The 69,005-nt window shown below is 54.6% G+C and overlaps 2 protein-coding genes and 2 long non-coding RNA genes across 10 annotated transcripts in view; 1 reads left to right on the top strand and 3 right to left on the bottom strand.

Annotated features, from left to right (window-relative positions):
* The window catches only part of LOC145716136 (uncharacterized), a 6,856-nt gene extending 2,992 nt beyond the window's left edge, over positions 1–3,864 (bottom strand). Inside the window, exons 1-2 of the long non-coding RNA XR_014138575.1 lie at positions 1,986–3,864; positions 1–984 (exon numbers count right to left, since the gene is read on the bottom strand). The exon at positions 1–984 is cut by the window's left edge and continues 2,992 nt beyond it. This is a non-coding gene — a long non-coding RNA (uncharacterized LOC145716136). The remainder of the gene's footprint in view (positions 985–1,985) is intronic.
* DGKZ (diacylglycerol kinase zeta) overlaps positions 1–15,387 on the bottom strand; it is a 40,651-nt gene extending 25,264 nt beyond the window's left edge. For 2 of the 6 annotated variants that reach the window (XM_081798208.1, XM_081798207.1), the window contains exon 1: positions 15,161–15,387. In XM_081798208.1, the coding sequence (XP_081654334.1) occupies positions 15,161–15,372 (212 nt within the window). In that variant the 5' untranslated portion in view covers positions 15,373–15,387. Of the gene's footprint in view, positions 1–3,893; positions 4,184–6,169; positions 6,361–15,160 lie in introns of those variants that run through there. The other 4 variants (XM_081798210.1, XM_081798209.1, XM_081798211.1 and 1 more) reach the window with 3 other exon arrangements.
* An 8,051-nt stretch (positions 15,388–23,438) lies between these two features.
* CREB3L1 (cAMP responsive element binding protein 3 like 1) lies at positions 23,439–59,084 on the bottom strand. Of its 2 annotated transcripts, XM_081798214.1 has the most exons (12): positions 58,504–59,083; positions 39,701–39,929; positions 37,139–37,323; positions 33,734–33,812; positions 31,864–32,021; positions 31,039–31,188; positions 30,854–30,912; positions 30,584–30,652; positions 28,614–28,713; positions 27,119–27,245; positions 24,336–24,603; positions 23,439–24,151 (listed from the first exon to the last, which is right to left on the bottom strand). In XM_081798214.1, the coding sequence occupies exons 1-12, from the start codon at positions 58,603–58,605 to the stop codon at positions 24,115–24,117; spliced, it is 1,563 nt and encodes a 520-aa protein (XP_081654340.1). In that variant the 5' UTR covers positions 58,606–59,083; the 3' UTR covers positions 23,439–24,114. The 2 variants fall into 2 exon arrangements, with proteins under 2 accessions (XP_081654340.1, XP_081654341.1); XM_081798215.1 differs by lacking the exons at positions 31,864–32,021; positions 33,734–33,812 and having other exon boundaries at positions 58,504–59,084.
* Positions 59,085–63,083: 3,999 nt separating this feature from the next.
* The window catches only part of LOC145716140 (uncharacterized), a 15,488-nt gene continuing 9,566 nt past the window's right edge, over positions 63,084–69,005 (top strand). Inside the window, exon 1 of the long non-coding RNA XR_014138580.1 lies at positions 63,084–63,206. This is a non-coding gene — a long non-coding RNA (uncharacterized LOC145716140). The remainder of the gene's footprint in view (positions 63,207–69,005) is intronic.

A 69,005-nucleotide genomic window follows, 5' to 3' on the forward strand; every position in this document is an offset into this window, starting at 1 on the left:
GGCAAATTCTGGAGAGGGCTCCAGGAAGCCGAGGAGGGCAGGTCGGATTCTCTTTCCCCTACCTCCAGCTGCCCGGGGCCTAGGCTTTCTCTGACTAGGGTCACTCAGTCCTTCCTCTACCTTGCCTGGGAGGACATCCACTCTCCTGTTCTCTTTTGCCAGCTGGGGAAGCTCTGCATCCTGAGATTTGACCTTTTTGGAGTACAGTACGGAGAGACAACGACAAGAGTTGCCCATCCCCTCCCCTGACCTGTAAGCCAGTGTGTGGCAGCAAAGGAAGACAGACAGTCCTATCCCAGTTCCCGACCTCGGCTGGCTCCCTGCTGGCACATGACATTGGGGGAGGGGGCGGGGCGGCAGCAGAATGGGGTAAACTGACGCAAGCTCAGCCACTCGGGTCCCTTTTTCTTCTCCAGCTGGGAGGAACCCAGGGACTCTTACTTGCACCTGGTCCTCTGGACACCTGGGCCACTCCCAGTATTAGCCTGAGTAGGACAAACCACCCAAAAAGGCTTCTTTGTTCCCAGGCATCCGGCACCACAGACGGGGGTTCTCGCCTCTGCAAGACGCATCCCTCAACACATGCCTCCCCAACCACTGCAGAAACCAGCCCAAACTTCAGCTCAGGCAGCCCAGCGGGCACCCTCTACCAGTCTGGACTGCAGGCCCATGCTCACTTGGGGCCATGTGGCATCACCTCTAAATGGGACCTATTGTCTCAAACTTGTTCCACAGGTGCATTTCCTGCCCTCTGGGAACTAATGACTTTGAGCACTAAGCAAGGGCAGGGGTGGCAGAGCCAATGCTCAGGCTCCCAGGGGCTCTGGAGGCCCAGGCTCCTTACGTCTAGGTGTGTGAAACGCCAAGTAATTTCTGATGCCCCTGAGGTGCAAAACCAGTTAATCCACAAGCTGTGCGACCTGCCCAGGGCCAGGCTGCTGGGACCAGGCCAGAGGAGAAGGAAGTCCTCTCTCTAGGTGGGCCCTGGAAGAGCAGGAGGAGACGGAGTCAATTTCCCTCCCACTTCTGACTGACCACCCCCTAGGCCAGTAGGATCTGAAGGATAAGGACAGAGGAAAACTCGTATGTCCTGGGATTAGGGCAGGGCCTATACAGATTCTTCCGGGAGGGGCTGATGGTTCCCAGCAAGGGTCCATGAGGTGGAACGGAGCTGGGAGCATCATGGCCTGGCTTTTTGTCTTGCTACGCTACAAGAGAGGAGATTCTTACTGCTCCCCAGATTCCAAGAGGGTGAAGCCAGTTGTGGGGGTCTGAGAGGTGCTTTAAAGAAAAACCTCTTTAAGGAAGATGCCGAAGAGGCTGCCATTCAGGAACTGTTCTACCTGCCCAGATCGGGGATGGCAAACGCGCGGCCCATGTACCACCACTACCCCTCCCCAGCCCACAGCAGAGTGCTGATTATAGACCCAACCACCAAGCCAAGATCCGAATGCAGCAGCCACCACCAATCTATGTGTCCTCTTTGGTCCTCCCTTCCAGCCACTGTCGATACACTTATCAGGGCCCTCAGCCCCAAGGTGTGAGGATGGGGTAAATGCAGAGAAGAGCCTGGTTAAGGGTGAGGAAAAGATGGACGGGAGGGGCTGGCTTCAGCTAGGGCACTGGGGACTTTTACCTGAAAACAGCAACCAGCAAAGGTGGCTGGACCAGATTAAAAAAGCATTAAAGGGGTCATGCCCAAAGCAAGCGTACTATTCCAAACGTCTGCCCCCTTCCTCCAACCCAAGCAAGGGGGAGGGGGGGTCAGGCCCAGTGGCCATCTGATTCTCTGAGTTCCTGGGCCTGTCAGGAAAGTCTTTTCCCCTCACTGCCCTCTCCCTGACTCTACTGGGCTTTCCAAATATATTCATTTCTGAATGCCCCACTGCCCCAGCACAGAGCTACTACGCAGAGACACTCCTTACTTGCTTCCAGAGGTCGCTGTTTGATTTTCTTCTCATTAAGCAGCCTATCGGATGACTTACCATCCCCAGAGTGATGTAATACTTTGGTCCTCAAATCTGGTAGCATATCAGAAACACTTGCGAAGCTTTAAAACAAAACAAAACAAAACACCCAGGCCCAATCTCCAGACCTGATGAGTCAGGCGTGCTAAGGATAAGATCTAGGAATCTGAATTTCCTAAAGCTCCCTAGGTCATTGTGATGTTCTGTTCGGGAACCTGGTCTAGAGAAAGGGTTTTTTGGAGTAGAGTTCAAACTCTATCTCTCCCTCTGACTTGCTGTGTGACTCTGGGCAAACCACTTATCTCTTTGAGCCTGTGTTTTTCCTCATCTATAAAAATGGAAAAGTCACACCTATCCTGCTTAGAGAATTACGTAAAGGTATTTGTTGGTTTTCTTGCTTCTTGTTCTTCCCCTGAACGTGCCTGGGGTTCATCCCACATGCACAAACCTGTGCCCTTCAGGAGGGGCACAGCCACAGGTCACAGGAGCCCAACACTTGGTACCCTGAGGGCAGGGACAGGAAGCCTCTGGCGGAGCCCCTCCCTCCCCCTCCGGAGCCTGTGAACACTGGAGGCTACATCCTGCAGAGCTGGGTGTAAACTGCTCCATCTTGTCGGGCTGTGGGTGACAAAACAGAGGCACTGGAAGCCTTGCTCCCTGCCCCGTTTTGTATGACACTGAAGCTTGTGTGGCTTCACAAGAGCCCATGGAGCTCCATCTGCCAGTGTGAGAATCGTGATCTCTCTGTGTGCTTGGTGACACGGACACAAAGAACAGGGCCCTGGCCAGGGTAAGGCTGGCCGAGGGCATAGGTCGGCATTATGGGTTCACCAACCCGCACAACAGGAGAAAACTGCCCATGTTATCGGTGGGTAAAGTCTACCCTGGGAAAGGTCAGGGCAAAGCTCGGGGAGGGGGTGTGCTGAATGCCACCCAGCAGGGCAACCGAAGAAAAGTGAGAGGGAGGCCTTGGGCAGGCTCCAAGTGGTCAGAGTCCAGCCTGAGTTGGCTCTGGGGTCCTGAGCTGATTGGCTGCAAGCTCCCTGGCCACTGGAGAAAGGCAGGGGTCAGTCAGGAAAAAGCCCAAGGATCCAGGTGGGGTACTCATGGGACTCCACCTTCCCTCACCTTACACCAGGGCTGCATGGCAGGAAGCGACTCCCAGCCAACACGGGCACACATGCCATGAGCCGCCTGCACTCAATCTTTCCACACCCTCCCCCAGTTCCTAAGGAGCTTGAACAGCCAGGATTCCAGACTGCAGCCCACCCTATCCCTTACCCAGCAAGAGCTGGATGGGGATAAGGGGGAGAAATGCCTACTGCCTAGCCCAGGTAGAGGCTGGGGTCTCTCCACTAATTAAAAGCAATATAGAACAGGTGGCCAGGCACCCCCCAACCTCAAGGAGAGGCTTAAAGTGATGAGCAATTAGCTCAGTGACCAGTGCTCTGGGACAGCCATGTGTTGTGACAGTATCAACAGAGGCCATGTTCTGCAGATGCCATGCAGCGGTGGTAGGCAGACGGCCCCACCGAGGCGCGGGGGGTGGGGTGGGGCCGTGACTGCGGCCAGGGGGGCTCAGAGGGGGCCCTGTTCTCTCAGTGCCCAGAACGGGTGAGTGTCCAGTCACGGGGGCCCTGCCTGCTGGTCCTACCCTGCAGGCAAGTCGGAAGCTGACCCCGTCTCGGTACCACAGAGGAGGCGCGCTAAGCTGCCGGTGCCAGCGAATGACTCCCACTCGGTGCCAGTGCCGGGACGCTGGGGGATGACCCCGACGCGGAGCCAACCCCAGACAGCCCGCACTGCCCGTGCCCGGCGGAGACCTCCGCTCGCTGTCAGTCCCGAGACGGCCGAGCGACGCCTCCCGGTGCCCGGCGCCGTATCCGCCCGGTGCCGCGGTGCCCACCCCGCTGCCGCCGCGCTCACCTGTGCCCGAAGAGCCGCAGCCCTGGGAAGCGCCGCTTGTTGAGGCGCCGCGGCGCCTTGTCCGGCTCGGGACCCGCGTCGCGCTCGGAGCCGCTGGACGAGGCGGAGGCCGACTCCGAGTCGCTGCTCCGAGCCTCGGGGCTGCCGTCCCGCGGCTCCATCCGGCCCTAGCCCCGGCCGGCGGCGGGCCCGCGGGAGACGCCCATGCCGGGCCGGCGGCCGGGGCTCAGCACGCCGGCTCCGTGCCGCCTGCCGCGACCATGGCGCGCCCTCGCTCCGCCCGCCCCGCGCCGCGCGCCCCCGCGCCCCACGCCCAGGTGCCCGGGAAGCGGCAGCCGCCGCTCCAGGAAGTGCCGCCAGCCGCGACCGCAGGACCCCGCATAGCTGGCCGGGCCGCTGCCTGCCCGCCGCCGAGCACGCCCCCTCGGCTGAGCTGCGGCACCGGCTCGCGGCGCCCTCTGCCGGCCGCCGGCCGCACCGCAACCCGCGTCGGCGGCCGGGAGCGGGCGGGGCCCGGGAGGGGCGGGGCCCCGGAGGTCCCACCTCCCCACCCCTAGGCTCGTCCTCCGGGATCCAACAGTATCTCCTTGGGCCTCACACACCCGCACTGAGCACACCCAGGCACACACGATCTTTTCCTCCCCTTAGCCCCGCCCCGAACAACCTACGCGCTCACAAGTGCACACCCGCGAGGGCAGCTGTCACCACCTCTCTGCCACAGCCCCACCGGTACGGCCGCCTCTCTTGCACACCCTGTGCCCACTCACAACCACTCATACAGTTTCCACCCTTACCAACCCTTGGCTCTCCCAAATCACACCTCCAGGAACAGAAGTCACACAGTGTTCCCCATACACGCAGAACAAACACGCCTCTTACACACACTTAGGCTCACTCATTACTTAAACTAACACATCCCACCCCAGCGTCACACTCAGATATATATATACCAGGACCAAAGTCACTAAGTGACCCTGGCACACACCAACAAAGAACATACACGTTTCTCATGCAAATTCATCTCTCCTCCGCTATTCACAGTTGTTTCCAACCCTTTCGCACACGCCTAACACGTCGTGTTCCCCCAACACAATATCCAGTGGATCCTGTGGATCTCTTACACTGCAGGAGTCACCCGCACGCCTCTTACACACTCATACCTATGTACACATAAGGACACACTCTCATTCACCATCATAGACACCCACAGGGAACATACACATCTTTCTCCTGCTCACAGATACCCCCCAGGACAACAGTTACACGTTGCCACGTCCCTCTTGGACGCGTATCACCCACCCAGAAACATACCTCGCGGACACACACATGCAAACACAGCCCCAAAGGCAGCAGAGGTTGTCTGCCTCTAGAGAGGAGGAACGCGGTGGGAATGCGAGCAGTCACCGGGGGGTGGCACAGCCAGGACACGTGCTGGGAAGCCGCGGCTGGGGCAGCCTCTGACAGCTGGTAGAGGGAGGCCAGGAACCTGGAGAACACAGTCCTCTTCCTCCCAAACTCTGCGACCCTGATGCCCGCATCGGGTGCCCGCTGTTTCTATTAGCACTCCTCTCGGCAAAGCCACATCCTGTGTCACCTTCACTTTTACCCTCTCCTCTGGTCTTCTGGCCGCCCATTTTCCAGCCTTACCCAGCCACATATAACCGCTGCTCAGGGCTGTGACCTGTGGGCAAGCCTGTGGTTTTAAGAAATAGCCGGCACCCAGAAGCTCAGAACTTACTCCCAGCGTCCTTCAAGGTTCCTGTGGGCCTGGAGAAGGTCTGACCAGGGAGGTGGGGCACCAGCCCTCCAGCTAGCAGAGGTGCCGGGGGGACCAGGAGGAGGGCAGTGAAATCCAAGTGGGCCTGACACTGTCCTCCTGGGGTGCATGGGTCCCTCTGAGGAAGTTTCCCAATGGTTCTGACTCCAAGCTCTGAGGGAGGAGACCAGAGGCAGCTGGAGACCCCACTGAGTTTGCACACAGCCTTACAACACCCAATTCCACACTCACGTGGGGGCTCCTCTTCCCAGATCCCCCTGCTGTTAGCTCCTTCAGCCCAGCCTCCCGCCACACGGTCCCCCCAATAATTCAAACATCGGAACTCCCCTCACCCTGTCAAGAACGCCTTTGCCCTTTTCTGAGCCTCTGCAGAGCCACTGGACTACAGGTGGGTAAGCTCACATTTGCCACCAACGCCCCACCCCCAACCCAGAGAAAGGAGGACTCGGAGACAGCCAGAGGTCCCCGTGCCCACTCCTGGGCCACCTCGAGTACCTACTGTGTCCGGGGGGCCTCGGCTGGGATCTGTGGCACGTCCCAGGAGCGGTAGCGCCACATCTGCCTCAGTGCCCCCGGCCTTTCCCCTTCTTCTGTCCCCAGCGCCTCCGCGGGGCCCAGAGCTGTGGCCTCATTGCAGCCTCCCCCGGTACTGTGGCCAGCCCCCAGGACGCTCATCCTGCCCGGCGACTCTCTTCCTCTTTCGGCACTTCCTGACCGGGGGGCCCTGCGAGAGGCCGGCCGGCTGCCCCAGAAGAGGGCCAAGGCCTCGTAGGCGCCTTCCGCTGGCTGGGGCAGGAGGCTGGTTAGGAAGAGGAGCTGCATGGGAGGGCAGGAGGCAGGTGAGGACAAGCCCAGCCCAGCCCCCAGGAGACAGCCGGAGTCAGAGGCTTGCCTGGGCTGGAATCCCGAACCTCAAGCTTCAGTCTGGCCTTCCTCTCTGTTCAGACTCTCTGTGCTCTTCCCCTCTTGGTCCTGCTAAGATCTCCCACTTCATCACACCTAGGAGGGTACATTGGGTGGGCAGTGGCTAGCCCCCAGCCATGCCTCTCTCTCCTTCACACCTCTGCGAGCGTCACACCATCTAACACAGGGCTGGGCACGGGGGACAGCGGCGGAGTGGAAAGAGTAACCAGAACGGAGCCAGAAGGTGTGGGCTCATGTCCTGTTTCTGCCATTTACTGGATCAGGTCAGAGAGGGTTACTTCTCTGAGTCATCTTCAATCCTTTCTGGAAGAAGGTAGGATATAAACAGATAGATTGATGAATATATGTCCGGGAGCTTTTCTGAGCCTCAGTTTTCTTATCTGTAAAATGGAAGGGGGGGCAATAGTAATCATTGGACTCATGGAGTTTAGTGAGGATTAAATAAGAGGTAACAGTGTTTACAAATTAATTCATTCAGTAAATATTTATCCAGTGCCTTCTATGCATCAAGTGCTTAGACTATATAGACTATATAGCAGTAAGCGAGGAACCAGGGCTCCAACCTCACAGAGCTCAGATTCTAGTGGGGAAGACACCTAGGAAACAAATAATACATGAAATAATGTCAGGAGTGCTATAGAGAACAATGAAGCCAAAATGAAGGGGAAAGAGTTTGATGAGGAGGGAAGAGTTTGATCTCCTCCTTAGGTAGGAGATCAGGGAAGGCCTCTCTGAGGAGGTGACATTTGAGAACAGACCTAAATGAATCGAGAGAGCAAATGACATGACTATTTGGGAGAACAGCATTCTAGGTGGAAGGATCAGACATGGCAAAGGTCCTGAGTAAGGAAAATACTTGATGTGTCTGAAAAATAGCAAAAAGGCCTGCTGGACTTTGAGGTCACTGTGGAGATTTAGTACATAAATAGTAAAGCATACACTTACTCTTTATTGTTAGGGTTGGTTCTGGGAATGGAAATCGTCCCTTCCTCAAGCACTCTTTAAATCACACTGCTCTGTAATTAGTTCTTGAGCTTTATATGTGTTTGTTACCCCAGAAAGGCTGTCAATTTCTCGAGGACAGAAATGATGTCAGTTCAGTTCAGTTCAATAAACATTTACACTACAGAACTTGCAGACACAGGAACGCACACGTGCCATCCCAGCCCTTGGAAACCTCCATCTGGTGCTATAGTCACCTTTGTGTCCCTCATGACTAGAACATAATATTTCTCAATAAAAATTTGTTTGATAAATCATGCTATGTCATGAATAATGAACACTCAGTAATGATAAAACAATGCCTATTATTTCTTGGACAGTTCTGTGCCAGAAACCTTGGAATCCTTACAACGACCCGATCCTGTTATTTTCCTCCTTTTACAGATGGGGAAACTGAGGCCCAGAGCTATTAAGCTCATTTGTCCAAGATCACCCAGCTGGTAAGCAGTAGAATCAAGAATCTTACCCCAGAGTCTGTAACCTTAAATAAGACATCCCTGGCCTCTCTGGGGTTGAGACATAGCATGGTGATTACTCGGCACTCCCCTTTCCAGCAGCTCTCCCTCCAGCCCATCATCTCTGAATTTCTCTGGGCAGGTCCTGTATGCTGTGGCCCATCAGAGACTCTGCCAGCCAGGCCAAGGCCTCTTCTAGAAGGACCTTGTTCTCCTTGCAGGACCATGTTCTCTTCTCCCAGGGATTCTGCAAGGAGCTTGAGCAGTTAAACAGAGGAAGTGGGGCTGGGCTTGTTTTTAGTCTGAGGCTTCTGGCAGCTCTGGAGTGGCAGAGAGCAGGAAACGTGACTCCTGAAAGGGGAAGCCGGACAGGCTGGAGGCTCTGAGAGGCAGAGCAGTCCTGACTGTGGGACCAGGATCCCCTTGGGCTTGTGCTCCTCCAGGCTGCCAGTACTTTCCAGGTGGAGTTGGCAGGACAAGGCTGGAAGGGACAGGTGCACGGTGCTGGGGAGGATGCCCTTGACAGTTCCTAGGACAATGTGTGCCAGCACTGGGGAGCTGGGGACCCCTCAGAATGCACCCAGATACGCACAGGAAGAGGAATCTGGGTAAGAAAATTATTCTGGGCTTTGTTGAGGCCCCAGAGGGTGAGGTGTTCTACTTTCAGTGGCCTGGATGAGCAAGTGGGAGCTGGGGAAAAGAAATGTACCAGGGCATGAAACGCTCAACCCACGATCTGGACAGTCTCTGCTCTCAAAACCAGCCCAGCCAGCCTCCTTGGCCTGACCTTCGAGGCTCCTTATGCTCCGGTTCCTGGTGCCTTCCTTTTTTTGCCTCTTTGTCCAGGCTTTCCCTGTGGTGATTTTCTCTCAGCTCATACCACGCTGGTGCCTGCCTCCCAGTAGGTGCTCAATAAACATCGCTTCTCTTTTTTTTCACACTTGTTTTAACATGCCACCCTCACCCCTGCCAATCCCTTCCACCTTTGGTGCTCTCCTTGGCCTGTCTGCCCATCAGGCCTTACCAATCAAGATCTCCATCCTTCCAAACCCAGGCCCAAGAAGCAAAAGCGGGAAGGTGAAGAGTCCCAGACACAGAACCCACGGGTTCAAATTCCAGCCCTTTGCTGTGTGACTCTGGGCACGTCACTTAACATCTCTGGGTTGGACCAGATGATTTCTAAAATCTCTCTGCTCTGATTCATTTAACGCTCCTTCCCAGCCTCTGGATTTTTAACTTATTCATTTGTATGGCAAATATTTTATAAACACCTAAGTCTCGAAGGCTGCCTTAGAGCTATAGCATTCTCACCCGACCGATTTATCTCTGACACTCACTTCTGTTCCCAAGAATATTCCTAGATCGTGTGACCTTTTGCACACACCAGGCTTGTCTCCTTACAAGATTCTTGACCCCTGTGCTGCGCTTAGCTCCGGCTGAGCGCGCAGTCTGTGCTCAGCAGCTTCCCATGGAAGTGGAGAAGTGCTGAATAAAGGTGCCCAACAGGCTGGGCAGGAGGAGGGAGACTGCCTTCCCGTTTGCACTAGCAGCTGTGGTGAGGGGTGGGGAACTTTTTGAATCTAAGTCCCTCCTCAGCCGCTGAGCCTGTCCTCCAGGCACCTGCTGAAGCCCTTGGGAGCCACCCAAAGCCCAACAGCACCTGCTGATCGCTGGCCTCTGCCCAGGTGCGGGGCCTCTGCTGCCACAGAGGAGACAGATGTACCTGAGTAGGGCTGCAGGTGCCACTGGCTAGCAACAGATGGAAATTTGATTAGACTCCTTCTGGGCAGCCTCATTAAAGTCATGTGCAGGACGAAATCGGGAGGGGGGGCTGGGATCCCCCACCGGGGCAAGAGAGCTGTGGGTATGGCCCTGGCAGCTCAAGGGCAGTCCCTCAAACCGCGATGTTTCTTGGAAACTGTCCCTTGGCACCTGCCAGGTCCCCAGGCTGGAGGTGAGAGGAGCCTGGATGGTTCTTCCATTACTCTGGGTCAGCTGGATCTGCCCAAAGGAGCTCCCTCCCACCCCTGCTGTAGCCAAGCCCCTGGGGCAGGATCAGCAGGCCTCCTGCCCTTCAAGCCTCCTACCCCCAACTATCAGGTCATAAGCCCCAGTTGCAGAAGCAGCTTTCAGCCCTCATGCCTCCTGTCTTATTACCCCTCCTAGAGATATGTGCGTTTAGAGCCAAAAGAAAAGATCCTTAAAGATGAAAATCCAGGCCCTTGGAAGCCTGAGTAAAAAGGGCTTTGGAGTGAACTGCCCAGCAGCCCTCGAATCCCCACCTACTCTATGGACACTGCTTAGTCTTCCTTCTGCAAACATCTGTAGGCTGAGAACACTGGTCAAGCACAGTCGAGCTCAGCAGAAGCCAAATCTCATCCTAATGCCTTCCCTACGCACTTTGCATATCCTTGAAGAGAAGTCTTCCCCAGCCTGTGCCAACCCTTGTCCTTGGGACCTGGATGCTTGAGGGGGCCTGGCCTCTCTGAATGCTCTGCTCTGAGATTGTACCAATTGAAGCAAAAATGAGACTCTAAGCCAGGCTTCCTGATGCCTGGCCCTGGGCTACATTTTCATCAACACACCAGAGAAGTACCTGTTCAAATGCCTCTGCTCAAACTGGTCCTCCCAGCTTCCTTCCGAAATGCCCAAATGGTTTGTGCTCCCCTGCTGCTGGGGTGGGGGCATGAGCTGCTGGGGAGGGGGGGGATGTCCCAAGCACTGTGTGCCAAAATAGGGTTGGAGAAGCCCCTCTCTCTGGGATCCCAATCCCTGCACTGCTCTTGGCCCCACCTTTGGGCACTGCCCTCCGTGGCCTTTGACTCACTAGTCAGCAAGAACCTCAGGTCCCTGAAGGGAGGAAGGATCTCCAGGCTGGGCCTGGTCCCTGCCCTTCCCAAAGGAAGAAAAATAGATAGACTCCCCCTTCCCCCCCAGCTTCTAGCTTCCTTTGGCAGCAGACCCCTCCTCCAGCTCCAGCTCAGCTCTCTGCCCCCGGTTTTTACATTTTTAATTCAGGACAGAATGTGATCTCTTGCAGCTCCTTGCTTTATCCTGTTGCTATTTAAATTACAAATCGGCCCCATCTCCCTGTCACTCTTGGGTTATTTTTAGCTTCTGGTAAATAGCAGCAGGGAGAGTTGGATCAGGTGCCCCTCCCTTGAGGAGCTGAGTCCCCATAGCCCCGTGCCCACAGGAGGGGCACCCTTCCCTGCCAGTTGGCGTCCCCAGTTGCTTCCCCCCGCAGCCCCTCTCTGGGGGTGGAGGGGGTAGGGGGAGGGCTGCGGTCTGGGACGTGCACCCATGCTCAGCTCTTGCTTAGTCTCCGTTCAACCCTACCATTCCCAGGTCTTCTTACCCATCCATCACTCAGGGCCCACCTCCTTCGGGAGCCTTCCCTGGACACCCGCCCACCCACCCCCACCCCCGGAGGTCCAGCTCTAGAGGGCCAAAGATATTCTAACTTGTGTCTCATCCTTGCTACAAGTCAGGAACTTTACATGTCTTATCTTCTTTAATCTTCCCAGCCCTTCTCCCGTGCCGGTATTATTGTTCCTGTTTCCCATATGAGGAAACAGGGTCAGAGGGGAAAGTGACTCAACCGGCTAGGAATTAGAACCCAGGTCTCTCTGACCCCAAAGACGGCATGTGTGTGCAATGCCTCTCTCTCGGGAGTGTGCTTGCCGCTTCGCCCGACGTGCAGGTTAATTCTCAATGCCAACCATCACTGTCTTTTCCGTGTGTTTGTCCCGTCCCGTCTATTGGACCAGGGATGGGCAAACCACGGCCAATGGGCCATATCCGGCCGGCTGCCTGTTTTTGCGTAGCTGTGAGCTAAGAATGATTTTTACAGTTTTAAATGGTTGGAAAAAAAGCGAAAGAATAATATTTGTGACAGTGGAAATGATAGGAAATTTAAAGTTCAGGGTCTATAAATAAAGTTTTACTGGAATGCAGCCACGCTCATTCATTTACATATTGTCTGTGGCCATTTTTGTGCTACAATGGCAGGACTGTGGGACTTGCAAAGCCCAAGATATTTACTATTTGGCCCCGTACCAAATCATACCTTTGGTGGGGGAAGGGACCATGTCCCACACTTCTCTCAGGGGAGCCCCCTGCCAGCACAGGCGAGTGGTTCAGCTCACATGTTACCTTTCCTCTCTCCTTCAGCTTCTTCACAGGTTTCTAAACGGGCTTCACTGGCAAAATCACCTGGGAGGGGTTTTTAAAGTTGAGGTGTTCAGGTCCAACCCCAGACTACCTCTAGCTGGGTCTCCAGGGATAGGACTCTAGAAAGGATTTTTAAAAAGATCCCCAGGTGATCCGGTGTGGGAACCACTGGGCTTAGCTCCGGAGGCCCCAGCTCTGCGTCTTCTGACCCTTTCAGGCCAAACCCAATGTCCCTGGTACCCCCTCTGGCTTTTCCCAGGCTGGACGCTGCCCTCCAGTGGTCTCCTAAGCCCAACCCTGAGCGGTCGGGACTTTCTCAAGTATAGGGAAGATAGCTTTCCTCAAGCCCAGATGCAGACACGGGAAGATCCCCCACTCCCTTTGGCCACCAAGAGTCACTACTGGCCCAGACCCGCCATCTTTCCATCCAAGGAAAGCAGCTGCCAGGGCCACATCCAACCTGCAATGGGGCTGTGGGAACCTACTTCCCAGAAGCCATCACGTCCCTAAGAACTTCTAGTGTCCTGCCGAAAGCCCCCGTCCTCACTTACGTCAGAGACAGCCCGGCCTCAATCCTGCTTCCGCTTCCCCCTCTTCGCCCTCAGATTTTTGTGCCCCCGCATTTCTCTCTAAAAGCCTTTTCTCTCTGTGAAGGGCTTTCAACTGCTTTTCTTAGCAACTCCTCACAGCGGGGTGGGAGGTTTATCTGCGAGCCAGAGCTGCATGGAACTGTGGCAGGCGGAGGATGTGAAAAAGGCCCTGTGGGCCCTGGGCTTGCCGCCCCCCGCCACCCCCCTGCGACCTGTACCGGGAAAGGTAGCATCAGTCACGGGGCCATGCAGGACTGCAGCCACACGGGAGGGCTTAGCTAGAAATCCAGCTCATTCCACTGGGGTCCCCTTGAGAAGCCCAGGGCTGCGCTTTCCCAGGGCTTCTTCTGCCCTCTCCCCAGGGGGGCTCTTGCCTTGATGCCTTGGTGCTGCTCTGGTCCTAAGATCAGGCTCCTGGCCTAACTGTGGGGTGTGAGGAGGTGCCTTGCGTGATCTGTCCAGTGGTGACAGCTGGAACCACCCTCCCCCCACCGTGCTGTCTCCTGTAGCCCTCACACAGGGGACCTGGAGGTCTCCTCCTCCCTTTGCAGCTAGAGAGGGGCCTCAGCTGGGCCACCCTGCATCCTTTGTGACTAGAGGCCTCGAGTTTGGGCTGTGGAGGGGTGTCCATTCAGGAACCACCCTGGGGGGGATCCCAGCCCTTGCCATTGCTTCTGTGGGGAGGTTGGGGGGGTGCACACACACACACACACACACACACACACCTCCCATCTCGGCCCCTTCATTATTCTCTGCTTCCAATCCTCTAACCCTCAACCCGATTCTAGCATCCTTTCCAGCTTCAGATGCTGTTTGTCCCTATTCCACAGCCAAAGAAAATCTTGGGGTCATCCCTTTATGTTACAGACGAAGAACTGAGGCGCAGAGACAGAGAGATTGCCTAGCTCAAGCACATATAGCAAGTCCCTGGCAGAAGTGAGATACAAGCCAGGTCTCTGGACTCCCAGACTAATATTTCTTCCAGGATGCTACATTCTATGCTCCATTCCCCGTCAGTCCCTGGTCCTCTCTCCTCCCCCAGAGGACTTTCAGAGGCTCTATTATCTGCAACCAGGAGGCAGGGGACAGACGATGACCTCCTCTCAGCCTGGTGTCCTGGAAGAACTGGAAATGGAGCCCCCTGATTCCTTACATACCCCAGAAAGTGAAGGTAGAGCCCATGTGAACCCAACCTACTTCCTATTTATTCTGAGCATCTCACTTCACGATGGTGAGGTTTCCTCCCCTTCTCTTCCATCCTCCCTCAAGTGATGGAGGCCTAATGGTCTCATACTCCATTCAAGCCCTTCAAACTCTCAGGGCTGGGCCAGTTTTATGAAACACTTTCCCAGAAGCCCCAGGGAGAAGCAGGGCAGCCTGAGACACTCCTCAAGTCCCTGAGTTGTAAACAGACAGGAAACCTGTCCTCTCTAACCAGGCCGATGGCTTCAAGGACTGCAGAAGCCTCAGTGTCCCTGCTGGACCCTCCAGAATCTGGGGAGTCTAGGGGCTTTAGAGGGACAGCAAGTCCAAGTTGAGGCTGTGGTCTGGGAGAGGAAGAAGAAGGGGTGGGCTGCCCCTGCCCTGTCCCCACCCACTCCTCAGACCCCTCCTCTGGGTAACTTGCCCACTCTTGTTGGAGGGGCAGCCCTCCCTCACCCCATTCTAAGTCATAAATGTGGTCTCTGGGGCCCACTGCAGCTGATTCCTCCAGGAAACCCCCTGGGCAGAGAGGGAAGGACCAGGGAGGCTGGGAAACTTTCACAGGCAGAAGCTTCGAGGGAAGTGAGGGGTTCACTCTGCCACCGGCGAGGCCAGTGAGGGCCTGACAGGGCAAAAAGGTCCAGGAGGGGATTCCTGCTTCATATCTAGGCAGCAGGATCTCAGCCATGGGGGCAGGGAGCACCTTGTCACTTCCACAAGCCAGTGCCTAGCACATGGTCAGCCCACAGGGAAGTTCAGGTAAGGCCTATTGACCGAACAGGGGGTCTGTCTTCCCCCAGAAGAAGGGCCAGGGGCCATCTCCTGGCTCTCCTCAGCAGAGAGAAGTTTGGGAGGATCATGTCTTTGTTATTTCTCTCCTCAGCGCCTAGTACAGTGTCTGGTACTCAGGTAGCATCAGTAATTCCATGTTGAATGAATAGGGCGGTTCATATAGAGAGGGGCTCCCACAAGCGCCCCCTTCCCCTTGCACACGGAGAGCAGAGACCCCTCGGTAGTCATTTCTGAATCCCCAGAGCCTAGAGCAGCGCCAGGCAAGCAGCGGGTCCTCAGTGAATGTTGGCTGAAAGGGGGGGTGGGGGTGGTCCTAAGCGTTGCGCTCCCCTCTGCCCCCATCCTCCTTACCTGTAGGACACCTGCTTGCGTAGGTGCATCTGGCGGAACCGCTCCTCCACGGGGGCCACAGCGGCCATGCCCCGGGGTCCCTCGGGCCGCGGCTGCGAGACCTCAGCCTCCTCCCCCCGCCGACAGCGCCGCCGCACCACCTCCTCCTCGGCCGCCCGGCCGCCGCCAGCCCCGTCCCCGCGGGGCCCTCCGCCGCCCGGCCCCTCGGCCATCCCGCCGCCGTCCTCTTCCCGCGGCTCCTGCGGCCTTTCGGGCTTCCCCGCTAAAGGGCAGTCTCCCTTCCTCCTGGGCCCGGGGACGCGAGGCGGGGAGGGAGGGAGGGGAGCCCCGGGGCCCGCACGTCCCTCCCGACGCCGGGGCTCAGACGACGGGAGCAGCGATTTGCCCGGCGACGCGCCTGGGAAGGCTGGCGGGGATCCTCCCGCGCCCCGGGGGTCCTTGGTGGGTGTCGGGGTGCTGCGTCGTGCGCGCCGGGGCGCTCCCCGGACGGCTGGAGCCGGAGCCCGAGCCGAGCCGGAGCCCGGGCGGCGCGCGCGCTCCTGCAGCCGCCGCCACTGCCGCGCACCAGAGTGTCACCTTAGAGACACCCGCCAGCCCGCGGGGTCCGGGGGGAGGCGGGGGGAGGGCGCCGCCCCGCCTAGCCAGCCGGTTTGGGCACGGAAGGAGCGATCCCGGCCCAGCCGGCGGCGGGCACGAACCCTGCCCCGGGCCGGGGCCGGGGGAGTGGGGCGCCCGCCAGAGCCCACCCCTGCACCACGTTCCCCGCACCCCGCTTCTCGGCAGCTGCCAATCACCGCCCCGCCCGTCAATCAGCTGCTGTGATGCACACACACCCCCCCCCCCGCCCCCCAGCAGCCTTCGTCCCGCGCTTTCCGGCGCGGGCATTCGCCGACGCTGCTGCGGGCAGGTGGTTGTTGGGGGGCGGGGGGGGGGAGGTGTCGGGGGCGGTGACAGGAGCTGGCTTTAACCCTGTCGGTGCCACGAGAATTTAGAGACCCAGTTAGATTTGGGGAAGGGCACGGTAAAGGGAAAATGCTCTGGGATGCATTAAATTCGGGGATGGGCCTGATTGCCGGTAACACAATCTCTAGGCCTAGAGCTCTTCCGGGAGAGTGACCCCCAGCTGGGGGTGGGGGTGGGATGGGGAGCTTCCTGACCCTGAAGCCCAGAGGCCTCAAAGCCCAGCTAGCTGCCTCCTACGACCTTAGCCCCCTGAGGCTCTTGGGCCAGGGTCTTCCACAAGATTGAATCGTCCTCCTGGGTCAGTTGAAGCTAGGAGGGAGCCAATTCAGAAAGAAAGGACTAGAGGTCTCCTTGGAGTCCATTTGGGACTCCCACTCTACTTCCCCCTCCAAATACCATGGTTCCCCCTTGCATCCTCTGCTCTTGTCCTTGGGATGTTCATCATCTGACCCTCACATCCGGATGATGATGAGACCCTGGTTAACTTATCAGATCTAACACCTCCTATTCACTGTCCCAGACTCATCTTTCTGAAGCCGGCCTTTGACCATAGCACTTACTTTCCCCCTCTGTGGAATTTAAGGTCTCCCTCTGCCTACAGGTTAGTGTGGCATTCAAGGCCTGCTTCTATCTTCTCACATCCTATGCTCCCTTTCCATCTATTTCCTTCCACTCATCTGCGCTCCTTATTCTGGGAATAGGCATCAGGCCTGTACAGCATTGTTCATCTGCAATCTCCTCCTGCTAATGTATTTTCAAATTCTGGGGCTCCACTCAAGTGCCCACTCTTCCAGGAAGTCTCCCTGGATGGCTCCAGCTGAAAGACATGCTCCTTCCTCCCAGACCTCATTGCCCTCTGCACCAGGTGTCTAGTCTGTGTCCATGCTGGTCTGTGGCTTATCTTTTTTTTTTTTTAAAGATTTTATTTACTTATTTGACAGAGAGAGACACAGTGAGAGAGGGAACACAAGCAGGGGGAGTGGCAGAGGGAGAAGCAGGCTTCCTGCGGAGCAGGGAGCCTGATGCAAGGCTCGATCCCAGGATCCTGGGATCATGACCTGAGCTGAGGGCAGACGCTTAACGACTGAGCCACCCAGGCGCCCCTGTGGCTTATCTTTTGCCACTGACTGTGAGCCCAGGGAGGTGGGAAGGAACAGACACGCAGAGGTAGAGAATGGGCTACAAAGGCGGAGAGCTACTTGGAGTTCCTCCAACTCTCAGCGGCCCTACAGTGGCCGTCCTCCTCTGGGCCTTTGTGCAGATTGTTCCGGTTGCCTGGAGTGTGTCCTCTTCTCTAAAATCCTGTTCATTAGTCAAGGCCATTCTCAAGTGCCACCTCCCCCACGAACCCCTCCCTGATACTCTGTTATAGATGCCATCTCCCTCCTTCAGCCCCGTAACTATTTCCTGGGCCTCTGGCAGGGCCCTCCCCTTCACACTCGAACAATAACTAACATCTCATTTGATTCTCACCACAACCCTGGGTGGTAGATATTATCACTTCCTCCATGTTACAGATGAGGACACTGAGATGTCATTCGAATTATTCAGGCAAATAAATCACTTATTTAATAAATAAAACCCCCAAAGGGCAGGGCCCGGCTCGCCTCAGCTCTGCCTCCCACCTCTCTCTTAGTCCAGCCCTCCTATGTTGAATGAATGGAATAAATGGAATTAATTTAAACTTCTTGGCCACAGGGGAGCTTCCTCCCTGAATCCAAGTTCTAAAGAAGCCCGCTGTTGGAGGGGGTGGGGCAGGGTACTTGGGAGCCCCCCCCCCCCCGCCCATGTTGCCGTTGGGATTGCTAATTTTCCAAGCAGTCTGGCCCAAGGTAACCTCCTATACCATGAATTATGGTAGTTCTGGCTGGATTTGACATTCCCTCACCAGCTGCCTAGAGGCTGGGTTTCCAGGTTGGCTTTTCCTTCAGCTCTTTCCTGCCGAGCTCTCCCCACTCAATCCTTTTTTTTTTTTTAAAGATTTTATTTATTTATTTGCGAGAGAGAGAATGAGAGAGAGCATGAGAGGGAGGAGGGTCAGAGGGAGAAGCAGACTCCTTGCTGAGCAGGGAGCCTGATGTGGAACTCGATCCTGGGACTCCAGGATCATGACCTGAGGCGAAGGCAGTCGCTCAACCGACTGAGCCACCCAGGCGCCCCCCCACTCAATCCTTTTTAAACTGAAGCATCTCCCCTCTGTCCTCACACCTCCCCCACTTAGGACCAGCTGCTGTGTTATCGGTGAACTGCGGCGCTGCTCACTTCCCAAGAATTCAAGGGAAAAATGAAGGCCCTCTCCCCTGCCCAGTCTGGCTACCTTCTGCAGCCTCTCCCAGCTGCGGCTGGCGTCTCTGATCATCTCCAGCCCACTGCCTCTGCGCTCAGAAATTCATAGCGAATGCCTTTTAGAGTGTTTACTGCATAGCTGACCTTGGGCTAAGAGCTTCGTGCGCAAGCTTTCACTTACCCCTCACAGCACCCCTTTCTGAGGGTGGGGACTATTTCACAGAGGAAGGCACTGAAGCCCTGAGAGCTAGGTGCCTTGCCAAGGTCACCCACTGAAGTGCAGCCCAGACATCAGCACCTCTGCCCTTAACTGCCACTCTGACGACAAAGCAATTAAGCCTCCTTTGGAGCTGAGTTCCCAGCCTAGCTCCCCCAGTTACCCCAGGAGCACCTGTTACCTACACCCCAATTTGGCCAGATGGCTCCTGGGACCATCCAGCCCTCTGGAATTGGAGCCTTGCTCTGGCTTACCCCAGCTCCAGGCATTGCCCATGGTTGTTCTCCCTGCTTCTAGAGCTTTGGTTTCCAGGTGTAACAAAGGGTCTGTTGTGGCCGTCCGCACAGGATGACTGGTACCAGGACAGCCAGCAGATGTGTGTGTGTGGCAGAGCCGGCTGCCAGCGGAGTGTGGGGGCTGCAGCTCCATCTCCAGGGACACGTGGGGGATGCACGAGGTCCCCGAGGAGGTGGCATGTCAACAGGGGGCTTGTGCAAGGGGATGAACCCTGCATCCTTACAGAGGCAGGAAAGGCTGTCTTGGGTGGACAGGCATAGCGTGGTGATCGCAGATGACCTCACTTAGACCAGCTCACCAAGCCCTGAGCTGGGTTAGCTGGGTTAGCTGGTTAGCTGCTGGGTTAGCTGCTCTAGGAAGCCCCCATGTCCTTGGATTCTTTTTAAAAAAATATTTTATTTATTTATTTGATAGAGAGAGGGAGAGAGCGCGAGCATGGGTGTTTGTGCACAAGTAGGGGGAGCGGCAGAGGGAAAGGGAGAAACAGACTCCCTGTTGAGCAGGGAGCCCTATGATCCCAGGACTCTGGGATCATGACCTGAGCAGAAGCAGACACTTATGGACTGAGACACCCAGGCACCCCTCCCGCCCTTTTAATAAGATTTATTTATTTATGTGGAGGGGAGGGGCAGAGGGAGAGCTAGAGAGAAACACAAGCAGAATCTGCGCAGAGCATGGAGCCTGTTGGGGGCATGGATCTCACAACCCTGAAATCAGACCTGAGCTGAAACCAAGAGTCGGACACCCAACCAACTGCGCCACCCAGGCACCCCTAGATATCAAGCCCTTTGGCATCAGGAGCCGGGTCTTGTTTGTGTTCCAATGTTAGCATGGTGCCATGCAATAAGGGATATCCTGTAAAAATTTGTTAAATGAATGAATGAATAGATGACGAGGGTCCCACCAAAAGTCAGCTTGGTCTCCCATTCCTCTGAGCGGTTACTGCAAACTTTCCCCTTTCCCCTCCCCCCTAATTCAACTCCCAAGCCAACCCTCTCCATTGCCCCATCCCCCAACTGCACAGTCATGGGGGGCTGCCTCAGTTTCCTGTCTCCCCACATTCTGCACCCCCAGAATGCCCTCCCCGCAGAGTGTCTGGGCTTCTCTGGTCAGGAGTGGATCTCTCCATCCACTCCGTGGATCCTTGCCCCACCCGCCTCATTCATCCTCTTCCCTCTCTGTGGGATCTTTGTCTTCTAGAAATAACCATCGTCAACTCTCTCCCATCCAAAAAAATCACTATATTGTACACTTGAAACTAAAATTGTACTGTATGTTAACTAACTGGAATTTAAATAAAAACTTAAAAAAATAAAGAAGAGCCCCCAAATTGCTCTTGATCTCACCTACCTCTGCCCTCTAGGTACCACCCTCTGTTTCTTCCTAGCGGAGTTCCTTGAAAAAATTCACTGTATCCCCAGGTCCCCCTGGCCTCCTTCCCATCCGACCCTCATGATCTCACTTCCACCTCACCTCTCCCCAACACAGCTCCGACCAAGGTCACTGGTGACCGCCTCATTGTCCAAGTGAGCAGACACTTTGTCTTCTTCTCATCTTTCCTAGCTCTCAGATGCCATCTGACACCACTGAGCTCCACTCCTGGAGGCTTTCCTCTGTTGGTTTCTGGGCCACTCTCTCCTCCTGTTTTTTTTCCCCTCTCCAGTCGTTCCTTCTCAGCCTCCTTGTTCACTCCTCACCCTCTACTGCCTCTTAATGTCCATATTCCTGGAGTTCTGCCCTCTTCTCTCTTCCCTTTATGTAGACTCAAGACTTTAACAGACCACCCGGATGAGGACAATGTCCTCATTTCCAACTGGGATCCATTTCTCCCAAGCCCTAGACTTCCATGTTAACAGGAACATTCCACAGGCAGCTCAACTTCGAGATGTGCTCAAATGAATTCTTTTTCTCTCGAAACCTGCTCTTCCTCCTGTATTCCCTGTCTCGGCCAATGAGCCCATCATCCACCATGGCCTCCATGTCAGACATCTCAATGTCATCCCAGGCTCTGCCCTCACTCCTGTACCCCACAGCTAATTTGATGTCAAAGCTGTTGCTAATTCTTTCTAATTATCTCTGGAGTCTATCTCATCCTTGTATACCCCCTGCAGAGCCCTGGGACAGGCAAATCTGATGAGCTCACTCTCTGGCTTAAAAATATTCAGTAGCTCCCCATCACCTTCAGAATGAAATGTTCTTGGTTTACATCCCCGAAAGGGCCAGGACTGAGGTGAGGCTAGCTGAGCACCTGGGTGTACAATTTAAGGAGGGGCTCATTCTCAGGCTTGTTTGTACCAGCACCTCTATGCATGTGGCACCCTAACTGTCCCCTTGCCTCACTTTAGTCCCGGCCCTGTTTCTCATGGCTCCGTGCCTTTGCCCTTGGCCATTCTCTCCACCCCCAACACCCTTACCCCTCTCTACCTTACCAACTCCTACCCATCCTTTAACACTCTGTTCAAGGGCCACCTCCTCTGAGTTGCCCTCCCTGACCCACCCAGTCTGAAATCCATGACACTCTTCCGTTCCCCCCTCCATCACACCAGCCCTGATGGCTGGTTTCCTCCCCAGCCTCCACCACCAGCCTAGCGCCTTTGGGGACAGTTTGTTGGGTGACGAACAGAGGGAACGGATGCATCTCAGGAAAGACGTCTGCTAAAAGTCATTGTTAATGATACTGAAAGTTTAGGGCAGAGAGCCCAGCCTTTCATGGCCTTGCTGTAGGGGCCGGCGTGTTCTAGCAGCTAAAACTGATGCCCAACAGCAGGCAGTGAAGTCCCTATCCAGTGGTCAAGATGAGGCTGTGAAGGAAGAGGGGTAGAGGATGGGGCCCGATGGCCGGTTCTGAGGTTCCATAGCTCTGTCTGGTCTTGTCCAGCTTTTCCTCTGGTGGGCGGCTGGTATAGACACCATCCCACCCCCATGCCCTGCTTCTGGGTAGGAAAGTATCATGCCTGCCTGATGAAGTCCAAATGCCTTAGGAAGGCATTCAAGGCCCCTTGGAATCTGGCCCCTGATCACCATCTGGCCTCAACCCTCTGCATCCTTGCTACCACCGGGCTCTTCTAAACGATTTGAATTTCCTCGAACTTTTCCTGCTCTCTCCCATCTTGGAGGCCTTTGCTCGGGCTGCTCCCCTTCTTGCTGGAATGCCCCTTTCCTCTTTCCTGCCTACTTCCAACAGTCCATGTTGCCTCCTCCAGGAAGCCCTCAAGTCTGGGTGAGGTACCCTCCTCTGTGCCATGACCTTAGCACACCGATTGATATTGCACAGCTGATCTTTCTTGGAGTCACCACGGGCCGGGCCCTGTTCTAAGCCCCTTATATATATAATTTACCTCATTGAATCCCCACAACCACCTCCTGCCTTCCTTGGGTGTTATGTCCTCCTTTTACAAACAAAAATGGAGGCTCAGAAAGACTTGGGTTACACAGTATCTTACTTTCCTATGCTGTGTGACAAATCACCAACGAGCATGGCAGCTTAAGATGACATACGGATGATCTCAGATTCCATGGCTCACAGTCAGAACAGCCCAGTTGGCCCTGTGGGGGGGTCTCATCTGGAGCCGAGATGAGGCATGTTGAAGTTGTTGGTGGAATTCAGTGCCTTGCCACTCCGGCCCCGAGGCCCTCAGCTCCTGGAGGCCACCCCCTCCACGCAGTTCACACAGGGCTGTTCGCTTCAAGGCCAGCAGGAGACTGTTTCTCTTCAGGAAAAGCCCAGTCCCTTTTTAAAATGGCTTTCACCTGATTAAGCCAGGCCCACCAAGGATCATCTCCCTGTTGAGGAACCCAGAATCAGTTGATTTGGGACCTTAATTACACCTGCAGAATCTCTTTACTTTTGCCGTAAAAGGTCACCTAATTATGGGAGTGACATCCCCTTATATTTACAGGTCTCCTGCATATACCCCAGGGGAGGGGATTAAATAGGTCTGTATGGGGGGATTTGGAGGGGAGGGAGAGTCGGGGGCAGGAAGCTTGGGGGCCATGTTAGGATTCTGCCTACCACACCCAGCCAGTGAGTGGCAGCCCCAGGAGTTAAACACAGCTCTTCTTACTGTGGGGTCTGCACCTTTGACCCAGCTGAGGCAGAGGACACAAGAGCTGAAATGCTGGCGGGTCTCAGGAGGACCTAACTGGGTACAGCATGGAAAGTGTCTGGCACAGTATCTGGTCCAGAGTAGATGCTTGATCCTAGCGGTTCGCATCCCCAAAGGCCAAGACTGTGGCTGATACGCCTCTCTGCCTCCATGGTCAGCGGTTGGAGGAGGAGCCTTGGGGTGGGGGGATTACAGCAGTCCTCTGGCCATCTAGCCTGAAAGCTGCGCCTGGCTGGAAGAGGGAGAAACACCCTCTCACATGAGCACGCCCTCAATGAGCCCCTGGCGGAATGTAAGATAAACTTCCTCTTCTCACTCCCCCTGTCTCGGTCCTGGTCCCCTTCCCCCCACGAAGAAAGTACCCTCCCCCCCCCCCACCCCGCCATGAAGGAAGGCACAAAGTCAGGAATTGATGCTGCATCTTTTTTTTTTTTTTTACTTTTGCCTTCTTAAAGCATGTGCTCAGCTCATGGAGGAAGCAGTCTGGCAATTAAAAAGGCCCAGCGGCTTGGGCTGCGGCAGGGGGAGGCCAGGTGAGGGCCAGGGAACAGCAAAGCCCGCACTAACTTCATAAAATATAAAACAAGGGAGGGGTGAAGGGAGGATGGAGACTTGTAAAATACAATATCTTAGGGGATTGGCAATAATAAAAAATAAGGTTCATTATTTACAAACAATTTCTGTTCTTGGTCTCTGTACAGTGGGGCTGGGCGGGGGGCGGTGTGTGTCGGTGTGTGGATGTGTGTGTCTGTGGGGGGAGCAGGGAGGCAGTGGTCGTGTTGGTCATTATGAGAAAGGAGGGAGTTGGCCCAGTGAGTGGTTTATCTGAGAAGGACGGATGGCTGTGGGAGGGAGGGGTGAGAACAGAGTGGTCGGCCCAAGGGAACAAACAGTCCAAATGTGGTGGGGAAAGGAGAGGCCCTGGGAAAGAGTGGGGCAAAGAAGGGCTGGGGAGAAGTGGAACGCTTTCTCCTGGGATGGGAGCCCAGGGGGCAGGGGGACAAGCTGGATCCGGGTTACAGAGCAAGACAACCCCTCTTCTGGGTGCCAGAGGGTACGTCCTGTGTCCTGGGTCTTGGCGCGGCCTAGGAGAGTTTGATGGTGGTATTGGGGCCCAGATCCCTGGAGAGAGAACAGAAGTCCGGGGTGAGTGTGTCCAGTGAGGATCCTCTCACCCCTCTGTGCACTGGATCAGAATGTGAGTGGGAGGGGGCCTTCGGGAGGCGTGGCTGACATGGGGACTCCCCTCCCCGCAGAGCGTGGGTGGAGCCTGGGGCCCCAGGAAGGGAAGGGGCCACCCACCTACCTCTCACGGAACCACTCCTTGGGGTGAGAGAAGTCGGGGCTGGTGCCGTTTCCACCAACGTCTTTTGGCCAGGCCTCACTCAGGTACTTGGTGGTCTCGTGGGTGCTGTCCAGGTGGTCATGCTGCAGGTGGTCCTGGGGCCGCTGCTCAGCCGGGCCCCCCGGCTTGATTTCCCAGCTGTCTGGGGGCTCCACAGGCAGGAGGGCACTGCGGCCCTCCTCCCACGAGCCTGCCCCCTCGTCGTAGAACAGGAGGCTCCGGGAGGGCACTGGACAGAGAGCTCATGGTGAGCCTCCGTGCCAAGGCTCCCCACTCCCAGCCACATTCCTGGCCCAGTAGTGAAGGACGAGGGCCTGAGTCTGAACCCCAGCTCTAACACTGCCCATTGGTATGACCTCTGGCGAGTCAGGCCTTTGCTTTAGCCTTTCTGAGCCTCAGTTTGCTCATCCGTAAAATAGGGATACTAGGGCCGAACCTCATGTAGATGTGGTTTGATGAGACCATAGGGGCAAAGTGATTGAAACTGTGTTTAGTATGCACTCCGAGAGAGTAGTTCTTCCTAAGCAGAGGGTACCAGGGCGGGGCATCTGAGAGCTGGGTTCTAATCCTACCTCTACTACTCACTTTCTCTGAGACCTTGAATCAATCTCTTCCCCCTTCTCTATTTTTAGAAGATTTTATTTACTTCTTTGAGAGACTGAGAGCACTAGTGGGGGGGGGGGGGCTGGTGCAGAGAAGCAGATTCCCCACTGAGCAGGGAGCCTGGCTGGGGGGCAGGGGAGCTAGGCAGAGGCTTAACCCCCTGAGCCACCCAGGTGCCCTCTTCCCCATTCTAGGCCCTAGGGTGCACTTCAGGAAAGTGAAGGAAAAGAAAACACGTTTGTTGGATATCTACTCTGTGCCAGGCATTATGCCGAGAGCCCTTTGACCTGCATATCAAATCACGAGCATCTCACAGAAACTCCTGGGAAGGAGCTATTTTTAGCCCTGTTTCACAGAACAGGTGAGGTTCCAGCTTATCAGGTACTTTGGCCTATGCTGGAAGCCAGAGGCAAACCCAGGGCTGCCTGGCTCCAGGATCCCCCAGCACCTTCCGGGCCCTCAGGCCCTGACCTAAGAGTGTGTGTGAAAGGCACTCCCTGCCATTGAGCAATGCAGCAGCCCTGAAAGCCCGCCAGCTCCAGAGGCCACTTCCTACCACAGATGCACACAGGGCCTGCAACCCACTGCATTCACTCCAAGGGGCTTTGTTCATCCACACTGGCCCCACCCCCCACTTCCCTCCCTTCCTCTCCGCTGGCTTCCTCTACCTCCGAAGACCCCAGGGCCCCCCTGGCCTTGGAAAATGGATATGGGACTCTCGGCCCTCACACCCCCGTGGCCCACCTCCCTCTGCGACCCGTCCTGTCTCTTCGCAGGCCACGCTTGTCCAGGGAGTGGTTTTCGCTCGCCACCTCCATTTCCTCTTCCCCTAGCCCTCCCCACCCCTTCCTCCTGTCAAGGCCCTGCTGGTCTAGCTCCTTCTCCCTGCTTATCTCTCCTTCTTTTTTTTTTTTTTTAATTTTTTTTAAAAGATTTTATTTATTTATTCATGAGAGACAGAGAGAGAGAGAGAGAGGCAGAGGGAGAAGCAGGCTCCCAAGGAGCAGGGAGCCCGATGCGGGACTCGATCCCAGGACGCTGGGAGCATGACCTGAGCCGAAGGCAGACGCTTAACCATCTGAGCCACCCAGGCGCCCCTATCTCTCCTTCTTGAATCCTACTCCTCCCCGTCTCCTCCCTCTCTGACCGCCCCCCCCCCCCCAATCTGCTTCCTCTTCCTCCTCCTGCCCTGCCAGATAATTCATTCCTGGTAGACGATGAACAGTTAGGAAGTTCCTCTGTAGGTCTACCTGAAGTACCTTCTGCTTCTGGAAATCCATACTATTCTTTGCTGCACCTTCTACCAGTTTCTCCCCTTGCCACCTGCCTATTGTATCTTTTCTCTCCTCTGGTGAGGTCTTCAAAAAGGGAGGGGGTGCACTCACTGATTAAGGGCCTGCTGTGTGCCAGACCCTGTGCCAAGAGCGTGTGTGCCCCGTGCCATTTAGTTGTGACAACACCCATACTCGGGGAGTGCAGAACTGTAACTTCTGTTTGTCAGATGAAGACATGACAGCTTAGGGATGTCAAGACACGTGCCCAATGTGACACAGTTAGCAAGGGCAATGGCAGGCATGACTGACTCTGAAGCCCCATGCTCTTAAGCACTGTATCTTGCAGTCAGTTCCCCATGGGCTGGTAACGATCTGAGCCCACATCACCACCACCCCTCCTCTGCCCATGCTTGACGTTACCGGTGCATCCTGGCACTCCTTAACACAGTGCTCCAGCCACCACTGTCTGATGGGAAAGTGCCCTTGAACCGAAACTCACATGCTATCCCAGTCCCAAAATACTAACTGTTCCTAGCAGATGCCCCGTAACCACTGGTACCACAATTCCTGGGGGCTGGGGTGGGGGCGGGTAGGGTGGGAACATTCCTGCTGTCCCCTAAACCACCCCCCACCCCCGCAGGCCACTCTTGGGTGGGCTGGGATCAGGTAGCCTGCAGTGTAGTCCCAATTCCACAACTAACATCGAATAAATCATAGGACCTTGGGGGGGGGGGCCTCAGTTTCTCCATCTGTAAAATGAGGAGGTAGAATGAGATGTCGCCAACCCAGAACGCAGCTCCTCGCTTGTATCTGGCTTATGCCCAGAAGTTGGGACCCAGGGAAGGTCGCCTGGCTCAGAGCACTCACTCTGACTGGCTGTGTAGACGCTGTCAGCGGCCATGCGGTCTTCCTTCACAGTCTGGGAGCTGGAGGAGAACTCAGGGAGGCAGGGCACAAGGGAGCCCAGCACCAGAACGAAGCACAAGGCTGCCACCTGGTAGTGGAGAGAGTGGTGGTCAGAGCAGGTTGGGGGGGGCGGTGCAACCCTGGCCATCCCCAATCCTTCTCCCCCCAAACCAGTAGGTATAAAAAGCTCGGTATTTTTCCAAGAAAGCAGCGCCCAGAGCCAGCCACCCCCTAGATGTGCAGTCTTCCACCCTTTTTGGAGAAGGTGAAGGAGGCTGCTCAGGCCATGTCAGCCCTTGGTAGGAGGCCACCACAGGCAGTGTTAGAAAAAGAGGGAAGTGGTCAACACGGTTATCACCTATAAGGTGGGGGAATCAGGATAGTGAGAAAGGAGTACTTGGGTGTGTGGGGGGGTGGGGGACAAGCGAGGGGACAGAGCATCACACCAGATTCTCAGCAGGAGGAGTTAAGAGTCACACAGCCCGAACTAAGCCCACCCCACATCGTGCCTGCCACCTGAGAGCATGAGGATCTCAGAGGGCCTGGGGAGCGATTAGCCAAGAGGCAGCAGGCTGGGCGCCTGGGTGGCTCAGTCATTAAACGTCTGCCTTCGGCTCAGGTCATGATCCCAGGGTCCTGGGATCGAGCCCCACATCAGGCTCCCTGCTCCGCGGGGGGGAGCCTGCTTCTCCCTCTCCCACTCCCCCTGCTTGTGTTCCCTCTCTCGCTGTGTCTCTCTCTATCAAATAAATAAATAAAATCTTAAAAAAAAAAAAAAGAGGCAGCAGGCTGCACATTTCCAGGACAGCGTGGAAGACGGATTTGCAGATGTCTGAACCACACCCTGCACATTTTTTTTTTTGAAGATTTTATTTATTTATCAGAGAGAGACACAGTGAGAGAGGGAACACAAGCAGGGGGAGTGGGAGAGGGAGAAGCAGGCTTCCCGCTGAGCAGGGAGCCAATGCGGGGCTCGATCCCGGGATCCTGGGATCATGACCCGAGCCAAGGGCAGAGGCTTAACGACAGAGCCACCCAGGCACCCCCACCCTGCACATTCTTTTGGGCTTCTAGAGATTTGCTCAGCCTTCTCCTCGCTATTCATTCCAGAAAGAAAGAAACAAGTGCCTCCCAACCTTGTGTCTCCCTAAGCCCTTTGCCCCCCAGGGTATAGAAACTGCCTCCTCAAGGGACTTGCCCTGCTATCCCCTAGCTGGGTTCACGTGAGTCACTACACATCCACATTGTGTTAGAACTGGTCAGGGAAGGTCATGTTCTGGAAGGCTCCATGGGCTTGGTGAAAGAGGCTGGGGTCTTCAGGAGCCAGCTCACCAGGCACTAGGATGGTGTACCCTGGTGATGTTGCCAATCATCAAAGCTCTGCCGGCCTTCCTAGAAGGCCAGCCGGGGGAAGACTCGTCCTCATGTGGCCCTGTGGTGAGGGAATAGCACCTACCATGAGGCAGGTCCCCGTCTGGGTGGCAGCCATCTTGTAAGGTCTTGAGATCTTGTTGGTGACCAGAGTCTGGAGTTTCTGCAGCTGCTGGAGCAGGGTCCTGAGGAGGGCACAGTGGTCACTTGGCAGGCTCTGCCCCAGCAGGCATCTCTGCCTCCTGGAGCTCTCCCAGGGAGCACCTGGGCTGGCTCCACACTTGGCTTCCACACCAGGTGCCCGTTTCAGTCAAGACAGAAAAGGTCACCTCCCGCTTGGCTCCTCTGTGGCGTGGCTTGGGGAACCTGGGGCCTGTCTCGTGATGAATAGCTGGGTCACCCTATGGGAGCTCAGGGGTGCCCTGTGATGCTCCTGGCCAAAGTGGGGTGGGGAGGAAGGTCTGCCCCACCTGGGCTGAGGTCACCTTTTTCTTCACCTACGCCAGCCACAGCTACAGTGACCTTCCTTCCTTTGTACCCCACGATTCCCGGAGCTGATAAGAAGGCCATGTCCGGCGGCTGTCTGGTGTGTAGTGAGGGTCCAGTAAATATAGCTACCACCTTGGTTAATTTTGTCACTGTTGCTTGTACCAAGGCACCTGTAACATCTCGTTTCTGTTCATGGATTTCCATGTCAGTCTCCTTCACTAACCGTGGGCTCCCTGAGGGCGAGGACCGGGTCCCACCCAACGACGTGCAGTCCTCCGGGCACACACAGGGTCTCCTCAGCCCACGCTTGGCCAACCACAGTTTAACTGTCTCTTTCCTCCACCTAGCCGGGCACTGGGGTTGCAGTTACCAGAATGCACAGCAGGTGGCGAAAGAGCTCCAAGGGCCTGGCCCTATTTTGGGCCAGAGAGGAATCTGGGCCAGAGGTACAGGGGTGAGGAGTGCGGCCCCGCCCCCCTTCCCTGAGTGGGCGGCATTCTCCAGGTCAATCTGGGGAGTGGCTGGATCCTGCTGGAGAAGCTGGGGGAGAAGGAAGGAAAGAAGGAAAAAGCCTTCTGTTGAGCACCTGCTACATACCAGCTGTTGTCTCTTGTCATTTTAATTTACCCCAGCAAATAATTATTAGAGACCTACTGTGGGCTCCTGGCTAGGCACTATCAAGAATTCAGAATAACCATAAAAAAAAAAAAAAAAAAAAGAGGAGAAGAAAAGCTAACACGAATTGAGCATTCTTAAATGCCAAGCACAGTGCTGGGCCCTTTACCGGCGCCGTCTCATTGTATCTTCACAAGAATCCCGTGAGATAGAGCTTCTATCATCCCCATGTAGACAAAACAACTGGGGACCAGAGAGGTTTAACAGTTTTCCCAGAATCACAAAAATGGCAGAGTGGGATTAAGAAACCCAGGCTGTGACTTTAGGTAGCTGTGACCTGTGCTGGCCCCATACTGAGGTTTCGCAAAGGGAACTGTACATTCGAATCACTGAAGGATCGTGTTGAAATGCAGATTCTGATTCTGTAAGTCGGGGGAGAGTCCCGAGATCCTGCGGTTCTTACAAGCTCCCAGGTGGTGCTGATGCTATTTGCTGGTGAGAAGAGCTCTGAGTTGCAAGCACCCACCCACCCCAGCGGTTCTAACGTTAGGGTACGTCAAAATCACCTGGAGGGCTTATTAAAACACAGATTGCTGAGCCCTCCCCAGGGAGTTCCTGATTCAGCAGGCCTGGCTTGAGGTCTGAAAATCAGCATTTCCAAAACTTTCCAGGGGCGGCTGCTGCTGGTCTGGGGAATTCCGCTTTGAAAGCCACTGCCCTACACCAACTCACTCACGCGGCTCAGCTGCCCTGTCGGGTTTTTAGAGCTATGCGCGGATGAAGAAAGATGGGAAGCCAGGGGTCCCAGGCTGCAGGGTTCCTGTTTCTGGGGTTCCTGTCATCCTGAACTCAGTCACCTCTCCTGCCTCCTGCCTCCCAGAGCTATGCCAGAGCCGGGCCCTGGCTGCAGGAGGGCAGGGGGCCGGGGAGGATGCAGGTGGTACCACCCACCTGTTGGCATTCTCCAGGGTCTCTACCTTCTTCCACAGTTCGTTGTTCTCTGACGTAAATGTCTCCACCCTGAGGGGGCCAAGCAGACACAGGCTCAGGGCCAGGCCCCAGACTCACTGCTGCCCTCTCTGCCCTGTCCACCGCTCCCTGAGGCATCCCAGGCCCCGAGCCCCAAGCCCCCTGCTCCGGTGCCCTTTGAGAGAGCACTGGGGACAGCGGGGCAGGCGGGGGACTGGGGCCCAGGCCCACCGCCCTGCCCAGGATACTTACTTCTTTTCTAGACATTCCACGTACTCCTTCTTCTTACGGCGGCTCTCCTGGGCCGAGATCTAGGGGGGAGGCCGCAGAAAAGGGGTTACCACAGCCACATAACCATTTCCGGGGGGCCCTCAATCTTAGGGCTGGTGTCACCAGGGGAGCCCTAGGACAGGGCCAGGGTCCAGCTCATGCTTTACCTTATTCTTGATTTTTCTCCGGACCCTCTTTAAGGCCTTTTCTTCGGCTTTGGTGAGGGGGAGTTTCGTGGGGATGGGGTAGCCCTCAGCAATCAGGGTGCGTTTCTCCTCCTCTGTCAGGAGCAGTGGCCCTGATGTCCCCTGTAATTTCTGTGGGAGGTAGGACATGATGGTTAGGAACCAGACAGCCATGGATTCAAATCCAAGCTCTGCCACTGACTTTGCGTGACTGAGGGAAGGCACTCCACTCTCCTAGCCTCGGTTTCCTAATTTGAAAAAGGGTGGATCTGAATGAAATCCACTAACATGTACCAACAGTGCTGGGAGCCCAGCATGTTAGGCATTCAGTATATTATTGCAGGGTCGGGGTAGGGGGGTCCCCTAGATCCCATTCTGGAATCCACAGCCTCAAAGCTGACTTGTCCAGAGCCCCTAAACAGCAACCCCCTCAGACCCCTACAGTCTTCACTTGGGAGGCTCCATGCAGGACTCAGCTCCATGTTTCCCAGGCGATTTGGGGCCTCCTGAGTCCTGTTCCCAAGCAGTGCTCCTTGGAGCCAGCCTGGGCCGTCCCCTGGAGGTCAGGAATGTCAAGTTCTAGTCCTGGTTCTGCAACAGTGGGGGTGTGACAGGCCTCTTGGACCTCTCTACCTGTTTCCTCTTTACCCCAGAACAGGATTAGGAGATTCGCACTCCCATCTGCTCTGAATGCTGATGGGGATGGGGATCAGGCTTGGGGCTCCCAGACCCTTCCTCGCTGGTCGTGTGCAGGGTGGACTAACTCAATCCCTTGCCTCTAGGCTCAGCCCACCCCCAGCTGCTTACGTGAGGGGCGGTGAGAAGGGGGGAGGTGGAGATGGCCGTGGAGGAGCGGGCCATGGGCCGGACAGGGCTGGAGGGGGGCAGAGAGCGGGGACTCTGGGAGCCGTCACTGTCGCTGCCGTGGCTGCTGGGGGGCGTCAGAGGCATCTGCACCAGGTCCTCTGGGGAGAGCGGGGGGAGGGGAATCCAGGTTAGCAGGGTTGCATCCCATCTCTGCTTGGACATCAGAGGTCAGCCAGCCCTGACACTGTGGGGGACGGAATACTGGGGCCTTGACCAGCTGTCCCATCAGCTGTCCCATCCCCTCTGCCATGTCAGAAAGATGAGCTGACATCCAGAAGTTCATTTCTGAATGCCATCCCATCCCCAGTGCCACAGAGGCCTGGCTCCTCGGTGTGGCTGTCATGGAGGCCGGATTCTCGAAGTCCCTCCCCCATCCCTGATTTCACAGGGTCCAGGCCCTTGGAGCCTCCACTGGTAACCCCAGAGGTGACTGGAGTTTGCCCATAGCCAGTCCCACGGGATCGGGCTGGGCAAGCAACAGGCTCTGTCACTTCCTTTTTCCCACTGCCAAACATCTAGCCCAAGCAATCCCAGGGTTTCCACTTCCAACTTGAGCGTGACAGGACAGCAGGCTTTCAGCAGACCAGCCAGGAGCCCTGCGGTCCCCAGCCTCCCCCTCCCTGCTGCTGCTCTGTGGCTGCAGCATCAGGAAGACTGGCACACTGCGGTGGTCAGGGAAGATCCTGGGCAGAGCCACGAGGACCGAGAGCCCAGTTGCAGGGAGAGCTCCCAGGACAGCACAGAATGCCCGGATCATTGCAGAGCGGGCTGAGGCTCCAGAGGAACAGCTGCATCCTTCCAGACTCGGCCCCTAACTGCCCTCTGCACGAGTCCTCTCTCCCTCCCTGCACTTTGATTTGCCTCTTAAGGGTGCCATAATGTGAAGAGCCCGGAACGTGGAGTCAGGGAGCCTGAGTTCAAGTTCTGCTGTCACCCGCCCCACGTGTGTGACCTATAGTCATATTTATTAACCCCTCCCGGCCTCACTTCCCTGTTGAAAGGGAGTGAACTGACTGCAGGGAGCCTTGAGGACGCAATGAGCTCATGTATATGAAGATGCTTTACGGATTGAAGGGCACTCTACAAGATGATGTGTTTTCACAATGGCCCCTTTCTACCTTCTGTGAATCTTCTCTCCGAGGGAGTGAACAGCGTGAGGGCGAAGCTTGGGTCTTACTCATCTTTCTAAACCTTGTGCTACTCAGCCCAGGGCCTGATACATAGTATATGCTTAATGAATGTTTGATGAATTAATGAGGTAGGGTTGGAAAGATTCAGTTAGCCTATTCTCCTTCTGGCCAATCCAAGAAGCTTCCTCTGTGTTCCCTTCCCCCCTGTCAGGTCTGGGGATGTGCCTCCAAGGCCTCCTAGGTAATCTGCCATCTTTAACCCATATAGCTGCTAGGAAACGGGCCCTCACTACTCCGTGATCTACTTGGGCACAGGACTGTCTTCTCCCTCTGCTTTCCCAGACATGTCCAATGAACTCTCATTGGATGGATGGATGGATGGATGGATGGATGGGTGGGTGGATGGATGGATGGATGGATGGGCGGCTATAGAGTGGGCTTCCATTAGTGAATGACAGGAGGGGGATGAGCAAACAGGGTGAGCGTGTCAATAACAGAGATGACAGTTGTAGACTGGGTTAAAAGGGAGCTGGATGGATGGAAAGTGTGCAGAACAGGGAGGAAAGGATATTCTGGGGAGAGATGGGGGCTGTTGAGGGAGATGGGTGGGCTGGGCCAAGGGGGTAGGGAATGCTGTCTGCCCAAGACTGGAGAGGAATAGTCCCTCTGGACACACTTACCTGGTGTCACTTTGAGGAACTGATTCACCTCCTGGGGCTCTGCTTTGATCACTGGCAGCTGAGTCATCTCTCCTGGGGCCTGAGGAAGAGACAGGCCCAGCTCCATCAGCTGCCCTTGAGGCTGTCCCCACCATTCAACCTCCTACCCACCCTGAGGCTGGCGGTCTGCTCTGCACAATTAAGGAGGTGGCTGGACTCAGGGTTCTGGGTACAGCCCAGAGGGAGAAAAGACAAGTTCTCAGGCTCGGAGAAGCCAAGTAAGACCTAGGAGAAGAGAATGGTGGCTAAGTAGTTAGTGTAGTTTAGACCTTAAGCTTGGAGAAGGAGGGCTTCTTGTGGCCTCCAAGGCCAAGGCCATCTTTCTGATGGAGGCTGCTCTGTGCTGACTGTGAAGGCTGCATAGGCCTTGGTATGTGGGTTGCCAGGAGGAGAGAAGTAATGTCTGGTGCATTGTAGCTGTTCAGTGGATGGTAACAGTAGCACCAGTGAAGAAGGCCTTAACTGGCTGGGCGATCAGGGTGAGCTCTCTAAGCAGCTGAACTTGGAAAGGAGTCCTGAAGTATAAATAGGAATGGTCCAGATAAAGGACAGGGCAGGTGGTAAGTGAAAGGAAAAGAATTCCAAGCAGAGGGAAAAGCATCTGTGAAGGCACAGAGGCTAGAGCGCATGGCCAGATCTGGAAGCTGCAAGTATTCAGGGTGTCCAGAGTATAGGGGTGTATGTCAGGGGGGAATGGTAGGAAACAAGACCAGAAGGCCTGGCTAGAGGGTGGGGCGGGGGTGGTGGTAGGATTCACAGAGGGTAGAAAGGGACCAGACAAGGAAGTTTGAAACAATAAGGAGTCCCTGATGGGTTGTATCACAAGGGACGGACAGAACTAGATTTATGTTTTAAACAAACAATGCATCCCCATTTCTTTATATTCCCACTTGCTGTTCCAGAAAGGACATAAAGAACATGTATGGCCTACTAGGGATTTACCCCAAAGATACAAGTGTAGTGATCCGAAGGGGTACGTGCACCCCAATGTTTATAGCACCAATGTCCACCATAGCCAAACTATGGAAAGAGCCCAGATGTCCATCAACAGATGAATGGATAAAGAAGATGTGGTATATATCTACAGTAGAATATTACTCAGCCACCAAAAAAGGAAATCTTGCCATTTACAATGACGCGGATGGAGCTAGAGGGTATTATGCTAAGCAAAATAAGTCAATCAGAGAAAGACGATTATCATACGATTTCACTCATATGCAGAATTTAAGAAACAAAACAGAGGAGCATAGGGGAAGGGAGGGAAAAATAAAACAAGAGGAAATCAGAGAGCGAGACAAACCATAAGAGACTCTTAACCATAGGAAACAAACTGCAGGTTACTGGAGGGGGGGATGGGGGATGGGGTCACTGGGTGACGGGCATTAAGGAGGGCACGTGATGTAATTAGCACTGGGTGTTATATGCAACTGATGAATCACTGAACTCTACCTCTGAAACTAATACTACATTATATGTTTTTTTTTTTTTTAAGATTTATTTATTTATTTGAGAGAGAGAGAATGAGAGAGAGAGAGAGAGCACATGAGAGGGGGGAGGGTCAGAGGGAGAAGCAGACTCCCTGCCGAGCAGGGAGCCCGATGTGGGACTCGATCCAGGGACTCCAGGATCATGACCTGAGCCGAAGGCAGTCGCTTAACCAACTGAGCCACCCAGGCGCCCAATACTACATTATATGTTAATTAATTGAATAATAATAAAAAAAGAACATGCATGGCTTCCTGCACATGATTATCAGCACGCATCTAGGTGGTGTTCTCTTTGCGGAAGGCACTGTGTTGTTGGGTGCTGGATTTCAGGACCAAGTCTCCCCTCTGGGTCCACAGCCAGCAGAGAGAGGCCATGATATTGTGGTTGGAACACAGAATCTCCAATGTAGGCAGATGAGTAAGAATCACAGAAGGTTCAAGTTGGCAGGGACCTTGGAGATTCTCTGGTCTACATCCCAGCTCAGCCCTCAAAGTGACAGGGAGGGCACTGTGACGCAGAAGGGTGGGTCACCCAGCCCATTACTGACAATGCCAACTTCTGGTTCCTGTGCCTTCCACAAGAGCATCGTGATCTCCCTAGAGTGGGAAGCGTGGGCTTCCAGGTCTTGTAGGCCAAGTTTGGAATGCAGTTCATTATTTCTGCGTGTGGGATTTTTTGTTTTGTTTTAGAGAGGGGGAGAGAGGTGGGGGAGGGGCAGAGAGAGGGAGAGAGAGAATCTTAAGCAGGCTTGATCTCACATCCCCGAGATCATGACCTGAGCCGAAACCGACAGTTGGATGCTAAACCAACTGAGCCACCCAAGCGCCCTGCAGCTCATTATTTCTGACGGTGTGATTCTGGGCAAGTCGCTTAGCTCCTTGAGCCTCATTTTCCCTCTCTGAGGCATGTGCCCAACCTCCCAGGACTCTGGCGGCTGCTGCTGCTACTGCTGCACCTTCCCTTCCTGCTTCGGCAAGGCCCAAGGAGTCGCTGAGCCAGTCTTGGAGATGGTCACAAAAGATCTTCCACCTTTACAGGTGACCCTTGGTCCCCTAGGTCAGTGCAGGGGTGGGGAAGGGCTGATGTTGGCCTTTGGCCGCATGCATTTTGATCAGGTGAGACGTGTGGCCAGCAGGGGGCAGAGCCAGTCAAACCCCCAATCTAGGGATTTTTAAGACGGCCCTTTTATTGTAGACTCAGGGCTTGAAGCCCCTTAGAGGCAGCTCATGCTCCCATTTTACAGATAAGAAAGCTGAGGAAGAAAGAGAAGGTAACACGCCCAGAGCACAAATGAGAGCTAAACTGGGACCCAGGCAGGGCCTGGAGTCTGGGCGTCACATTCCCAGGAGGCTCTTCAGATGTCGACCTTGGATCTAGAGTTGAATGCTGTTATCTATGTCTCATGGGGGGTGATGGGGGGGCTGACCTGAGCGTATGAGGTAAAAAATATCGATCTCACAAACATATACAATTGAAATATTGACAATGGTTGTATTCTCATTTTGGTCATTCTTTTTAAAAATCCTGACACTTTGAGACAGCTATCTGACCTGCGCTCTCTCCGTCTCTGAGACCCTGGACCGGGCCCCTGATGCCCAGCTCTGCCAGGGCCCCCGTCAGCTTCCTTCGGCACGCAGTGAGGGGCCCAGCTTACTTCGAGGGTGCTATGGATTGTTCCCATTCTAGGACGGCCAAGGGGCGGCCCAAGGGGTAGGCAGAGGCCTGGTCCAGGAGTTCTGACCCTCAGCTCCCAGGGTCACATTGTTCCCAGGCCACACAGCCCTGGGCTACACAGGGCTTTGAAGGCCTCTTCCCACAGAGACCCCCGCCTCCCCCGGCCTCCCTCCCTCAGCCCCTGGGAACAGTCCCCAGGCTCACCTGGTGGGGGACGGGCAGCCTGGACAGGGGGCTGAGGCCCAGCAGCGGCGTGGTGGCCATGGCCGCCGCAGCGGCCATGGCCGAGGAGGCGGCCAGAGGGTCCACGGGCAGCTCCGGGCTCTGCTCCTGCTTCACCATGACGGAGCACAGTTTGTGTCCCAGCACCCATGCTCCATGTTCCACGTCTGGGGAAGGGGGCAGGACCAGGCTCAGGGGACTCCCCGAGCAGAGGGCTCTGCCGCCCTCCTCCCGCCGGGAGCTGCTCTAGCCTGGGCTGAGGAGAGATGGTAGTGTACAAGCAGGCAAGGGCAGAGAGGGGCGCCGGGTGAGGTAGGCTGGGGCCAGAAGAGGTGGGGCATCTTCTTTACTCTGCAGCTCACAGGAGCAGGCGTGGACAACAGATCTGGACCCCTCCTGACTGGCCGTGTGACCTTAGGTAGGTTGCTTAACCTCTCTGAGCCTTAGCTTCTTCATCTGTAAAAGTGCCTGACAAGAAGTAAATGCTCAATAAATGCTAGCTATTGTTAACACAATGACTGCTAGTCAGTGAACATTTGCCGAGCACCGTGCTAGGCGGTGGGGGACCTGGTGAGAGTCGCAAGCAGTTTTAGTGCTGCTGAAATGCAGAGGGAAGGGGAAGGTGGGCCCAGAGAGGCCAGCAGGGGTAGCGTGGCCTTGGAGACTGGGCTCACAGCTGCGACTTTGTCCTAAAGGTAATGAGGGAAGCGCTGAAGGGTTTTAAGCACGCTCAGATTTGTAACGTCGAAAAAAATCATGTTGTGTTTATGTGGAGACAGGCCTGACTGCAGGCAAGGTGGAGGCCGGGAGACTCGCAGGAGGCTGGTGACAGTCCAGTGAGAGAAGATGAAGCCTGAGCAAAGGAAGTGACAGTGGGGATGGAGAGGAAGGGACGTGCTGGAGACAAATTCAGAAGGGAGGATCCACAGGACCTGGTGACGGGGTGGGGTGTGTGTGTGTGTGAGGAGGTGGGGGTGGGGAGGGCATGTGCGTGGTGAGATGTGATGATCAGGTTTCCCAGGGTAGTGTCCACTTCCTGCCTTCTTACTGAGGCTCCTGGCCCCATCTGGGCCACAGGGCTGGCAGGCATCACCCCTTTTCCTGATGGGTGCCTACAGTCCTGCACTCCAAGTCAGCCCTGCAAGCCCCAGGCAGTGGTGAGGTGAGGCGGGGGTCTGGGGAGCCAATATGCAAGGGAAGGGCCAGGGCGCTCTGGCCTTTGGGGCCCGCTGTGGGTAGAGAGAGGGGGTCAGTGGTGCCTGGTCCCACCTCAGAGACGAGGCCCCACCCTGCTGGGAGCCTGAGCACCCCAGCTCTGGGCCACAGGCTGCCCCAGGGCTCCAGGAACACCCACAATCTTCCCAAATTACAGGGCCAGCTGTCCAGCCTCCGGGAAGCTGCCCCTGCAAAGGGCCCAGAGACAAATTGCTCTAAAAATAGACTTGGGGTGGCCGAGGAGCTGCTGGGCTGGCCCAGCGGGGGTGGATGGAGAACCTACCATGGGAGGAGGTCCACCCCACATGCTGCCTGCCCCTCCCCTCCCTGTCCCCGCCTGAGGACACGCGGACGTGACTTCCAGAAGCTTGGCTGAGAGGCCAGGGCACGCAGGGAAGCTAAGACCTCAGCAGCCCCAGCCCTGAAGCCATTTAACCCCCAGACGGAGTCCCTGCCCTCACAGGGGTGAGCGGGGTGGGGTGCAGAGTCCCAGCTCTGCCCCGGGGAATCTCAAAGACCGTCAGAAGCAGCACACAGTTGTTGAGCTGAGTGAGGCTCTCAGCCCTTGCTACATACGACTTCTTTTATCCCTCTCAATAATCCTATGGGGCAGGCACTATTATTCTCCCCATTTAATAGATGAGAATATCAAGAAACTCATTCAAGACCACTGTCCTCTGAAGAGAAAGAGGAATTAAAAATGCTGTTCATTGTGCTAGCCACTCGAGTATTACCAGGACTTTTATACGTACAATGAAAATAGCCACTAATTCTTCTTACATATTATGTGCTGGGCACTGAACTGGGTACTTTATGTATAGATTTAAAAACCCTGGCCAGAATTCCTATGACACATATATTACCTTCATTTCATAATTGCGGAAACAGGGGCCAGGGGGATGAAGCAACTTGCTCGAGACCACATGGCAGCACGTGGAGGTGACGCCTCATGATGCACAGCGAAGCCCGTTTGGGTCCACACCCCGTACCCTGCCGGCCCTCGAGGGGGGCGAATGTGGTGGCAGCAAGGGTTTGCAGTTTAGCAGCAAGGGGCTCACTTGCTCCCAAGTCCTCACCAAGCATTTTACCGTGTGTGTGACCTGGACCCCTCGGCTTTCCTGAAGCCTCGTTTTTCCGAGGAGGGGAAGAAGCTTTTGAGGGACCAGAGCGGGGGGCACTGCAGGCTGAGATGCCCAGGGGCTCCCAGAGGAGTCACCCCAAACACCTCTTGGAGGAGTGCTACCTCCTGCCTTTTTGTTCTCTCTCATATCACACCTTCCTGGGCCTTCTGGGTCTGGGCTGGCCCAGGGTCCTTCTACCCTTTCTTACCTTGGGTGGTGTCCTCCATCTTGATGGGCACAAGGGGGCTCTGAGGCGCCGAGTCACCGCTCAGGGAGTAGCTGTGCTCAGCCTGGATGCCTGGTGTGGGGGAGTCCAGTTCCATGTCCAGTAGAGGGCTCTTCTCGTCCAGCACGGGGTCATCGAAGAAACTGCTGAACAGATCGTTGGAGAAGTCCTCCATGTTCTCCGCAAAGTGGTCCAGGTGCTCCGGGAAGTGCTAGGGGAGGAGGAGGGGCATGGGGGTGGTCAGCGGAGGCTGGGAAGGGGGCGCAGATGCTGCTGGGGTGGGGCCCCTAGGCCTGCCACCACCACCACCGTCACCACAGCCTCTCCATTATTCTTCCCTCCATCATTAAGGCCACCACCGTCCCCACTACCCATATCCCCAGGACCAGCTGTTGTCACTTCTATCACGGCTGGCACTGCTGCACCCCCGCCTCTCCCTCCACCCCCCGCTGCCATCTCCAGCCTCACTGTCATTATCCTCAAGGGTGAGCTGGGGAGGGCTCAAGAGCATCCCCGGAGCAGGCAACAGACTACCAGGCTCTCATTCTGGCCCTGTGACCTTGGTTCAATCGCTCAGACCGCCTGAGTCTGTTTCTCCGTCTGCCCTACTTCATGGGAAGACTAAGGAAAGAGTGTGTGTCTACGCCAGCAAGTTCACATCCCAAAGGCAATACTGGTGACTTTCATATCTTTTGCTCGAGTGCAAGGTGGTGGGATTATCAAGGCTGCTCCTCCCCTCATTAGCACAGTCCTCACCTGTCCTCATGCTTCCAGACTCTCCGCTTTCCAAGACTTTCTTTACGCCAAGAGATTAGGCTCTGAAGCCATGTTACTTGGGTTCGAATCCTGACCTTGATACTTCCAGCTATGACTCAGTGCTGATGAGACTGTGGGTGGTGACTCATTAATGGGTTGTGAAATCAATCTAGTAGGTCACAACCAGGATTTAAGAAAAAGTGAAACAGAAAAAAAATAAGAGTAGAAAACACCAGACTGCACTTCACATAGTGAAATTAAATACCTGGTGAGGTTTTCGTCCCAGTTGTGTGTGTGTGTGTGTGTGGACTCAGTAATGAAGTAAAATACATTTCTTAGAAACAAAAAAGTCTGAAAAATAATCGTCTCTGAGATCTTGGGAAAGTTAATTAACCTCTCCCTGCTTCATTTCCTCCTTTGTACAGTGAGGATGATAATAGTTTCTGTCAGGATTGTTATGAGGATGGCCCTGGGTACATAATACTCAACAAACATTGCGTCTCATTATTAATAAAGCACCCGGTGGCTGGTACATAGTAGGTGCTTATTTTTTTCTCTCTATAGAATTATAAACATGTGCCGATTGAATGCATTTGCTGGTGGGTTGGAAGAGATGGTGGGAGGGGGGGTTGCTTCAGGTCCTGGAGTCCAACCTGGTGAATGGTTAACGACCGGCTTCTGGGGGATTGATTGGTTCAGGGTCAGAGCTGGTGGCCCTTTCTCGCATGGAATACTCAAAGCCTGCCCCAGTCCTGAAGGGGTGAACAGAAAAGCCCTCTGAGAACAAGCTTCAGAATATTTCACTTCTCTGTGCCTCAGTTTCCCTATCTGCAAAGGGGAAATAATAGTTCCACTTCATAGGAACTGTCATGAAGATCATGAAGATTGTTGTCATGAAGATCAAATATTTGTTAGGTGCTTAATACTCACCTTATAGGATTATGAGGGTAAAATGAGTGAAGTACACATACCACTTACACATAGAACACACACACACATTAATGCACGTAGCAGAATGGTGCCTAGTATGTAGTGAGTACTCAATGGTTGTTAGCCATTATTAGTATGAAAACTGCAGCTACTCAAAGCCAAACTCCGGGCTTGAGCTGAGTTGAGCTGAAGAATGATCAAAGAATCAAGGACAAAATAAATGCAGAAACCCATTGACTCAGGTACTCTCTCCCCTTTCCCCAGTTTGCCAGAACTTATCATCTACCCTACATTTTTACTGTGATTTTATTTTATTTTATTTTTTAAATATTTTATTTATTTACTTGAGAGAGAGAATGAGAGCACGAGAGGGAAGAGGGTCAGAGGGAGAAGCAGACCCCCCGCTGAGCAGGGAGCCCGACGCGGGACTCGATCCCGGGCCTCCAGGATCATGACCTGAGCCTAAGGCAGTCGCTTAGCCAACTGAGCCACCCAGGCGCCCTTACTGTGATTTTAACCTTCCGGAGTGCTTTAAAAAGCACGACTTTAGTTAATCCTCACGATTACCCAATGAGATAAGGAAGTTGCATATCTGCATTTGACATATAGGGAAACTGAGGCCCAGGAAAGCCAAGTACAACAGGGAAGTGTCCACAACCCCTCATTGCCCAGTCCTTCCCCAACTGTAGGAGACATTCCTCTGTTCAAGAACTGCCTGTTGGCCAGACTGAAAACTCCCTGAGGCAGGATCTATATCTTGTTCACCTGCTGAATCCCAGCACCTGGCCCATGATAACTATTGTTGCAGGGACATGGCCTTGTACCCCAGAGGGCAATGCCATCAGCATGTCAGTTGTTCATCAGGGCCTGGGCTGAGGCAGTACCAGGAGATACTAGTACTAAACACATCTCTAAGAATAACTGTGATCCCACACTAAGGCCATTTACAGGGTACCCCCCCCAATCATCCAGCCAGCCCCAGGCAGGATTGTGCTAGCTACACCCTCTGCAGGGCCTGGGCCAGCCCAGCTGGGGGCGCTTTGCCCCTGCTCTCTCTCTCTCAGGGTCTCTCAGAGGCCTGGTGTGGGGCCCAGTGGGAGGGTGTTGTGAGGAAGGAGGGCAGTGAGTCAGCCGCTAAGGTATTCCTCCAGCAGCTGCTTCTCAGGCGATAAGGGTTTGCCAAGCCCTTTCCTGGGGCCTGGGAGAGGAGAAATGCTTCCTCCAGTCTGGGCTGGGGTCCCTGAAGGCCTTAACTCCAGGCAGATGAGCCAGGTCCTTCTAAGAGACCCCTTTCGGGGTGTCCACAGAAACCTGCTCAGGGAGCTCAGCTGGCCCCCTTTTGTGGGCAGCCCCCACCTGCTGGAAATGGCAGCCAAGACCCAGCAGGATGGAGCTTCCAGAGGATGGGAGCCAAGTGGAAGGGGAGGGCGGCCAAGGGGCAGGCAGGGTGGGAGTGGAGGACACTCAGAAAACCCAGTCCTCTTTGCTCAGGGCTTCCTTGTGTGCTGGTCGGACCCCCCGTTGGCAGTGGTGGGCATGTCTCATCACCTCCAGGCTAACCTCCTGCTCATGGAAGCAGGCCAGAAGGGACTCCCTTCAGAGAGTTTTGTAGCCTGATTTCTATCTGGTGCCTGGCTTCTCAAAGCAGCTCAGTTATGGCTGATTGATACCATCACATTAGAGACAGAAGGGACCTGAGAAAGCCCATGGCCCTCCCTCTTGTTCCTCTCACCCCATTTCCTAATGAAGAAACCAAGGTCCAGAGAGGGAAAGAGGCCTACCCAGGGTCACACAGTGAGTTGGTGATGTTGAGGGAGGGGGTCCTCTGAAGCTGAGGCTGCACAGGAATGGGGGTCACCTTCTTGTCCTCTCACTTCTTCCACGGTACCCACCCTCCCCCAACTTTGGAAAGCCCACTCTGGGGATCTCAGGCCTCCTCAGCTCCAGCATGCCCAGGTTCCCCCCCAACCACACCCAGCTCTACCTCTAGTTCACACGCTAGAAGCTGAGGTTTCACTACTATCGGAAGGAAATTATTGCCCTGGGGGAGGAAGGGGGGTCTTAATCTGTTACAGAACCTGGACTGGATCGTCTGACGGAGGAACCAAGCAGCACTCGGAGATCTTGGAGGATAGGAGGTTTATTTAACGCTGGCGGGCTCAGAGGAGAATGATCTCCAAAGGTCTGTGCCCGGAGCACAAAGGGGGTAATTTATACACTTTTACTTCCGTGTATGTGGCACTTTCCCGCGCCGGGCAGGCGGGGCAGGAGGGAAAACCCCGAACGGCCCGGGACTGGGATTCCCTAGCTGGCTTGGTCGGCCACCTTAGAACACAGATTTCCCTTATCAAATCTATAAACAGCAGGGGGTCGTGGGTCAACGTTCAGAGGGGGATAGGGTTCCATGGGGCTGGTGAACCTTCTGGGGTGCCTTTCCAGGCAACCGGGATGGGAAGCCAGAGAAGGAAATATTATGATTTGTTTCCCTCCTCGTTAAAGACTTTTTCCTACAGTCATGCCAACATAAGCTCCTTCTCGGAGGCCACGCGCAGTTAGCCCCGGCTTCTCTCTCTCTCTCTCTCTCTCCCTCTCTCGCGGAGAGGTCTCGGACTCTGCTGCTCGCAGCCCCCCCCGCCCCGCGCACACCTCTCCTAGCGGCGCCCGCTCCCGGAGCCCGGGCTCAGCCGCCAGCCCTTTAAATGTAAAGAAGGAGCGGTCCCACGAGCCGCTCGCGGCCCGCCAGAGGTTAACGCCTGCGCACCGGGGCGGCCCCGCGCCGGAGTCAGGCCTGCTCATTGGTGCGGCCCGCGGAGCTCCTGACCAATGGGAGGAGGCTGCGGGCAGCCGGCGGCGGCGGCGGCGGCGGGGCGCGAGCGAGGAGCGTTCTCCGTTTCGCGCACCGCGGGGGCGTGGGAAGGGCCCGGAGCGCTAGGTCCGGCTGTGTGTCCTTTTCTGCGGCAGAGGCACGGACGGCCCCTTGGAGCTTCCAGGGGGCCGGCAGCCCCACGCAGTCCCAGACCCTTATGAGTTGCACGGCCCCCGAGCAAGCGGGGGGAAGTGGAGAGGGAGGGTCTCTTCGGAAGTCCCCGGCTCGCAGGGGAGGCCGAGCCGCAATTCTTATGTCCCTTGGCGGCTCTTCCAGCTCAGCTCCTTCCGTCCCTCTGCGAACAGTCCTACCACAGGGCGCAGTGACGGGGCAGCGGGTCCTTGGTCGTGCGGGGAGTGGGAACGCTCCTGGGGCGGTAACAGGACCATCTGAAGCTCCTCTCAGTTCCCCTCCCGTAATTTCTCCACTGGGATCAATGCAGAGAGAGGGCAAAGCTCTGGGAGTGCAGCTGTCTGAGAGGGTGTGTGGGAGAAAGTTCTCCCCAGACCTGGGGCAGCCTCAGAGCGCCCCCTTCCCTCCGCCCCTAGCCCCACGGCGCGTGCACCCCGGGCCCTGACTTCTGCCTCTCCCCTCGCCCGCGCTGATTCAGTCTGTGCTTGGGGAAAGGAGGGAGGAGACCAGAGTGGGTCCAGGCTGAGCTGTGGGATAAGGAGTGGGAGGGGGGAATCCCGAGCCCGGACATTCCTTCCGAGAGTGAGCTCTGGGGAGAGATGGGAGGAGAGTCCTCTCACATTTCCTTCCCTCCCCCACAGACTGGGCCACATGCCCCCCTCCCTCCCCATACTGACCCATACATTCCGGGACGGTTACTTGCCTCGTGGTCACTAGAAAATCGACCCCATTTCAAGCTGAAGGGCCACGAGTCTGAGTCAGTGCTGTGCCCTGAGTGTGTGGATATGTGTGTGTGGGGGGGGGAGGGGTAGGCTCAAGGGAGACAAGGAGGGACTTAGGGGAGGGGAGGTGGGCCCCTGGGTATCCAGTTGTCAGGCCCTCCCTGTTCTTAAGCATCACCATCCAGGCATTTGGGGGCCCCCTTCCCAGAGCCAGAATCAGAGGTTGTCCTGTGAAGGGAAAAAGGCCCTGGACTCAGACTCTGGAGGCCCCAGTTCAAGATCCAGCTGTGTTCTGGGGCAGACCTGGGCAGGGGCAGGTGGTGTCTCCTGGCCAGGTCTCAGTTACCCCATCTGTTATAGACCGTGTTCCTGAGGCAGGGGTGGCAGGCAGGGACAGGGTGAAGTGAACTAGTCTTCAGAGAGTGGGCTCTTTTCCTCTGTCCTGGCCTCCCTGGGGACTGGGAAGGGATGGAGCCAGTTCTCCGGTCCCTGGAGCCAGTCCTCCGGTCCCTGGAGCCAGTCCTCCGGTCCCTGGAGCCAGTCCCTGAGCCTTCCTGGCAACGGCATGGGGGTTAAGGGGGGCGCATTGTTCCAACCTCCAACCTCACTCTCATCCCCCATTCCCCACAGGCCCACGGAAGGCGGCTGCTGAGGTTTCATATTTTCCCTCTACCGAACTATTCACCACAGAGCCCAAGTCCAAATAAGCAGAAATGCTTCTCTCTGTGTGTATGTGTGTGCATACGTGTGCGTGCGCTACACAGACATGGGCTGTGAGGTTCCTTCTTACACGGGGAAACACCACTTTTCTGATACCACACAACGTGAGATCCACATCCACGGACACATTCCACATACAGCCTGGCACACACCCACTCAGGGGCTCCCCTAGGCTGACACCGGTAGGCACTAAACACAGCCCCAACAAGGACGCCCTCCTCAGGTGTGATCAGATGGACACACATTCTCCTGGACACACACACACAAACGTGCAGCCACCCCAGAGATGGTTAGACACGGCCCTGCACCCTCTCACTTGAACACACACAACATGTCACACCACCACAGAACTAAATGCTGACTGCGCCAACCCACATGCATGAGTCATATGACCCCCAGCGAGGGAGCTTTGGGAGTCCCAGGCTCGCCAGGGGCTGGGACAGTGAGGGCTGGGACTGGAGGAGGGGATGACACGGGGACTGAGCTTTTCCATGTGTGTGCTGGAGAAAGGAAGGGAGAGCGGAACACGCAGGCTGGCACCCACCACAGGCTGCTTCTGTGTGCGCTGCAGGGCGTGGGGAGGGCATGCACGTTCTCCATAGCCCCCAGCCCTGTTGGTCTGGCTCTCCACTTCCCTCTCCTGACACTGGTAACCCTTCCCTAGCCAGGCCGCAGATCCCTCAGGAGAGTGGAGAGCTGGCCTGCAGGTTCCTGGCCAGCCCCTGGCATCTTCCAACCAGGCGGCCCATGTACTGTGGCCCAACCCTGGGGTTAGTGCCAGGTACTGTCTGGGCAGGAGGAAGCGGTGGCAGTGAATGCCGTCGCCCAGGGCTGGGATTAGCTGTGACTGGCACCACTGAGGGCCCAGCAGCCCACAGTCTGGCTGCTGGAGATGTCGATCCGTACACGGTGGCCAGAGGATCCCTGTGGGACAGCTCAGGACACTGAAGACTAAGTGCCAGGGCTGGCACTGGGGACCTCTGGAGAATAAGGGCATCTAATCACAGCCATTTATTCATCACTTATGTATTCGTTCAGTATTTACTAAGCACCTACTACGTGCCCAGGCCTGTGGATATAGAGATGAACAAAGCCCAATTCCTGCTCACAAAAGGCTTTCTGACTAGCGGTGTGAAATACCCCATTGGTGAAGGTAAGTCTAAGGCGTGAACTCTGATAGGTCTCCAGAGCATTCTCCACCTTCCGTTAAGAGGAATCTTCTAGCACATATGACTATGTGACTCTCCTCCTCAGTATCTATCGATGACTCCCTACTGCCCTTAGGATAGTTTCCAGGTCCCTTAGTATAGCTTGAGATGCTCCAGCCATACTGCCTCTATGTCTTGCTGTGTCCAGTTCTCAGGTGTATCTCCAAAGCCTAGCATTGGTCCCAGCACGTGGTGGGTGCTCAGGTGTTTGGCGAGTGACTGCCTGATGGACTGAATGAGTGGGTAAATGAAGGAATGTGCCAGTGAGCTAATGGACTGAGGCCTTTCTTCTGCAGCTGAGCCTCCAGGAATGACAGCCCTGAATTCTGCTTCCATGCCAGCTTGCAAGCTCCTGGCCTCCTTCCCTCAGCTCCTCCCTAGTGGGGCCTATTGTATCCAGGTTGTTGTTTCCCAAGGCTTTTTTGTTCTTAAGCCCCAGACAGACCAGTTCCTGGGGACCAGAGTCCCCCCACCCCCCTCAGTGCCGTAACAGCTGCCCCCAGGGTTTGACTAGGCCCAAGAGTAGCAGCAGAGCCCCGCGGCCACCCAGCCAAGCCGCGCTCGGGAACCCTGGCCAGCTGGAAGGCCCTCCTCAGCTGGAGCCTGCCACCCGGCTCTGGCTGGAATTCCCTTGGCCTCTTCCCTCTCTCCAGTGCACTCAGCGTTCGGCCTCTGGCTTCCTCAGCTGTCCCGGACTGTCTGAGTTGTCCTCAGGTTTTATTTTTGGAAGAAGCTGCATTCTCTCTCCTTATTTACTCCTTTCCTTCAGGGAAGGTGTGGGACCCCTGGGTTCGGCTGGGGATCAGGCTGTGGCTCTAGCCTCAGGGGTTTGGACCTCACTGGGACTCCAAGGGAGGGGACCTCCAAAGACTCCTGACGCATCAGATGCTTCAAAGCCAGCTGCCTCTGTTCTCCTCCCCCCCACCCAGTGTGTGACTAATGCTTGCCCCTGCCCTTCTTGAAGAGCCCCACAACAGCCAAAAAAAATCATCACCATTTTCGAGCTGAAAAGAATTCTGGCATCACTGGGTCCATCCCCTTTTATTGACAGAGGCAATGTACTTCAACGGTTAAGAGCAAGGGAGGCAGACTGATGATCCAGTTCTAATCCTGGCTCTGCTACTTACTGTGTAGCCTTGGGCAACATTCTTAACCTCTCTGAGCCCCAGTCTCGGCTCTAAAATAGGGGTACTGATCTCTAACTACTAGGTTGGCTGTGAGGTTTCAATAAAGGATGACATTTGTAAAGTGCCTGACACAACGCAGGATGCGTGGAAGGGTCTCACTGACCTGGAGCTGGTATTATTACTATTATTATTATTACAGAGAGGAAAACGGAGAGCCAGGGAAGGGAGGGGACTTGCTCAGGATCACACAGCTTGAGGGAAGCGGCCATTTCCAGAGTCTTTCCTCTGTCTCGATCTCCCTTCCAAGGAGAAGGGAGGGACTGGCATCAGCCTCAAAGAGGAATCTCCTTGAGTCCTAGCCACATGGGCAAACCCCTGGGTCTTTGGTGTGGGCCTCCTACCGCCATGCCCAGGCCCTCCTCCGGGGCAGGCGTTTCCTCCAGGGCCTCAGTGGCCTCGTTCTTGCTCACTGGGGATGAAGGGTCTGGGGAGGAGACCCCCGCACTCAGCCCCAAGGTGGACCTCAGGCCAGCGGGACTCTGTGAGGAGAGGGGAGTGCTGGGTCCTGACATCACAGGGTAGAGAAGCTGGAGCTACAGCCATGCAGGCCAGCTGGGGCCCTTCCAGCACGTCCAGATGTCTCAGGAATGTGCTGAGCTGGGAACTACCTCGCTCCTTCCCTCACCACCCCCAACCCCTCATCCCCTCATATACTTGCTCAAGCTCTGCCTTCGCCCCACCCCCTCTACCCTTTCTCTTTCATCTCTCCCCAGGAGGGCCTCCTGTCCATGGTCCCTCTGGTACCTGGCCGCAGTCTGGCTCCCTCTCGGACCTCTTCAGAGGTCATTGAAGGCAGGAGCCCTTCCCCTTCTGCAGACCCCAGGGGCTGACCATGTGGGGTGGGGGGAGATGGGAGCCTGAGCTAACTGGGAGGGGAAAGTTCTGAGCAGACAGTACATGCCAGATCCCAAATGTGGAACTGATTTGCAGCTCTGGGAGAGGAAGGGGTGAAGGCCTTGGGGCAGCGGAGGGCAGGGCTGGGCCTCTTCTCCGGGAGGATGATGAAAGGGGCTCTGGGCATCTCGTCCCAGCTAGCTGGGTGTGAGGGCCAAGGAGGTGAGGGTGCCAGGCTGGGCTGGCCTCAGAAGGAGGGCTCAGATCCTTCTAGAGGGCCCTGGGCCCTACAGGGACATACCTTGCCTGAGAGTGGAGGGTCCGGAGCTGCAGGAGGGGTGGGGGAACCCCATTAGGGCCCTGGGGTTGGGCCAGGAGGAAGGACTCGGTTCAGGCTAGAGCTCTCAGCCCTGAAGAGGGAAGCCTGTTCTTTTGCGAGGGTGGAGTCGCCTTGGGCCTCTCCAGGTCAGCCTGGCCCGAGGGCTGGGGATGAAAGAGCCTGATGGGAACTGGTACTCCTGGCCCAGAGTGAGAGTCACATCAGGGCACAGGGTGGAAGTCAGAGAAGAGAAGGGACCTGGGCTTAGCTACTGCCTCAGGCTACTCCGGACTCAGGGAGGGCCCACAGTCCTCTCTCCCTTTGGGCAGGGTCCCTCAGCATCCAGGCAGGCTGACAGCAGATTCCTAATGAACCCTAGACCTCCTAGCACTGAGACAGTTCAGAGTTGTGGGGACCACAACTTTGTCTAGCTCAGAACTATCACTGGCTCCCTCCTGCCTGATGAAACAACTCCCAGCTCCTAAGCATGACATTCAAGATCTGTTGTACATGCATCTCAACTTACCACTGTAGTTGGAGACCCTCATCTTTCTCTTCCCTCCATCCTAGTTGGATGACCACGCCTAGCTCCTCAAAACTGCTGTGAGCTCCATTGCCCCAGGGCCTTTGCTTATACCATTCCTTGTGTCTGGAATGCCTTTGCCCTTTATCTCTTCATTCCAACTCCTATCATCCCTTAAGGCCCAATTAAAATGCCACTTCCACTAGGAAGCCTTCCTTGGTTGCCCACCTGTACCACCTGATGTCCCTCTTGAACCGCTATAGCACTTATAGATTGTTGAGTTACTGGTCAGTATCATGCCTTGAACTCTAAGTAGGCACAATGGGACCCATCTCTCCTTCTGAACTTTTATCTCCTTGAGGGTAGGATGCAGGATGGAGTTCATCCTTGAACCCTCTGCTGGGCCTTACACAGGGCCTAGCATATAGTATGCCTAATAATGAAAATAATAATAATAACAGCTAATGTTTATGTCCCAGGCACTGTTGTAGCTCCTTCCATGTAGTATCTCATTTAACTTTCAGAAGATAAGGTAGTACCCTCATTTAAAGTTGAGGAAACTGAGGCACAGAGAAGTTAAGCAGCTTCCCCAGGTTCATTCATTTAGCAAGAGGTTGAATCAGGATTTGAACCCAGGCTCTGAATGCAGAGCTCATGCTCTTAAGCAAACTGATTGTTGAAGGAATGGTTGATTTTCTGCTGCCCCATTCTCAACACCCAGTACAGAGCCAGGTACAAACTATGGCTTCAAATTCCATGCAAATGGGTCCCCACTTGGGGCCCCAATGTAGCTCATCCCTGGCCATCCCCTTCCTGAAGCCCAGAAAGAGCCTTAGGAAGGGGGTCTGGCATCTTTTGTCTTTACTTAAAAGAGCCTTCCAGCTCCCAAGAGGTCAGACAGACAGGGAAATAAAATCTCTACAACCAGGGCTCATGAAAGGGATGGAGAAGGTGGGACCTTCCTCCAAGGACTGGCCAATGCTGGGGACCTTCCTTTCAGGCCATGACAACAATAATCAGAATAAAACGAGTGGCAACAACTATGGTTTATGGAGGCCTCACTAGGTGACAGGCACTGTGCTAGGCCTTATCTAACTGAATCCTCATAAGAACCCTATGTTCTATGGTCATACTTTATGGATGAGGAAAATCAGCTGCGAGAGGTTCAGGCACCTGTCCAAGTTCACACAGATGACAAATGGTGAGAGCCAAGATTTGCTCCCAGGTCTGAGCTGTTAAAGGAGACCACTAATGGCCACCACACCCCACCTCTGGTATGTTTTTGAGATATTAGCTATCTGACCTGTGGACTCGCTGTCTGGTCAGGTTGGGTCTGGGAGTAGGCACCAGGTCTCAGGACATTCCTGTTCAGAATCTACCCAGAGTGGAGTGGATTCAGGGTCCCTAGCACACCTCTCCCCCGAACTCATGTGGCTTTGAGAGACCCAGATATTCAGAGCTGGGCCTAGATCTTCAATGGTGCTAGTGAGTACACATGTATCTATTTTATTATCCTTTATTAATTCATATGCATGCACCATATATATTCTTTTACGATACAGAAGTCTAGTATGGTAAATTGAAAGGTAGATGTGGAATTTAGGTTAAAATTCACTATTTCAATAAAAAATAAAATCCACTTTAAAAAAAAGTATCATTAAAGTTGGAAGTGTGGAAGTGTCCTTTCTTCCACTATCTGTTCATCTACCCGTCTATCCATCCATCACCCCTCCCCACTCCTTCCTTGTTTTCCTTCCTTCTATCCATCCAACCGTCCATCCGTCCATCCATCCATCCATCCGTCCATCCGTCCGTCCATCCATCCATCCATCCATCCGTCCATCCATCCCATCCGTCCGTCCATCCGTCCGTCCATGCATCCATCCGTCCGTCCATCCGTCCATCCAGTAAATAAGCATTTCCTCAGCACTCAGTCCCTATAGCTATAACTAGACAACAAAGTAATTGTCTGACGTTCCTGCTCTCAAAGAATTCTCTGTCTAGTTCAGCAGTGAGGAAGCCAAGGCCCAGAGAGGGGAAGTGATTTGCCCGAGGTCACACAGTGAGTTTGGGGAAATGGGGTGAGGAGAGGTGAGGAGAGGTGAGGACGGTCCAGGCAGAGGGGCACACAGTGGGCAAAGGCTTGGGCCTGCCTGCCTCTGAAGCAGGTCCCCTCAGCGGCTGCTTTAAAACTGCCTCCTGGCTCTCCGTGAGGGCCTGAAGAGCCTGCCTTACTCCTCTGCTGCTTTCATTTTTGTTTTCCTTTTGGAAGGGGAAAAGGGGGACAGCTGCTGCTGTCCACAGCCCAGATGTGTCAGCCTCTCTGGGATGGGTGAAATGGTGCCTGGGCCAAGAACCAAGGGCCAAGGAAGCTGCAGTGAGGGCTCAGTCCCGGGAGAGTTGGGAGAGGACTCACAGCAAAGCTGGCAGCAGGGAAGCCCATTATTGCCCCAGTGCTCAAGTTGACCTTGTTGGTGATATGCTATGTCTAGGTCATGGAGATCAGACTCTGACATTCCAAGGAAATCGATCCCTTTGACCTATTTTCTGTGACGGTCAGAGTTCTGGACCATCTCTTGCACCTCCCAGCCTCTCCTGAACCAGACGCCCCCACCCTTACCTTCTCCCCCATCCTGGTCAAGGGTCCTGCCACTTATTCTGACTTCCCCTCGTCTGCTTGAGGGGGTTACACAGTGTCCCAGCCAAAGCAATGTTCATGGTCTTGACTTAACTCCACCCAAATCTTCCTCCTCTATCCTGCCCCCTGGAGCGCAGAGACTTCCAGAAGAACAGCTTGTTCTCCAGCACCTGGAGCTGGTTTCTTGAGGGAGGTTCGGGGGCAAGCCAGGTCCCAGAGAGGGATGCTCCGGGAGGGCCTCTGTACTGGGATTTGCAGGAGGCACATGGTATGGGGACGGGAAGACACAAGGTGGGGGTGTCCTTGGTCCTCTCCTCTCCTGCCACAGTAGCCAGGCCAGGCCAGGCATATATAGACTCTCCTGGGGAGTCCTGGGAGCTACAGAGAGCGGAGGTCCAAGTTCCCAGGTGGGCTGGGGAGCAGCATCCCAAAGTGAGTCTGAGGACAGGGCACGGGATGGGCTGGGGGGGGTGGCCTCTGCTCGGCTCTCACAGGCCACGCAACCCGCTGGCTCTGCTTCTAATGCTCCGGGCATCCAAGGTGCCCTGACGGTGGCAGTGGGTGAGAGTGAAGGCGGGGCCCCTCTGATATCAGAGAGCCCAAACTTTCCTCGCCCTAGAGAGCAAAGTGCAAACCAGAACGAGAGAGAGAGAGAGAGAGAGAGAGAGAGAAGATGGTTATCTCCCCAACTAGACTCTCTCCATGGGACCCCTGCCTCCTTTCCAAACTCTGCTTTCTTATCTGCACAGGGGACACTGATACCTCTATATGCTCAAAAGAGACAGTGCCTTCCAGCAACTCCTTTGCCAATAGGGATGGGGCCATGAGGGACGGCGTGTGCCAGGTCACCTCCTCTAAGAAACCCTCTGTGACCTCCATCTTGGCTGGACGCTCCTCCTCGGGCACCCGCCCTGCTCTGCTCCATCCAGCGCCCCATGGTGCTGCAGCTTCGCCTCTCTCTCATGGCAGTGGCTGAGGTCGCTATGCATAGTGACCAGCAAGGGGCTCCTTCTGTGCCCATTTGTCAAAGGCCTGGATGCATGTACTGAAGAACGACCAAGCGAAGCCCCAGCTGGTCCAGGGAAGCCGGAGGGACCCCATCGTAGTTTGGGGTACAGACAGCATTTTCGTGGGATCCAGCATCCCCATCACCCTCAGGGCTGGCCAGGCCAGGACCCTGAGAACCCCGGGGCCCCTTCTGGAATGAGCAATACACTTCTCGAACGCTCAGGCCTGTCTTTTAAAAAACATTCTCCCCTTCCCTTCCAGGGACTGCTCTAGTCTGAAGTAATTTTCTCGACAAATACAGTAAATCCTTGAAATGGAGCAAAGTCCACTACAAGGCAACCCAAACTTGGCTCTGTCCTCTGCCTGGGGCCCACCTCAAATAAAGGTGGGCAAAACTCTTATGTCAGGGCGGGATGGTTGGTAAAGAAGTGATGCAGTTGTGCTTCTCTGGAGCTTTCTCAAGTTGGTCTGCTGCATGTGGTAAGGTCCCACGAGCTCTACTTTGGGGCTTTTTGCAATAGTATGGACCAACAGAAAAACGCTGCTTTTCATTGCTCCTGAAATAACATAACTCCACATTTTACGGGACTGAAAATTTTGGACGTGGCTTCTTGTCTCTTATGGCGGAGTTTTACTATATTAAGCACCTATTTGGTACCACAGCACTGGGCTAGGTTTATGGCAATGAACAGAACCGACAGGGTCTCTGTTCTCACGGAACTTGCTTTCTCAGTGGAGGAGATGGACAATAAGCCAATAACAGAGCTCTACACTGGAATGAGGGCTATGAAGACATCAAAGGGCTGAAACAGAAAATGAGAGGGGGCCCCACTTGAGGTGGTCAGGAGCTTGCTCTCAAGAGGTGGCATTTGGACTAAAGAGAATGGGATGGAGAGAACTGGAGGGAAAGCATTCTAGATGTCAGGAACAGTACATGCAAAGGCCCTGAGGCAGGACTAGAAGAGACTTCGTTTGAAGCTGGGTGAGTGTGGATCCAGGAGTCCCAGAGCAACCTGAACAAGAGAAGACTGGGGAAGATGGAAGCCCTAGAGCCAATGTTCAAAGATGAGGCCTAAGCCACAAGTTCAGATCTGCTGTGGGTCAACTAATTATACATTATCCTCCTGCAGGGGCTCCGGGGTTCTGTGCATAGGAGGTGGATGGCTCAAGGCAATGACAACTCCCTGGAAATCATGGCGATCCCTTCCTGAATCTCAGAGACAGTATGGGTTGCAGGATCCTGATGGCTAGGGGCTAAAGCACCCTTTTTCCTCCTCCCTAAAAATATGTGAGGTCTGGGCTGGGCCCATTTAGCCATCCTTGGTTGAGGCCCACTCTGTGTCAAGCACTGTGTTGGGCCCTGGGGATATCGCCGCGAACAAGACAGATAAACCCCTGTCCCAAGGAGCTTGTATCCCAGTGGGGGAGGCAAAAACAAAACAAAATACCCCTGCCCCAAACAAACTCAATGTTTTGGAGGAGGACTAGGTGTCTGGGGAGATCTCCCTTCCTGAGTTGGAGCCCTGAGATTTTGGCTTCCCCACTGATCCTTTTCTAGGGGATTCTACTCTGAGACCAGAGTGCCTTGGCCCTTAGGTCCTCTTTCCTGTTGGTGAGAATTTAAAGAGACACACACACACACACACACATACCCCTCCCCTTTTAGGGGCTGTTAAAGGCCCACACACAGACATAGGAACACCCAAATGCACATACTTCTCTAATCTCCCTAATCCCCCAAGGCCAGGGTGGTGATGGTGGTGGTTCTCTGTTTCCCTATTTAGCTCCAGAGAAGCTGGGCTATGGGCCTGGTTTAGCCCCCACACCTCCCTTCCCCTGGGCTGGTCCCTGGGTCCTAGTCATTCCCACACCTGGCCTCCCCAACTGCTGGAGGTAAATGAATATACTGGGCAAACATCCTTGCAGCTTCCTGCTGCTCCCATCTGAGAAAATAGCACTCCCCTTCCTCCTCCTCCTCCTCCTCCCCACACCCTCCCAGCTGGGGCGTCTCTGGGATCCAAAGCCATTTCTCTCTAGAGAAACTAGAGTCATCCCCTCTCCTTAGCCAGAAGAAGGCAAGAGGCACATAGACCTAATATCTCTATCTGGAGACACAACCTGTTCTCCCTCTGGTCCTTTATCCCAGTTTCCTGAGCACCAGACCCTCTCTCATACCTGCCCAGGGGCTGAAGGATCACAGGATACAGGGGACAAGGGCTCTCCTGTGGTCACATCAGGAACTGTGGGAGGGTGGGGGAGGGAGAGGGAGTAGAAGTCCCGCACATCTGGCAGGAAGCACAGCCCCCTCTGAGGGGTGTCTCCGAGAATCACACGGATAAGCTGGGAACAGCATGAAGGTATCTTCATAGAAGGTAAAAGGAAAGCATCCCTGACCCCTCCAAGCACACTTGACTTGAATTGCATACTCATTCTGTCTCTGCCCAAGCAAATGTGTATTTCTTACAGAGTTGTGTCCAGTGTGAGCATCAGAATTTTGGGTTCTTGCTTTTTGCATGGAGCAACAGACCACACACATTTTCCACATGACGTTATGGTCTTTATCTGGATTTTTAAGCAGGATAGTGAATACCCTGTTCTCCATCTTCTAGACTGAGAAACACACAGACCCTATCCCTTCCCATCCTTACCTTGGAAACATTTCCCTACCCTCATGCAGAATGAAGAGGGAGCTGGGGGTAGGGTTGGTTATGTGGTCCCAGCTGTAAGGGATCTTAGACATCTAAGTGGAGGCACCAGAGAAGGAAAGTGACTTGCTCAAGGTCCCACAGCAACTCGTTGCTGCATAGTTCTTACCACCACCCCATCTAGTTTCTGGAACAAGTTAACTATAGAAACTTACCTGCCAGGCATTTTCCTCCATTAACTTTTAATTAATTTTCTCACCACTATGGGGAAGGATCTATACCTCCATTTTTCAAATGAGGGAACCAAGGCCCAGAGGAAGAAAAGCCACCTGTCTGAACTGCCCAGCTGGCTGGTAGCAGAACAGCCAAGAACCAAATCTCCTGGGAGTTTTTGGTCTCTCCTCTTAGAAATCCTTTCCTCTCTCCCTGCCTGGCCTGGCCCTGCCTAGTTCAAGGTCAGCCCCCAGCAGGGCTTTCCCTCCCCAGTCCCAGTGCTGGATACCACTGTCTAATCCTGCCTCCTTTCCTGTGCTGGACCAAGGCCCAGCTGAGCAGCTGGGGACACAAGGCTGAATGGAGGAGCAGGAAGAGGCTGTAGGCGGCAAGAGTTCATTCAGAAGAAAGCCCCACTCAGCTGCTGAGGGCACTTCACTGTGGTGGTGGGGAGGGCTCTACCACCCGCCTTGGCTGCAAGGCTACACGCTCCAACAAACACCTCTCCCTCTGACCAGTATCTGTTACCAACTCCAGGAGGGGTGTACGGAACCCCCAATCCCTGCCATTTTATTCCTAGGATCTGTGCCAGACCATCCTTAGAAAGACCTGACCCAACCTCTCTCCACTTTATAGACGAAGAAGCAGAGGACCAGGCTCACAGTGGGATGCCCAAGCAGAGGCAGGCCTAGAACCCTGCTCTCCCCACTACCAGCCCAAGTCCTCTCCCCTCCTCCACTTGGCCTGTGTGCCGAAGTGTGCTCCCTTTGACTGGGACCAGGGGCCATCCTCAGAAAGCAGGGTGACCCAGATCTCCCTAATGGAGGGCTGGGAGACCTCACACCCCATGCCTCCCGGTCAGGTTCCTGTCCCTTGGCTTGTTTCAGTCTAGAAGCCTGGGACAACTGAAGTGGAAGTCCAAGATGCCCAATCCTTGAAAGTCTCTGTGCATTTGGCTCTTATCTGGCCAAGTTTATCGTGGTCCCAGGAGCTAGAGGCCAGCCAGCAGAGACCCGTTAGGTGGGGTGTGTGTGTGTGTGTGTGTGTGTGTAGAGAGAGAGAGAGATGGGCAGTTTACTGCACGGGGTGTGTGTGTGGGGGAATCCCACCAGATTCCCCAAATTGTCCACATTTCAACCCAGCAGGCCCTTCTGAACCCAAATATTTTCTTGCGTTTCGGAGCCCATGTCCCTCCCCCCAGAAGGGCTTTAGGGCTGAGCCTGAGAGAGGGAGGAAGGGAGGGAAGAAGAGAGAGAAGCCACGTTTCCTTAGGGAGGGAGGGGAAGAGAGAGAAAGAGAAGGACAAGCTCAGAGACAGAGACAGTCACGAAGACACAGGGAGAGAGACAAGGTCAGGGAGACATGAGGGACAGAGGAACACACCTAGAGACACAGAGATGGGGAGATAGATCTCCCCCCTCCTGAACGATCACCCTGTGCTGCCCTGACCATCTGAGCGTGAGCGTCAGGTCCGTCTTTGGGGAACTCACGGAGCGGCCGCGGCAGAACCCCTAAGTTTCCAGGACTGGCTCAGAACCCGGGTACTGCTCTGGCCCCCCAAGGGGCGTCGGGTCCCTGGCCTTCCGAACACTTCCCTGTGCGCCCCCCAGCGGAGAACCAGTCGCGGAGCCACGGAGGTCCTAAAGGGGGCGCAGGAAGGGGCGCCGCCACTTTGCGCCCAATCTGGTCGGGGAACCTCGGGGGTGGGTGGACGACGGCTAGAAGACGTGGGAGGGGGCAGGATTGGTGTCTCTCGGGGTCATATCCAGGGATCGGCTGGCCCCGACGCCTCGACGTCCCCTTCCCCTAGAAAGCCGAGGTCAATGTATCCGCGGACGGAGCCCCCAGGAGGGGTGCGCATTAGCGCAAGCTCAGAGGCTCCGGTCCGGGTTCGGGGTCTAGGGGGGTGTCGAGGGATCTAGTCTCCGAATCACAGAGCTCTCAACACGTGTCTCTCGGGGACCCTGCACCGAGCCCCCCTCCCCCGCTTCTACCCGGTCCTTCGGGGGGGGGGGAGGTGAGGCAGGCGCGCCGCGAAGAGGGGTGCGGAGTGGTGGAAGGGGGACGTAGACCCTTCGTCTTACCGCATTGTTGAGGAAATCCGACTCGTTCAGGTCCCCCAAGTCCAGGAAGCTGGATCCGGGGAACAGCCTGTCGGCCGGGAAGGGCTCCAAGACCGCGTCCATCGCGGCCGGCTCCGGAGACCCCCCTTGCTTGGGCTTCCCTCACTCCAGGGCGGCGGCGCGCCCGGCCCAGAGCTCCTGCCTGAGCGCCGGCTAGCGGGCGGGGGCAGGTCCGGGGCAAAGCCCCGGGGAGGGGCGGGCGGAGGCGGCGCGGCCCCGGGTAGGGGGCGCCGGGGGCGCGGGGGCCTTAGGGCAGCGGCGCGGAGCTGGCTGGGCTCAGGGGCCCCGGGCGCACCGCGAGCATTTAGCCGACTCCTCCTCCTCCGGCTCCTCCCGGGGCACAGCTGGCTTCCATGGGGAGCCTGGGAGTGGGGCTGAGGGCTTCAGGAGCCCCCCGGACAGGGTGGGAGCGGGGGTGGGGGAGCTAAGCGCTCCCCCGAGACTGGGTGGCTGCCCGGGGCTCTGCTCTCTCTGCGTCTCCCTCTGCACGGCTTCTGTCACTTTCCTCTCTGTGAAACCGGGAACCCCTGGCTGGTTAGCCCAGCTGGCCGAGGCGCCACGCCCCCACATCAATATTCACGATAAATTTCATATTAATGAGAAGGGGGAGCGGCCTGAGGAATGGTCCCTCCTCTTTTAAAGAGACATCTGCAAGCTAATCTTCCTTGCCAAAGTCTCTGTTCTCTGGAAGATCAACGTAGGGGCTTGAAGCAAAATTATCCTGGAGCCAATAACTGTGTTCCTGGAACCTCGGCATCTTGTTGAGGCTTTGCCAACCACTCTCCCAGAAGTTCAGGTGGGAGCTGAGTTATTTCCATTCTTCCAGCCTTATGCTAGAGCCTGAACCAAATCCAAAGTGGGGCAATTCCACCTCATGGGCCCCTCAACAGATCTCTCAGTGGGGAGATTTTTCACATGTCTCCTCCTCCAGGGAGACTTCCTTGGTTTGCAGGCTGGAGCAGTGAGCATCCTAGACACTCGAGAGACACGGTGCTCTTACCTCCGTTGTGGCCTGTCTAATGTGTTATTGTCATTGTTTGCTCACGTGTCTTTGACCCCACCGGACTCTGAGATCCTTCAGGGCAAGGAGTGTATCCAGCTTTCTTGTTTGTTGAAAGGGCCCAGTGAACAGCAGAAATGAGGCGAGGACCCCTCTTCTCATCAGTTGTCCAGTCCCTGTAATGGCTCAGAAGAGCAAGACGTTGAAGAACAGTGGCCATGGAGCTTGCTAGGTGTGGCTGGCTGCACACCCAGGGTCACCGAACACTCCCAGTTCCCCAGGATCCCTTACCTAAGTGGCCTGCTCAGGAGTTCAGCTTAATCTCTTGAAAGGGCTGATAAACAATCACCAGGCACCTGAACAAATGGAGGGAGTGAGAAAGGCACTCCCTCAGAGGGCTGAGCACACGGGGTTCCTGCCCAGAAGTCATTAATAGGATTAAGTGTGTCCTCTCGGTCTGGGGCTTTTAATTAGCTCAGGAACCAAAAAGCCTTTAAGAAGCACAGATGTCATTGCAGTTAAGCCAGAATGTCACCGAAATTGCTCTCAGTGCCAAGGTGGGCACACACCGTGAGGCAGAGATAGAAGCTGTTTGCTTGCCTGGGGCAGGGAGGCAGGCACGTGCTTTCCCTCCATCTCATGACCCAGTTGACAGAGTTCTGGAGAATGAGGTTCTGACCTCCAGGCTGTCACATGACTATTAGCTTCCAGGCCTCCTGGAGAGTTTGTTTCTGAGAAGCTGAGAATATAGCCTGTGCTCTAGGGTTCACCCAGCAGTGCAACTCTGAGCCCTTAGGGTGGGCCAAAAAGCAATCAGTTGACTCTCAAAACAGTGACAGGTAGAATTAGGGTGCTGAGACCATGGGCGTGTTCCCACATGCCTCACATCTGGCCAACTGGGTAACCTTCCAACACCGAGAATGTGGCTGATCCTTTTCCAGGAAGGTGTGGGGGGTGCAGTGTCCGGCTGGGCCAACACACCAGTCTGGGATGGGTGAGCTCGAGGTAGCAGGTGTCTGGGGTCCAGCTCCCCAAGCTGGAGTCCTTGTAGGCCCCCAGGAGGAACAAAAGTGTCCCTCTGCTTGAGGTTGGCTAGAAATTGTGCCTGTGTTCCTCCCAGCCGGCTCTGTAATTAGAGACAGAGGCACCATTTAAGTGATTGGGGAAGATTATATAGTTTTAGATAAATAGGATTAGAGTGTCCTCTCTTTCCTGATTCTTACCCAGGTGAACACCCCAGGAAACCATTGCAAATAATCCTGGGGAGACATTCTGGTTCCGGCACCTCCTGTGGAGCCTGAGAGGCAGGATCTCCCAGGAAAAATCCTGGGGGTAGGGGGAGTGGGGAGGAGGAGAGAAGAGAGAATGGGCCGTGCAGAGCCTGGCACGTAGTAGGAGCATGATCATTTTTTTTCTGGGATGAAGGGGATGACGAAGTCCAGCAAAGATGAGAATGGCAGGGGATTTAGTCACACATTCTGCAAGTTTTATTGAGCATGATGAACAGTCCCTAGACCAGGCACTGGGGATACAGTGGTGATTAAGAATTTTTCCATAGTCAATGAGGGAAGAATGGGTAGAAAAAATTTAAGAAGATGATTTCAGATGTGGGAAGACCACGAAGGAAATAAAGTAGTATGATACAACTGAGTGGGGGAATGAAGCCCTCTCTGAAGAGGGGATGTGTGAGCTGAGAATGGAAGCTTGAACTGAATGGCAAAAGGGAGCAAAATGGAGGGAAAAGCATTCCAGACAGAGGGAACAGTAAGTAGGAGAGAAAGAGTGGGAGGGGCAGGCACTGATGTGGGAGCTAGAGGATGAATGGGAAACTCTGGTGCCCTCTACCAACCTGATACTTAGGATCATACAGAGGCTCGAGGCTCTGATCTATTCAAGTACTGAAAAGAGTGGAGCTAGTTCAGATTAGAGGGCCCACCTGAAGCCTTCTGGAGCAGTGCATCCCTTCTGTATCTTCTCTTACCGATTTTCGATTTTCAGGAAGAGGAAGTTAGCTCCCTGGGTCTGAAGTTTGGGTTCTCTCCTAACAGGGAGGGTCTGCTCCCTCCCCACCAGTCCCTGGACCTGGTTCCACAACCCAGCCCCTCTCAGGCCCCTTCTCTACATCTGAAGGGTCAGGGGAAGGAGACCAAAATTGGCTCTGCAAACACCCACAATCCAGGTCAAGAAAAGCACAGACTGTAGCCCCTTCTATTATGGGCTTAGCAAGATCTGGTTGTTGCTTTCCTGCTGCTGCTTCAGATGTGAAGTGAAAGGCATAAAGGCATCCCAACCCGGCAGTGACACACAGGAGAGAAAGGACAGAGATAAGCTTCCTGCCTGTCCCAGACCCTGAAGGTCAGGTGGAGAGAGGGGCTCCTTGTCTGGCTGAGCTGTGAGTAGGGATGGTGTGTGTGTATCTGAGGGTGGGGGAGCTTGGATGGGGACTGCCACACTTTGATACCCCTGGAGAGTCACTGTCCTTCTCTGGGGTCTCAGTTTTCACATCTATACAATGGGAGACGTGTTAATGACGCATAGGGTCCCGTCTTCTCCAAGGACCTTCTAAATGTGCCTATACCAGGACAGGTCTTGTTGGAGAGTAAGGGGGGAAGGGGTGAAGGGCCTGCCTCCTTAGGAAGCCTGGCACTCCTATGTTCCAGGCTCCCTCCTGGAGCCTCCAAAAGGGTGCAAGGCTGGGTATTTACACTTGGCAGGCAGGCCCTGGGTGGTGGTGAGAAGGTCACCCAAAGTAAACCTGCCTTGTTTGCCTGGATTGTAAAGGGAAAAACACTTTGGCATACTCTAACAGGAACTTCTGAGAAATGAAAACATATTCATCCTGGAGATTAGGCTGACTTCCGGGGCACAGATGGGGCCCTTTGTTCTCTTGTGGCTCCCTAAAATGGGCTGCACAGCTGTTCTCCCTGTGTCCCCTGCTGGGGCTAGATGTGGAGTCCCTGGGGTGGCACCCTGTCAGGTGGGTGGGGGTGGGCTTCAGACCCAGGCTCTCACTCTTCCCCATCCCCTTGGCCTGTGGTTCCTTCCCTGCTCCACCCCGAACCATAAAAATACCTGAAATCTATTGGGTACTTGCGTTGTGCCAGGCACTAAATACTTATATTATCACGTTTAATTCTTGGAAGAAGCTTGTGAAATGAGTATCATATTCACTGATTCTGGGATGCACGTTTTAGCATCGCTGAAATCAGAATGTGTCTTATAATCGATGGTATGTGGTAGTTAGGTAGTTTTTTCCTTGTTAATGTACATAATATAGTGGTGCATCATATAATTGATGATATCGATTCTTAGATTTGATGAAACATGATTTATTATCATCCCCAATCCTCAGATGAGAAAACCGAGGCTTGCCTTAGGTCACCAGCTTCAATGAGGCAGAGAGAGGGCTGAAATCTGGGCCTCCAGGCTTCTTACCCAGGGCCCTTTCCACTCACCCCAGATGAACTGGGTTTGCTCACTAGGGAGAGGCAGGAGCTGAGGGGAGGGCCTTCCAGGGCCTTCCTCAGCAGCTAGTGAATCACCAGCCACCGTTCCTTGGAAAAGGACCTTGAAGATAGATTTTTTTCCCTCTCCAGATTCTCTGAAGACTGAAGTTCCTTAAGGACTAAGAAAACACTTGCCTCTCTTCCAGCGACTTTTCCTGGTAATTATCTTAGCTTCACTTTCCCTGAATTTCTGTTCTACTGTCCCATCTTTGGACTGGAGGCAGGCCCGCCCCTTGGCCCTCGGTCTGCCTGCCGCCTGGGGAACAGCTCCACCCGCTTCCTGCTTTGCTCAGTCCTGCTCTGAACTCACCCTTCTTTCCTCTACCTCGAATCACCTGTAGCAACTCTGCTTCTAGATGCCTCTATAACTCAGGCCACTGGCTCCAACCCCAGAGACATACGTACTCTCAGGTATCCAGCCTCCAGCCCCTTTGCTTTCTAAGTCAGAAGTCAGGGGAGAAAAATCAACCACGCCAGGCTTTCCTCTTGCCTCCCTGAGCCCTCATGTTGTCGGGCACACTCTCCTGCAAATCCTGCCCCACCTAGGCCTGGCAGAGCTGGAAATAGGGGACTGAGAGGGAGGAAAGTTAGAGGCTGGACTCTGCCCATCATCTGCCGCACTTGCCAAGTTCACCCCCAGCCTGCCCCTATGCCTCAGTTTCCCCAACCTCCAAGGCTGGCGAGGCCGAAGCGGCCCATCAGCAGGAAAGCACAGAGGCAGCATCGGGCATTTAAATCCAAAGCTTTGCTAAAATGCACCCAGGCAGTGTTCAGGTTAGCGGGGCCTGATAACACTCAAGGTTAAGCCAGGCTTTCAGATTCTTTTCTGTAAAATGAGGGTCTGGGACAGGATGATCGCTCAGATTCCATCCGACCAGCCCTGAGCTGCTATGATTCTGTCTCCCTCTGTCCAGAAAGCAAATGTGGGCTTTGTATGTGAGGTGCCCCTGTGTTCTCTGGGCATCGATTGGCCAGGAGCTGAGTGTGCAGTCCGCGGCCGTGTGACCATGCCTGCTCACGCCGCTCGGGCGGCTGATCCTGTGTCTGGAGGTGCGGACCGACCTGGTCGGGGCGGGGGGGGGCTTCTGCCATTCGTGCCCACGTTTGAGCCTCAGGGGAGAAAGCGCCAGCTCACACCTAGGGGTGGGCCCACCCCTCCGTGCACATCCATGCCAGCGCGTGCGGCCGCCAATCTGGTTTCCATCTTCTTCCAATAGGCAGCAGGGCCGGGGGAGACTGAGTGGAATATTAATTGTGCTTTTGCACATGGCTGAGCTCCATGAATGTGGTGGTAGGAGGGAGCAGCCTGAAGCTATGTGGGGAATGAGGGGCAAGCCACAAGAGTGGGGTTCCCTGGGGTTTATAGGCCTGTTCCAGGGGAGGCAGAGCCCTGAGACCCAAAAGGGTGGGTGGTGGGGGGAGGGAGAGAACTTTTGAGACCAAGGATCTGAGGACAGCAGGAAAGAATCTAGTGAGGTTTAGGGCAGTTCCCGCATTGGCCTTCCCCAGAGCCTGGTACATGGTAAGTATTTAATTAGCGTGTGCCGAAGGATTGAAGAGCTGACGGCTGTGTGCACGAAAGATCTCACAGATACTCCTTACCTGGGAGGAGACAGAGGACTGAGGAGGAAGGAAGGAAGGAAGGAAGGAAGGAAGGAAGGAAGGAAGGAAGGAAGGAAGGAAGGAAGGACATATTAAGCACCTACTATGTGCTGGCCACTCTAAGGGTTGCCGTCAGGCATTTTATTCTATTTCAAACACACAAAAGCTCTAGAAGATAGCCTCATCTTCACTGTGCACACACTCCTCCTCCCCGACTTGCCCCCTTTGGAAGGTCCAGGGGAGAGAGCTTCGTTGACTTCAGGACACAGAAAAGCTGGTTGCTTCTGAGCGGTGGGTCTATTTTGAATCTCATGGCCACTTTGGATTTTGTGTCTCATTGAATTTCCTTTATTTGGGCTGTCAGGAAGCTCAGAGGTGAATTTGCTGGGGCACACCTCTTGCAAGAGGATCTCACGGGTGGTGCATCTCACAAACTGACTGTGGCCCTGGCTTCATCTTAGGTCTTTATCCCCCTTTCTCTGTATCCTTTTTCCTCTATTAAAAGCTGTCTAATTCCATTGTCTGCAGGGTTTCCCAAATATCTTTAATGTACCCTGAAATAAGGTATAAATACAAAAATATTCTTACTTTTTTAGATGAAGAAGGTGAGGCTCAGAGAGGTTATGTTATTTGTCCAGGGTCACAGAGCTATTAAGCAAGAGAGTGGGAATTTGATCTTAGGTCTGTTTGACTTAATCTTTCCACTGTACCAGACTGTAGGACTGGACAAGTTGCCCAGTAATTGGGGGCTTTCTGGGGCATTGGAAGGAGCCTGGGGGCTTTGCAGACTCAAACCTTTAACTCTCGGTGGCCCTCATCCAGGCTCCTCTGCTTGAAGAGCAGGTCCACATCAGGGCTCCCATCCCATGTCATGCAGAGAGAGAGAGGACTTTGGGGGCCATGGGCATCCCCCATCCTCAGGGACCAGCCCCAGCTCCCATGGCTGAGCAGAACAAACAGAAAACCAGCAGAGCTGGCCTTGGCAATCACCAGTGAGAGCAAATATATATTCCAGATGCTCTGAGGAACATTTCTGGAGCCTCCAGAATTGAAGGGCGGACTAATTCCCTGGAGAAAATGAATGGATGTGGGCCCAGGGGAGCCACATTTTTTCTCAGCTCTATGGCAAGCAAGCACCAAGGATCCAAGGATCAGGGTGAGGGGCTCCAGTGGTGTGTGTTCTGGGCGCTGATCCCTTGCTGCACCCCTTCAGGCCTGTCCATCTGGAGTCTGTCTCCCCTGGGGAGCCCGTGCGTGAAGACTTAGGGATTCCCAGGGTTGGCCTTAACTCATCCATTAGTGAATTCAGTCCTTACATGAGCGGGCACCACACATGTGTTCCACAAACCTGGGGACCTCTGGGAAGGCACAAAGAACAAGTCTAATCGAGAATGGAAGGGGATGTTGTTCTGAGAGCTGAAGTGGAGAATGACAGTCTCTGGCAACCCAGGGGATGCTGGCAGAGTCACACAGTGACGTAGAGCCAATGAATAAAGACTCCGTCCCTCGGGCCTGTCCAGATGAGCCCTGGGGCCTCTAATGTGGGATGCCTGCAGACACTCGCATGCATGGCCCAGGGGAGAAATCATCACAGAAATAATGATTCTCACACACTGCCATATATTATGGTCCCATGGCCCTTCAATGCTCTGCCAATTTGCCATGAGGATCTCAATCTTCTGAATCCATAAATTGCCCCTATAAATCAATAAGATAAAGACCAAAAATCCGATAAATATACTGGCAAAAAAATATGAACAGTGGGTCTGGTACATTTATACAATAACATTTATCACGTTTCCGGATCTATGCTAAGCATTTCCTATGCCTTTTCTTATTTAAGCCTCGTTTAAGCCTTATCACACCCCTTGGAGGCAGATACCAGGATCATCCTGTTTTCCTGAGGCTCACACAGTGACTTGGTCTGATGTCATAGTCTGTGCTTACAGAAGTACCGCTTGGGATGACAGCCACCCCAGACTGGGACCCAAGGCCTCAGGAAAATATGGCAGGGCCTGGGGAGGGAAAGTGAAAGAGGGGCTGCCAGCTGAGGTGAGATCCTTTCTACCTAGCAACTTGGGAAAAAACCTAGAACCCCAAATATCCAGGCAGATGGCTTTTGAGGGTTTTTTTTTTTTTGTCTTTTTGAATTTGTTGAATAGATAATATGTCATGTGACTCAAAACATAAAAAAAGGAATACAATGAGAGTTAATCCTCCCATCCCTATACCCTCCATCCTCACCACTACGTTCCCACCCTTTAACCAATGTATAATCAATTTAATTACTTCCTTGGGCATCTTCTTTGGGGTGTGTATGTGTGTGTATGCATATGTATCTATATATTTTTTAGAGAGAGTGAGAGAGAGAGAGTGGTGGGGAGGGGCAGAGGGAGACAGAGAATCCTAGGCACGCTCCATGCTCAGTGTGGAGCCCGACGTGGGGCTCGATCTCACGACCCTGACATCATAACCTGAGCCGAAATCAAGAGTCGGACACTTAACCAACGGAGCCCCCAGGTGCCCCATCTCTTTCTCTTTTTTAACTGAAAAGAGGATTATTATATACATTGTTCTATATCTTTCCCCCCCTATTTTATCTGTTTTGGAGGTCTGCCTATATTAGAACATAGAGAACTTCCTCATTCTTTTTTTTTTTTAGTAGCTGCATAGCTACCCATTGTATGACTGTACCTTAATTTATTTACCTGTCCCCAAATGATGGACATCTGGATTGTTGCCAAGTTTTTACTATCACAAACAATGCAGTAATGATAGCCTTGTTCAAGCACTGTATATCTGTAGGGTAAATTCTCAGGCATGGGATTACTGGGTCAAAGAGAATATGCATTTGTAATGTCAATAGATATTGTCAACTAGTTCATATCAATTTACACCCCCAAGGAGCAATATACGACAGTGCTGATTTCTCTACAGTCTTTCAAATAGAGGATATTAGTAAACTTTTAAATGGTTTCCAGCTTGCATTTCTCTTCTATTAGTGAGGCTGAGAGTCATTTTAGATGCCCTAGAACACTTTATGTTTCCTTTTCTGTAGACTCTGTTCATATTCTTTGACCTTTTAAAAATTAGTGGTCGGTCTTGTCTTATTGATTTTTAGAAGCTCTTTACATGTTAGGGAGATTGTGCTATGATTTATAGGAGCAGTGAGGCCACAATTGGCATCCCCTCTGGGAAAGGCTGTAGAGGTAGATTCTTCCCCACACCTCCACCCTCCCATCCAAACTCAGTCATTTATTCAATGAGCATTTATTGAGTACCTCTTGAGAGCTAGGCTCTGTGCTTAGGCATCAGAGACCAGAGGAAGAGACAAAGCCCTTAGGTTGCTCAAAGTCCAGTGGGGTCTCGGATCTGTGATCAGACAGGTTGTACGGCAGTGTGAGATGAACTGTAGTTCAGGGATTCAGAATGAGTGCTTCAGGGCAAGGAGAGAGGAAGCAAAAGCCTCTGCCTCCAAGTAGACTCTGACATTTGTCTCCATCTGGGGCTGGCTTAGAGCTGCCAAGGCTTTGCCTGCCTCCCTTCTCCTTGTGGGTTCGGCCCTTACACCCTGATTGCCAAAATGCTCTGCTCCGGGAAGATGGCTCTTCTCAGTACATATTTACAGAATGCTTCCTGCATGCGACTTCCTTCCCTGCCCCTTGCTGGTCCTCACCATCTCATTCTATCGTGTCTTGCATCACTTACCACCTGTTGCTGGTTTGCATTCCTCCACTGCCCAGAGGATTGTAATCTCCTCGATGGCAAGATGGTAGACTTTCCTCTGGGTCCCCTCTCCAAAGGCTTGTTGGATGATGGATTGTCAGATGGAGTGTTGGCTGTTAGGGAAGCTGGAAATCACGGCTCCCCTGCATTGGGGTGTGCATGGGGGGCAGGTGAGATGGGAACACTTGGGCACAGGAATGGGTGATATGCCAGGCTGAAACCCCAGCATCAGGGCCCATCCAGAAAAGGGTTAAGCTTGCTGGAGTTTTGTATATGAAATGGCACCAGGAAAAAAAAAATGTGCAGACTAGCAATTGAGCCCTGTCTCATCCTGGTTCAAATGACATTGTCTGAGCTTCCCCAGCCTCGCCTCCTGCACTAATTACAGACCTTCCTGGGGAGGAAGACTGGGGCCAGGAGGTCTTCATTACAGGCTCCTTTGCTGGAGGGAGCAAACCCCAATGACCGAACCCAATGACCAAAAAAACTCTCTTGAAGAGAGGCCCCGGGGGTTCCTCCGATGCACCTCCCTGCTGCTGCCTGGCTGGGAAAGGGTTAAGAAGTAGGCACGCACTGGAGGGACAGGCCAAAGTGTAATGCCAGACCCAGGCTGAGCTACCCATCCGCCG

This window comes from Leptonychotes weddellii, chromosome 11, assembly GCF_054177405.1.
Source record: "Leptonychotes weddellii isolate Sample4059 chromosome 11, ASM5417740v2, whole genome shotgun sequence".
Classification (NCBI taxonomy): Eukaryota; Metazoa; Chordata; class Mammalia; order Carnivora; family Phocidae; genus Leptonychotes; species Leptonychotes weddellii.

Coding starts and splice junctions, on each gene's coding strand:
- CREB3L1 (XM_081798214.1), bottom strand. CDS start 58,605: ATGGACGCGGTCTTGGAGCCCTTCCCGGCCGACAGGCTGTTCCCCGGA. Junction 32,022..33,733: donor GTTCCTCAAAGTGACACCAG/GTAAGTGTGTCC, acceptor CGCTCTCCCCAG/AGGACCTGGTGCAGATGCCT. Junction 31,189..31,863: donor CCCTTCTCACCGCCCCTCAC/GTAAGCAGCTGG, acceptor TACCTCCCACAG/AAATTACAGGGGACATCAGG.